This window comes from Syngnathus leptorhynchus, chromosome 4 (assembly GCF_054491065.1).
Source record: "Syngnathus leptorhynchus isolate UIUO chromosome 4, UIUO_Slep, whole genome shotgun sequence".
In the NCBI taxonomy this organism is placed as follows: Eukaryota; Metazoa; Chordata; class Actinopteri; order Syngnathiformes; family Syngnathidae; genus Syngnathus; species Syngnathus leptorhynchus.
The window spans coordinates 4,121,854-4,193,942 of NC_141198.1; the positions used below are offsets into that span (position 1 = coordinate 4,121,854).

Consider the following 72,089-nt stretch of genomic DNA (forward strand, 5'->3'; position numbering starts at 1 on the left):
TCAGCGAGAAACTCAGGCGTCGAGCAGGTGTTGGCATACTTATTCCCCCCCGGCTGGGCGCCTGCACATTGGGGTTCACCCCGGTGAGCGAGAGGGTAGCCTCCCTCCGCCTTCGGGTGGGGGGACGGGTCCTGACTGTTGTTTGTGTCTATGCACCGAACGGCAGCTCAGAGTACCCACCCTTCTTAGAGTCCCTGGAGGAAGTGCTGGAGAGCGCTCCTTCTGGGGACTCCATCGTTCTACTGGGTGACTTCAATGCTCACGTGGGCAATGACAGTGAGACCTGGAAGGGCGTCATTGGGAGGAACGGCCCCCCCGATCTGAACCCGAGCGGTGTTCTATTATTGGACTTCTGTGCTCGACACGGATTCTCTATAATGAACACCATGTTCAAGCATAAGGGTGTCCATGTGTGCACTTGGCACCAGGACACCCTAGGCCGCAGTTCGTTGATCGACCTTGTAGTCGTGTCATCGGATTTGCGGCCGCATGTTTTGGACACTCGGGTGAAGAGAGGGGCGGAGCTGTCAACCGATCACCACCTGGTGGTGGGTTGGCTCCAATGGTGGGGGAAGATGCCGGTCCGACCTGGCAGACCCAAACGCTCTGTGAGGGTCTGCTGGGAACGTCTGTCAGAATCCCCTGTTAGGAAGAGCTTCAACTCCCGCCTCCGGCAGAGCTTTTCCCACGTCCCGGGGGAGGCGGGGGACATTGAGTCCGAGTGGACCTTGTTCCGCGCCTCCATTGTTGAGGCAGCTGACCGGAGCTGTGGCCGTAAGGTTGTTGGTGCCTGTCGTGGCGGCAATCCGCGAACCCGCTGGTGGACACCGACGGTAAGGGATGCCGTCAAGCTGAAGAAGGAGTACTAAAGGGCCGTTTTGGCCTGCGGGACTCCGGAGGCAGCTGACAGGTACCGGATGGCCAAGCGGAACGCGGCTTCGGCGGTTGCTGAGGCAAAAACTCGGGCATGGGAGGAGTTTGGCGAGGCCATGGAGAATGACTTCCGGACGGCTTCGAGGAAATTCTGGTCCACCATCCGGCGTCTCAGGAGGGGGAAGCAGTGCACGGTCAACACTGTTTACAGTGGAGATGGTGTGCTGCTGACCTCGACTCGGGATGTCGTGAGTCGGTGGGGGGAATACTTCGAAGACCTCCTCAATTCCACCGACACGCCTTCCATTGCGGAAGCAGGGCCTGAGGACTCTGAGGCGGACTCTCCAATCTTGGAGGTCGAAGTCACTGAGTCACCCTAACCCAAAACTCCTCGGTGGCAAGGCCCCGGGGGTGGATGAGATCCGCCCGGAGTTCTTAAAGGCTCTGGATGTTGTGGGGCTGTAATGGCTGACACGCCTCTACAGCATTGCGTGGACATCAGGGACGGTGCCTCTGGATTGGCAGACTGGAGTGGTGGTTCCCCTCTTTAAGAAGGGGGACCGGAGGGTGTGTTCCAATTACAGGGGAATCACACTCCTCAGCCTCCCTGGTAAGGTCTATTCAGGGGTGCTGGAGAGGAGGATCCGTCGAGAGGTCGAACCTCGGATTCAGGAGGAGCAGTGTGGCTTTTGTCCTGGCCGTGGAACAGTGGACCAGCTCTACACCCTCGGCAGGATCTTCGAGGGTGCATGGGAGTTCGCCCAACCAGTCCACATGTGTTTTGTGGACTTGGAGAAGGCGTTCGACCGTGTCCCTCAGGAGGTTCTGTGGAGGGTGCTTCGGGAGTACGGGGTGCCGAGCCAACTGATAAGGGCGGTTCGGTCCCTGTATCATCGATGGCAGAGTTTGGTCCGCATTTCCGGCAGTAAGTCGGAATCGTTCCCAGTGAGGGTTGGACTCCGCCAAGGCTGCCCTTTGTCACCGTTTCTGTTCATAATTTTTATGGACAGAATTTCTCGGCGCAGCCGAGGCGTTGAGGGGGTCCGGTTTGGGGACCTTAGCAAAGCGTCACTGCTTTTTCCAGATGACGTGGTGCTGTTGGCTTCTTCAGTCCGTGATCTCCAGCTCTCACTGGAGCGGTTCGACCGAGTATGAAGCGGTCGGGATGAGGGTCAGCACCTCCAAATCCGAGTCCATGGTCCTCGGTCGGAAAAGGGTGGAATGCCCTCTCCGGATCGGGGATGAGATCCTGCCCCAAGTGGAGGGGGAGGATGGAGCGCGAGATTGACAGGCGGATCGGTGCAGCATCGACAGTAATGCGGACTCTGTACCGGTCCGTCGTGGTGAAGAGAGAGCTGAGCCAAATGGCAAAGCTCTCGATTTACCGGTCGATCTACGCTCCTACCCTCACCTATGGTCACGAGCTATGGGTCGTGACCGAAAGAACGAGATCCAGGATACAAGCGGCTGAAATTAGTTTCCTCCGCAGGGTGTCCGGGCTCTCCCTTAGAGATAGGGTGAGAAGCTCGGTCATCCGGGAGAGACTCGGAGTAGAGCCGCTGCTCCTCCACGTTGAGAGGAGCCAGATGAGGTGGCTCGGGCATCTCATCAGGATGCCTCCTGGACGCCTCCCGGGGGAGGTGTTCCGGGCATGTCCCACCGGTAGAAGACCCCGGGGACGACCCAGGACGCGCTGGAGAGACTACGTCTCTCGGCTGGCCTGGGAACGCCTTGGGATCCCCCGGGATGAGCTGGAGGAAGTGGCTGGGGAGAGGGAGGTCTGGGAGTCCCTCCTAAAGCTGCTGCCCCCGCGACCCGACCCCGGATAAGCGGAAGAAGATGAAGGTGAAGAGAAACTCAAACTGACATTCATGGGGAAATTCCCCAAGTAAGTATAGAGCTTGAATCTAATTCCACATTGTCCCACAGAACGGTAGGCTACTTAAAATACTTTATCTCCTTGTGGAATCAAAAAAGGAGAAATCACACCACGTTTTCTTGGAAACGGATCTCATAAATATGAAACCAAACCATTCTGTTACATTTGTAATTTGTCTGAATTGCTCCGTCACCCATTTTGAAATCCAATTGACAGTCGCGTTTCTCTTTGTGACATGCAACTGGAAAATATTCACATACTATATACTGTATCATCTAGAGCAGGGGTGTCAAACTCTTTTTTTTCGCGGGCCGCATTGTAGTCATAGCTTCTTTCAGAGGGCCATTATGACTGTCAACCCAAATAAATGTATGAGCACCTCATATTATAAACAGTAAAAGCTACAAAACAAACTGACAACTAACTCGTTTTTAAATCAGACGAGTAAAGACTGGTCAAATATTTAAAAAAAGATATTAAAAGTGAAGAAAATTTTCAATTCTAGTAATGACACACAAATGTGATGCATAATTTGTCTTCGAGGGCCACATAAAATGATGTGGCTGGCCGTATCTGGCCCCCGGACCTTGAGTTTAACACCTGTGATCTAGAGAGTCTAGGACTGCCAGTCGAGGCCTATGAGTGCCAGTTTTATTCATGAGAAAAGATGAACAGTTTAGTAACTTCTTTTAACTGATATCTGGTGGTCATCATTGAAAATCGTAACTTGGAAAGGAAAGAAAATGATATAATTTTAAGACAATAGCTGAATTTCGTATTTAATACATACGAAGTATGTGTGGAATCTTCTTGGAATTGAAAAGGTTAGCAACGTCTTTAGACTGCCCTCTGGTGATCATCATTGAAAACTGTAACTTGGAAAGGAAAGAACCTGGATAGAATTTTAAAGCGCAAATATTAGTGGAATCCTCCTGAAATTCCAGGAAACTGATGACCTAATTATAGTTAAAAAGGAATTTAATGCATGATCTGAGATATGTAAAGCCACTCTACCACCTAAGATGATTTCCCAGCTCAAACCCTTAAAAATGCCGGTTGAAAACAACCCATTTTGGATTAAGAATTGGACCGACCCACGACAATGGGTCAAATTGATGCAACCTTCTGGGTCCTGCCAGAGTTGTTTTGCACAAAACCTTTTTTTACAAAACAACCCAAAGTTGGGTTAAATCGACCCAATTTTCTGGGTTGGTCCAGTTTTTAACCCAGCAGGATTATAATGAAATTCTCACCTTGTCAGATAACACCCTTTATTACGGAAATTGAATAGTAGTAATTAATAATAATGGCTGTAGTCTTGGACAGATATGATTATTATAACCTAATATATTATACATTATGGTTAACTGTTACACTCAAAACTACTTACAACAGTCTGCATTATATATAAATGCATTAGTTAAATATTAATGCTTTGTTTATTTATTTGTATTTTTTTGTGTGTATGAACACACACGCACACCAACACACTATTTATATGTACGTATATTCTGCCCAAAGTCAGCTGGAATAAGCCCCAGCGCGCCCGCGAGGATGAGCGACTCAGAAGATGGATGAATGGATATATTTTGGTTTACACTTTCAGTAATTGGTAGGATCACAAATTGCATTTTTGAAGTAAATGTTCCATGCGTCCATTTTCCACAAAAAAAAACTAACATTTTCTGCACAAAAGAAATACAAATAATGTTGCTTTTTCATTAGCAGACTATTTTATAAGGGTAACATTATCCATAATGTGTATACTTTCGAGTTATTATAATGTAATAGGAGTAATACACATGATTGGAAATTCAGCTATTGTCAGACTGAATACAGTGACTTTCTATGAAAGCCTACCTGCCGAAATGAAATGCAGGGATTAGGCTGCTGTTTATTAGAACGCACTGTATATGTCAATGCTGACAAATCACAAGAGTGCACCTCTAATCTTACAATTCCCATCCCTGGCAACAACAGTATAAAACACAAAATGACACCCTGCACAAATATTAAACTCTTTCCAGGCCTATTCCAAAAGCATATTTTCTCTCACATCATTTTAGTTTGCACATTCTCTCCCTCCCTCTTCTGATGTTCCACCCATCCAGTCTTGATCTTGACTCCTCAGAAGCCTTGGCAGCCGGATCATCTCTGTCTCTTAGTGTCAATTAAAAGTGAAATATCTGCATTTGTCAACATATCATTTGCGGGGGAAGGGGAGGCTGTGATGCACCGCTGATTTGTCGGTCAATCCCTGACACGGGGGAATGAATGCTGAGGCAGCTGTCTCCCTCATTAGACCTGGAGTTGGCACTATTGATGGCAGATGCCGCTGGGAGGCTACGTTCCCCTCTGACATGATACTAACTGGAGAACAGGCCTCATCTGTCAGTCCTCTCACGTGCCAGCCAGCAATCCAGTCAGGGGGAACAGGGGTACATGGGTGCGGGAGGAGGTACAGTACATGAGCATGAGGGTCACTGGTGGAGGCATGGAAGGGTGAGACTTCCTCAAATCACATTGATTTGTCACGTCAGAAACTGCCATAGGAGCAGACTGTATGCCCTCTTCTTCATCCCCTGTCCAAGTCGAGGGCTGAAATCCACATGGTAGCAACATGTCCCGATGCAGAACCCACTCTCTGCCTTCTCCATTATCTGGCTTGACCACATAGATGGGGATATTTTCGTCTGACATTTTGACAACATAGACAGTTGGCTCCCACTTATCAGCAATTTTGTGCTTCTTTCTGAGACTCAAGTTCCTCACAAGAACCCTATCGCCAATTTCCAAAGGCAAAGCAGTCACCTTGACATCCCAGCGTCTTTTGTTAACCAGTTGCCATTTTTCAGCATTTCTCGGAGCTAGTTCATATGCATATTTGAGTGTTTTCTTCAAATCGTATACGCATGCAAATGCATCTTTGAATCATGACCTTGTGGACTCAATCCAAAACATAAATCAATGGGGAGACGTGGCTCACTGCCAAACATAAGTAGAAACGGAGCTTCTCCTGTCACATCATTCCGTTATAAGCATGTACCAAAGGTCTCACATATTTCCTCCACTCCTCTTTCTTTTTCTCCTCTAGGGTTCCTCTGAGGTCAAGAAGAGCCTTTCCACAGGATTTCCCCTTGGGGTGTAGGGTGTAGTGCGTATCTTGGAGATTCCAGCAAGCTTACAGAGCTCCGCTACCAACTCCGACTCAAAACAGGCTCCTTGATCACTGTGCAATCTGCGAGGAAAACCATAGTGACCCCAGGAAGAGTAGCGCTGGCGTTGCCAGAGCCTATGGGGATCCAAAATAAAACAAACAAACAAACAAACAAACAAACAAACACCTTGAAAGGTTCTCTCTCTGTGAATGATGTCAACTTCCATTTCATGGATTTTGATGACTAGTGCCAAGATCCCATCTTCCCTCTGGACCCTATGCCAGTCCTCCATAATCATCTCTGGCAAAGAAGAATGTCCCAACACTGGATCTTCAAGATTATCTGGAACTGCACCTTCATCACACAACAAGGTTTCAACGGCTGCTAATTCACTGTCCAAATGCTGTGTTTCCTTTGGCGAAGCTGTATGAGCGTTGGCACCATGATGCATACAAAGAACGTTCACTGTCTCTTCCTTCAAAACTTTAAATTCCGCAGGTGACCAATTGACACGATTTTGCATTTCAGAGATTCTTTGATCTATTTCCTGCGACTCTTCATTGTCTGGTGAGGGTTCATGAGGTTTTCGGGAAAGTCCATCACGTGACTTGTAGCATCCAGCTTTGCACTAGTCAGCACATAGGTTAAGGGGTCATTGTCAAGCTTCAAGCGAGCCCCGTATAAATAGTCGTGAAATGTTTCACTAACTGCCCGCTTAAGTGCTAAAAATTCAAGTTTATGCACCTGGTAGATTTTTCTCACTTTTTTGAGAGGCCATGACTTGCATAAGCCGCCACTCTTGTCCGACTATCTTGAACCTGATATACTAGGGCAGCACCTAACCCAGTCAGACTGGCATCCGTGTGAAGCAAATAAGGAAGCTGCCAGTTAGAGAACGCGAGGACAGGCCTTGATGTTAATTTCTTAATAATTTGCTCAAATGCATCTTGGCATGTGGTAGTCCAATTTTCCCCAACAGGATGTGACAGTTTACGCGAACAAGACTTGGATCCCACTCTTTCTTTCCTCCAGCTTCTCTCAGTTATGAGCATCCAGTATAGTCTGGTAATCATGGCAATTAGGTCCACACTCATCACTGGTTACATGAATTTTAGTATGAACTTTGGTAGGAACATTGCCCATATGTCGCTTCTTATTCTCCTTTAACTGTCTTTCTTTCTCATATGTTCTAATTTTGTATAGCAGCTCCGAGAAGGTAAGTGAGCCTGTGGAGACATTGCCCTGGGGATCTTTCAAACGCAACGTGTCGATTAAGGAATCATCCCAGCAACCACAACAGAACTGTTTCCTTAGCTGTGAGTCAGCATCTTGTTTAGCTAGACCTTTACTTTCAACAACTTCCTGCATAAGATGGAACCGTCGCAGGAAATCAGATGCCCCCTCTCTACTGTTCTGGTGTGTCTACAAAAATTGGATATACAACTCTTCCCCACCGGTAACATTTCCGTACGCCTTGTCCAATTCATGAAGAAAGGCACTGGGTGCAGCTTAAACACCAATGGAGAGAGCTACATCAACAAGCTGTCTAATAGCAGGCGGTGCTTCTGTGCCTCTGACAGACTGGAATCATTGAGCACCTGTTTGGCCCTAAGCTTCCATATGCCAAAATCTACCTCTGTAGATGATTTGGGGTAATTTCCAGAGAACGCGCGTAGCTCTTTAGTAGGGGGAATGAATGCTTTGGCATCATCTTTCACAATATGTTCGACAATCACTCTCTGCACATTAGCGGGCATGGTGTTGATGGGAACTTTGTCATTCCCATTGACTAGAGTCAATGGGATTTGCAACAAGGGAAGCCTGTGTCCTCCGTGTGGATGCTGGGGTTGATGTTACTGGCACCTGCTCATCAGCACTTTTGGTACACATATGGTTTACTGTTGCCTTTTGTAGTGCACTAGAACATGCATTATATATAAGAGCCAACTCCTTCACTTGTTCGCTGAAACTAGCGGCCATTTCATCAGAGGAATCACTCTCAGCCTCCCTGGTGAGGTCTATTCAGGGGTGGTCAAACCTCAGATTCAGGAGGAATGTGGTCTTAATAGAGCTCCATCACAATGTTTTTCTACTTTTTTCTAATTTTACTTTAAATGTATACTATATGTATTCAAGGCACTGCACTGCCTCTAAAAGGCCAACATACTGTACCTGTACATTTTAATCATGGAAAAAAAGCAACAGTGGGAAAGTTACTTGAGTACATAAGAAATAGATGATGCACCCCACATTAATCTTAGTGACAAAAGATCAAATCACAGCACAGAAAGAATAGATGCACACTGGAATAATTGGTTTAACCAGTTTAGTTTTAAACAGTAATTCAAAGGCCACTGAACCACAGTCATACTTATTTTAATATGCTCTAGTTGAATAATTAATATGCTCTAATTGAATAATTTGAGTATATTACAATAAGTATGAATTGTGGTTCAGTGGCCTTTGTATTGAGGTAGATTGGGGTCAAAGGTTTTGTACTTGAAAAAACAAAACTCGTACTCAAAAAAATAAAACTTGAATCTGAAAATAATTTGAAAAACTTGAAAAATAAAACAATGCATTCAAAATAAAAATACTTGTTACTTTTTTAGTTTTTTTGTTGAAAATACGTTTGCTTCGTCTTGTTAATTTATTTGAATCAACTATTTATTTTTAGGTTTCACCTCAATTTATTTTTCAAGATTTGAGGTCCTATTTTTCAGTTGCGTGTTTTATATTTTCAGATAATACAATTTTTTCCCAGGTTCAACTCCTGTTTTTCCAGATTCACATTTTTTTTTCTCCAGATTTAAATCTTCTTTACGAGTTGCACACTTTTGCCCTGAATCTGGCGTGGGAGCATGGTACAAGCTGAGTGGGGCGTGGAATCACGAGTGAAAGCTGAACTGGAAGGTGTGGAACCGCCCCCCAGAGACACCCCATTCAGGGAGCGCAGAAACTAAAACAAATGGAACTTGACACCTACATACAACATAGTCATGACATTGGCAGCCTTAAAATTGATGCCTGTGACAAATGAGTGAGTGAGTGAGTGAGTGAGTGAGTGAGTGAGTGAGTGAGTGAGTGAGTGAGTGAGTGAGTGAGTGAGTGAGTGAGTGAGTGAGTGAGTGAGTGAGTGAGTGAGTGAGTGAGTGAGTGAGTGAGTGAGTGAGTGAGTGAGTGAGTGAGTGAGTGAGTGAGTGAGTGAGAAAAGACAGACATCCCTTGAAATGCTCCATAGCCTGCCAAATCCCTTTGTAGTTCCGGTACAGTCGGAGGTGGTCTACACCAAAGAGCTGAAATCAGCCAATAAACAAAACCCATTGAGTGACAAACAATTGCGAGTGTTTTCGAGGGGAGAAAATGTTGCATTCTCTTCAGGGTGCGTTTAATGTCGCTAATGTTCACAAAACGCTCGCCAGATGTTTTTGCCATCTGTTTCAGGGATTTTTCCTGTTGCAAGGAAATTTTTAATTTGTTCATAATTCCCTTGCTAGAAGAAAAGTGTGGGCAAACATCTGGCAACCATTTGGCAAACATTTGCGACCTTGAACAAACTCTAAAGAGGATGCAACATTCGCTAAAACACTCGCAATCGTTCGCTGCTCAGTCAGATAAGGGCTTAAGAGAAGAAGATGCAAAAGGACAAGAAAGAGAATGCCTGTGTTTGGTCTGACAGGAGCATTCTAGTAGATCATGGATAGATTTACTAGAGACAGGAGTGAGAGACAGTGGTCCAATTGCAAAAAGAAATGGCTGTTCAGGGTCACTATTTCTTTATTATTCCTTGAACAACGTATGATGAACATACATTTAAACTTGTCCACAAAGAGCAACAATGCCAAATATACATACAGTAAAACATGATGTGGAACTATCCATTTTTGGGACTGACCATTTCTGGTGGACAGTAGCTTTCTGACATGTTGAGCTAAACACTTTTTTAAATGATAAATCTAAATGAAAGCATGAGTAGAAACATTGGGATTTGTTTTACAAATTTACAGATTACGTTAATATGATGTTGAATTTTGCAATTACCAATACAAATGGTACATCATAACAACTTAATACTTTGGAATAGCACTTTTAATTTTGAACTGTAATACATTACAATACATTATGCAACATTGAAAAGACAACTCCAGTGTGAAATCACGACCATATTGTACATCGATTACTTAATTACAGTTCCCTGTATTTTGTAGAACAGTGTTTGACTGTTTAATACCATAATAAACTTGAAATTGCTCTGGAATGTTTCAGATGTAATTTGTTGAGGCGAACAGAAATAAATACTACACACAAAGAAAAAACTGAAAATTATCAGATCGTTTAAAACAAAAAGGCACAATTTGCATCTCATCATATACAAGACAGATCTGTGCAGTCCCTTTTGGCATTTTACAAGGGAACTAAGTCATCACAGTACCTTCATAGAGAGAAATTCATAAAGTCAACAGGCATAAGTACATAAGTTACTGTATGGGAGAAAAAAACAGTACAATGGATGTCTCCATGCAGCGGAAAGACTTAATTGCATTGAAAATTCTTTATTCTTGTGGGATAAGCTCCTTCAGATACAACATCTCATTTGCGAGGTGGTAGATGAGGATGGCTAATAAGGAAAATATTCAAGACAAACATAATGAAAATGAAAAAAACACTACGTAGTATTTGAATAAAAAAATGAAACTGTACATCTTGAGGAACTTGTCGAACAAACGACACACACTTGGGGGGGGTTATAATGATTAAAAAGGGCATTTTAATTGTGCCGTATATGTATTCTATGGAACTAAGGGGTCTAGTTTGGACTCTGGTGGATGAATGAACTGCTTAATTTCATTGGTTAAGATGTGCATAACTAGATTTCATACCAGTCATATTCGTACACCAATGTGTTCAATGAGCTCAATGTTTCATTAGGCCAAATGATTAACAATCAAAGCACTGATTTAATTAAATTTGTTTTTCTTATTTGAATCAACATATTTTTAGAAGAAAAACAAAACGATATATTGTACATTTTGTCTCAGATTTTTTTCTGACGTATTTGCCTTAGTATAGAATAAATAACTGACACCAGAGTGATTTGCAACAATGTATAAACAAACCAGCCGAGGAGTAACCCATGTTCAGTATGCCTGTAAGCCAAAGTCTTTCCTTCCAATTTTTAGACCTTCAGAAAACATTCTCCAAAGAAAACAGAATGTACTATTTATTCTTTCTCAAAAAGGAAATTGTGGCAGTGAGATATGACAAAGTTAGATTTCTGTAATGTGTTTCAATCAAATACCATCTACTATGAATATGTTACAAAAATTCAGAAATGCTGAATATTACACACAACAGCAAAAAACACAAATCATTCACATCATATGTACAAAAATTAATGATGACCACATATGGCTCCCCCTTGAGTCATCTTACAGCAGTTCTTTACACATCAGTATGTTAGGTCAGTGTGTGTATTCAAAACAGATCTTCACTAATTTCACAATTTCCAGTTTTAAGACACATTAGAAGATTAAAACCTGCTGAATGTGTTCTGAGGGATTATTTAGAGGTTTAAGTCAAGCATGAGTGATTTTTCAGACAATATGCAGTTGTCTATGTCATTCAGATGTTAGGGTCCCACCGGGTTTTCTTTTGTTTGACAGTGAAACATCCTTTCTCTTGCATGTGGCATATTTGAACATTAAAAAATGAGTAGCAGAGGAACCTGTAATCTGTATGCAACAAAAACAAATGTGTGTTCACAGTGAGCATATTGCATAACAAACAAAGTGCCATTGAAGGTTCCAAGTAAACGACAAACACTCCATCAAATTGGGCCTGCAGGATATAGTGTTGGGTTAGCAGTGGCGAATTTGCATGAGACAGGGATGTTTGGACTCATACATTACATACCTTTTATCATGACACCCATGAACTGTTTTAAATTGTAAAAAGAAATGCATATCATGTCTTCTTATGTTGGTGAATATGGCAATGTTGAGGTGGGCATGAATTGCAACCAGCCACAAGATTATGACTACCTGCAAATTAAATTCAAGAGCTGTGTTAAATATTCTGTTTTAACAAAGTTAATGATGCCCAGCTTTGATTAATTCATTTCAAAGTTTGACTGTTATAGTGAGTGGACTGACTACAGATCATACATTGAAATATTATAATTAAAATGGGCATGCTTGGTTGGCGCAGACAAGTATTGCTAGAATATTGCCTTATGCAAAGTCTTCTCATATTCTCATATTCTCACATCATGTCATGTACCACTATGACACACTAGTTGGAACAATTCTTTTTTTATGTGTGACACTCTCTAAACCTACCCATCATTAAATTTGATGCTGTTCATGCTACTCAGTGGTCATACAGATTTAAAAAAAGATCATATAAAGTGGACAAAGACAAACAAATATCCAGTGTCACAAAATTCAGAGTTAAAACAATGGCCCTGTTCACACCTCGTATAATACCGCGCATCCTGAGTCATTGGATCTCAATTGGAAGATTCCAACTTGTTGTAAAAATAGTAATATTGGCTTCTTTTTTGGTCGCATACTTGGTAAATGTAGAAAAGTCAAAGGGCTCGTTTTTCCTATACAGGAGCTGGTGAGCTAAAAACTGTCACATCTTCATTTTTGTGCTAGGTGGGTCTAGTTTGTTGAGTTTGGGAATTTGGCACACCGGGTTGTGCCAAGCTAGATGCATGATCAGGGGTAGAAGGCGATCTCTGAGTGAACTCTCCACAACGGCCAACTTTACATCTGTCCTTTCAAATGTACTTTGTGCGCCAATCTCCTGTATTTTCTCGCATTTAATGCATTTTCACATAGAACATGCACCTCTCACTTTTTTTTTTTTTTTTTTTTTATTAGTAAATTTAAGGGAATGAAGGTTGTCACTTCTACTGGATGGCAAATCAGCTACGTTCCTCCCACAATGACGCAAACGCCCCCTTTGACTGCCCACGTCTATGAAAATACTAAACGAAAGAAACCTCTACCCACGAGCACAGTTGGACTGCACTTTGCACTAGACTCATACTGAGCATGGAAATAGGGCCCAGAAATTCACCAAATCATCTGAAAATGCATTTCTCTGTGCATATTTACAAAGTAGTGTTTCTGTGCCTCATAGAAGAAATAATATGTAAATTCAGTTCTTACTAGAAAAAAGACATTTGTTACACCAATTCAACCTTCAAATAGGATCAAACTTCTGATATGAGTAATTAAATCTATATTAAATAATACGAATCTTTAACCCGTGACTTGGCCGTTTAGTTACTTACTTTAATGTGACGTATGTATAAATTTAGGCCAAACAGGTTGAACTATGGTGCCAGATGTACATATTATTGTTCAAACCAGTGTAACATCAAAATAATATTGAATATGCTTCAGATCATTTACTCCGTATATATACTATATCTGGTGGTTAATTATATACTTAAATGCATTGAGATACGTACAAAAACCATTATAACAATTCATGTAAAAATAAACACAGTGAAAGTCATTAATGTTTTTTTGTTCCAGAGAATTTACATCAGAGACGACCGAGCCAGATTTAATCATTTAAACTCTAGTGACAAAAAACAGTCTACAAGCTGTTTTATAAATTAATATCTATTAGTTTGAAAGTCAAAGCTTTCAGTTTACAACTAAACACGATCGACCATATTAACTGTAATTCATTATACAGTATTGAAAAATACGTAAAACATAACATCTTTTCCCGATATCGTGTAATAAATAAGCAACAATTAAAGATAGCTGTCTGACTGGTTAGGACACATGTTTTGAACCAGATTAAAAACAAATTGATGTAAAAATACAGAATATTTGCAAGCAATTCATTCACTTTTGCTGACAGCAGAGCATTTTCTTTCTAGCTGATGAAACCATGCATCATCCTTATTTTGGTTGTTTTACCAGTGCACTCTCACGCATACTGATTGTATCGTTAGTACCACTATTGAATATCTCTTTATCTTTTTGCAATGCACCAGAAGGGTCTGTGAGGTGAAGTACCACGAGGCAGCCATTTTGTATCCACACATCAGCAAACAGCAAAATACATTATTTGTGAGGTATATGAATTTGTGAAAGTGTTGGAACTTTTGCATGGCTTTACCACTATTATGATTGCACTGTATAAATACAAGAGTGTGATGGTTTTAATGTGTTATTAGGATCATGGATGTGCTTGTATCTGCCGAGTTGAAAGACCAACATGTGCCACTCACAGGACTTCTATGAAGCTGCTTATCTTTACTATTATGTAAGAAAACTTCAAGACTTCCTTAGCCAATGAGGCTTCAAGATGCTTCATGAACCAGTTGTTGAGTTTATTAAGCTCGGTAGATAGCACTCTCTGTTCAACATAGGGCTGAAAGCACACAGACATGTCATTCATTAAACCTCCGTTAAATCACCAGTAGTATCTAGAGAAGGTAAAAATACAAATGGTTCATGAAGCAGATTGGAACCTTCACTTTCCCATCACTACAAGAAGTGTACGTATACACGTACCACCATTTGTCACCACCATTTGATCTGTCAGTTAAGATTGCCTGCATTATTAATGCTTACATTTTTTTATCATCAATAACGTTTTGAAAATAGGACTTCAATAGTGGCTGTATCATCATGGGAGATATTTTGTATAAAAAAAATATCTAAATTAGAAAAAAACACGTGTCTTTTCCGTTACTGATAACAATATATGAAAATGACCCATGTAAAAAGTGGTTTTATCGGCTGATGAATAAATGAAATGTGTTGAGTCCAATTCTTTCAAACACTGAGCTTGTCTTTTTACACTTTTATCATGTCCTCTCTTCTGATCAGTTTTGACCATGGAGTTTCAACATCAGTAGTTTTTCCAAAGTGAAGCATCCGTCATTTAGTTCATTCAGACACTCACTTTTTTTTTTCTTTTTTTGGAGTGGATGGGTCACATCATGGCCTTGGAATTCTCTCTTACACATCCGCTGGCTGATATGAGGCTGCAGGTCTCAGATTAGTCTCTCCTCAGGAGGCACTTTGAGAACGCTGCCCATCTCCAACCTGGCTCCAGCTACCTCCTGTGAGCTGGGGCTGTAGGTACCCTCTGACTGACGCTTCTTCCGGGCCGTCATGATGAGGAAAAAGATAACTACGATGGCTACTAATACACATAACGTGGTGATGGGGATAGTCACTACCAGCCAAGGGATCCGCTCCAGTTGCGCCTTTTTCTGCAAGACAACATGAGAGCACCTATTTTTATACACTCCTCTCAAATTTAAAAGGACCATATATCAAGTAATAACTACAAGTCATTCAAATTTCCCAGATAACAACCTGTAAATGCAGTGCTGTGATTTTATTTTAACCGTCAATGGGATTATTGATTTGGATTAAAATAATAATTTTTGTTATTTTGAGAATTTCAGATATGTAATAGACCTAGAGGAGGACTGCAAATTTTTATTCATCAAGGCAATGTGCCATTTGAGTGGAGAGAACAATATCACTAAGATTTGGGAGCAGTTTTAAACCTCCATTCATCCATCCATTTTATTTTTTGTCAGGCTAGCTTGGTGACAGTCTCACCAGCATGGTTATCTCCTGTGGCTCCTCCCGGTTGGATGTGCCACGAACCACTCACTAAGGAGGTGTCAAGGACGCAACCTAACCAGATGCCGAGCCAGCTTATTTGACACCTCTTGAGGTGCATGAGTAGCGGTTTGACTCTCCCTCCTGGATGACTGACCTTCTCAACCTAACATCCTGCAAATCATCCTCCCTGTGTGGAGTTTGCATGTTCTCCCCGTGCCTGCGTGGGGTTTTTCCGGGGACTCTGGTTTTCTCCCACATCCCAAAAACATGCTTGGTAGGCCATTTGAGCACGAGTGCGGATGGTTGTTAGTCTCTGTGTGCCCTGTGATCGTCTGGCAATCGGTTCAGGGTGTTCCCCACCTACTGACCGATGACTGCTGGGATAGGCTCAACCACGCCCGCGACCTCTGTGGGGAAGAGCGGTATAGAAAATGGATGGATGGACAGTATAAATGTGGCACCGCTTCACCCTCCCAAGACACCAGATGGCAGACCATAAATTTCTTGAAGCTGTCCGCAGGTCGTTTTTCATGGCCTAGCCAAATTCCTCCTCCCAGTTGTTGCCTCTGCAACCAGCAAAATTGTGGTTTATTTGGGGCAGTTCATCAGCTGCCTCCGGAGTCCAACAAGTAAAAAATAAACGGCATCCCTTACTATTGACGTCCACCAATGAGCTTCACATATTGTCGCCCTGGCAGGCACCGACTATCTTATGGTCACAAGCTCTGGTCAGCCACCTCAACAATTGAGACATGGAACAATTTTTACTCTGACTCAAAGACCACCGCCTGGGTGAAGTCCTGCTTTTCTTATTCTGCTGAGGCTCTGGAAACATTCCGAGCAGACGCTCTCTCAGAGATTAGTAGAACCGGGACTAACATTTCCGATTCTTGTGGTACCATTTCGATTTAAAAAATGTAGGTGGTATATTTGTATGCTTAGTCCGTCGAATGGAAGACGCTGCTGAACAGGAACGAAGACATACCAATAGTGTGCAGTGCAAAACAAACTCTTACCACCTGAACTACGGCACAGGCTCCAGGCAGCTCCGTCATGCTTTGGTACAAACAGACTTCTTGACTCTTCTTGACAAGGTAACGACTCAACAAAAACTACATGGTGAATTATATGGTATTAATTTTCACCCAGGACAATGATGTTCCCCAAATGCAAACATCATCTAATCTTAGTATGTATTTCTCGACTGCAATTTCCCAATACACTCCTATTTATGGCTCTGAATTTTTGTCCCCTTCCAAGACTATCTAAATAATCCTTCTGGGGATAACGGGTTTCCCAAATTCTGGACCCCAAACTCTGTTTAAAATTGAGGCTTAGCTGTGTGTGTGTGTGTGTGTGTGTGTGTGTGTGTGTGTGTGTGTGTGTGCGTGCGTGCGTGCGTGCGTGCGTGCGTGCGTGCGTGCGTGCGTGCGTGCGTGCGTGCGTGTGTGTGTGTGTATATCTCAGGTAATTATCAATGAATTGATGTAAATATTTCATCATTACTTACATTGCTTTCACACAGTGTGCCACTATAGCCTGGCACACATACACACTGAAAGTGGTTGAGTCTGTCTAGACAGGTGGCACCATTAAGACAAGGACTGGACGTACATTCGTCTATTTCTGTCCCACACCTGAAAGACATCAGCAGAGCTTTAATACAACACAAAGTGACACACACCTTCACCAGCAGCTCTCACGAACATTCTCCTGACCTGACATGGTGAGAAGGCTAAGCCTCTCTAAACAGCATTTTTGGAGAGATTTAATCGTGCAAAGAAAAAAAGGCAGATTTTAACCTCATATATGCAAACTCTAAAGAATATGACTACACATTATATCCGTGCAACTCCACTGATAAAACCAAAACACACAATGTTGAGATAAATTATTAAAAAAAAAAATACAAATAATTATAATGATATTATATCTATAGTATTTTTGCCAACCAATATCCAGTGTAGCATGAAGAGGAACTCTAATTGGATGAGTGACTACGTACAAGAATACTAGTACAAATCAACAAAGCAAGTATATGGTATGGAATGTGTGAGATGCTCACCTGGCTCCAGTGTACCCTGGCTTACAGGTGCAGTTGCCACCAGTGTCCCCCCCTATGCATACTCCTCCATTAAGGCACTCTGTTTTGGCATCACATGCCGCTGGAGGAAATCGCCACCTTTTGGCCACAGAAAGAGAAAGGGGGGTGTGATAGCTGAATTCTTTGTATTTTTTTTCTAAGGCAATTCACTGGGCATCAATTATACGCATTATGAATATCCGAATTGCGGGCCTGTCCTCATACCTCGGGATTGACTGTACAGTAAAAACTTGTTCAAATTAGATTAGATGGATCATTCCACCTCCAGATCGGATCGGAGTTCAGTAACCTTTTCTTTTAACTCAGTGATCGTGTCTAAAATCCAAATCGAGTAAAGCTTGAGTATGAGTTATCATAGCAGCATAACTTCAATTTTGAAAACTGACAAGCAATTTCGGGAAAAATACACGTTACAACTTCCAAAACAAAACTGTTTGGATTTTGAAGCCCTTTGAGACTGCTTGTGATTTAGTGCTATACAAATAAACTTGACTTGACTTGACTTGTGCCCCACAGTGTACCAGTGAAGGCAAAGGGATATAAAGGTATATAGCTATAATGAAGAAAATCAAACTATTTCCAGCGTGGTCCTAACCAGTGAAGTAACAGTATCGAATGACCAAGTACAGGCAATAATGGTAAAAATGAAGACAGAGGGGCCTCGGTTTTAGACCACAATCCGTTCCAGAAGGCTGTTCGAGAAGTGAATTGTTCGAATTTCGAATCATGTTTTCCCATAACAAATAATGGAAAAAATTTAATCCGTTCCAAGCAAAAGAAACGCCTTTTTTACGCATTTTCTCATTTGCGCATTTTTGACCGATCGCCCAACTGCAGCGCACCGCCGAACGCGCAACCGTAGCGCGTCGCAGACCACGCAACTGCACTGCGCTGGTCGCATTATTGTAACAGAGTGGTCGCTGAAACTTAGAAAATAATTTTATAGTCCTGATGTACTTTCCAAAATTGAAGTTGACCTCAGTGCGCAGGGAACTTAATTTTGTCCGGTCGCGCAACTGCAGCGCACTGCCGAACGCGCAACCGTAGCGCGCCGCCGACCGCACAACTGCACCGCGCTGGTCGCATTATTGTGACAGAGCGGTCGCTAAAATTTAGAAAATATTTTTAAAGTCCTGATGTACTTTCCAAAATTTAAGTGGACTTCAGTGCGCAGGTAGCTTAATTTGGTCTGATCGCGCAACCGCCCGCAGCGTGCCGGGCGCTCACTGTCGCATTTCTTTAGGAGCGTCTTTGTGTTTTAGGATGGCTTTACTGCTCCCACTTGCTTCATTTGGAGGCATGATTAGAGTTGATGCAATCCTCAGAGTAGCAAGAATGTAATAACGAACGGAGTCAGTTGGCATGCGGGTCTTCTCGGCTCATCTCACGAGGTTCGACAACCGAATGTTGTCAGACATCCGAAGCAAAAAAATCTCCAATTTTTTGTTCGAATACCGATTTGTTCGAGAACCTGGACATTCGAAAACCGAGGCTCCACTGTACATGCCTAGTAATAAGTCGGTTATTACTGGTATAGCTACTCAAACAATAAAAAAAAATTCAAAGTCTGTTCTGCTATCAAAGTTTAACATGCTATAAAACTGTATATAAGGCAAAGATGAGTAACTTACTGACAGCGTTTGCCCAAGTATTCAGGAGGGCATACACAGGTGTGGGTTACTGTTGTTTCCACACAAGTCCCCTCATTCAAGCAGCTAAACTCCAAACAGTTATCCACTTCTTCCTGACAGTTTCTTCCCATATATCCAGGCTCACAGTCACACTGGTAGTCTGCCAGAAGGTCTTTACATGTGCCATAGAAACAGGGCCCAGAAGAACACTCATTTATCTCGGCCTCACATAGTTCTCCCTCCCACCCTTGGATGCAGCTGCAGTTAAACTCATTAAAATGGTCCTGGCACACACCCGCATTGAAACACGGTTGAGAGTCACAAACTGGGGCACCATGGCATCCCAAGTTTGGCTCACGACCACTCAGTCTGGTGAAATGACTTGTCTGAGGGGCATCTGGCACACTGAAAATTGGAAGGTAGACTCCACCGACTCTGATTTCCCCCAAACATCCAGAATATTTCTCTGCCAGCCAAATTTGGGTATCATTGAGGAAGCTGAGGAAGCCGCCAACTCCAAGGGTACATCCCGCCGTCTGTCCATCTACAGTGAGACACCATCGGGACACTGATTGTGCAGGGTCGATCATGGTCAAGCGGATGCGATGCCACGCTCCATCTGCAATGGTCCTGTCGCTGGTAAAAGCCAGCAGATCTCCACTTGTCCCAGTGCCCATTTTGACAAGAAGTGTGGAATTAAGGAGACCCAGACAAAAAACCTCAGCTCCGTTTTCTGCCCTCAACAAAATACCGTTGTCGTCGCGTGTTCTAAAATCCATCATGATGTTGGTTACTGGGCTCAACAGGGAGCTGTTGGCAAAATACTCAAGAGCATTGTCCTGGAAAATGGCTTGAGTCAAACCTGTGGGAAGCAAAGATAATGAGGTTCACGTGCTGTGAAATGACAAAAACATTAACCAATTTTTACAGACTTCCTTCAGTTTGGCCTTTATGGCATAGCCAGGGCTCCACACTAACATTTTTACTCGGAGCACAGTAGCAATAACTTCAAATTTTTGGAGCGCTGGAAGGAAATTCAGGTGTGCACACAGTAAATTGACTCGCAAAGTAAATTTTTACAATTCGCCTCATTTTCACCCTGTTACTGCTAAATATTTGCAGGAGTTACAATGTTTTTAGTTCACATTTTATTGTGTTTCAACACAACATCCATCCATCCATTTTCTGTACGGCTTTGTCCCCACGGGGGTCGCGGGCGTGCTGGAGCCTATCCCAGCCGTCATCGGGCAGCAGGCGGGGGACACCCTGAACTGGTTGCCAGCCAATCGCAGGGGACACAGAGACGAACATCCATCCGGACTCGCATTCACACCTAGGGGCAATTTGGAGTGCTCAATCAGCCTACCAAGCATGTTTTGGGGATGTGGGAGGAAACCGGAGTGCCCGGAGAAAACCCACGCAGACACGGGGAGAACATGCAAACTCCACACAGGGAGGGCTGGAGGTGGAATCGAACCCGCACCCTCCTAATTGTGATGCGGACGTGCTACCTAGTGCGCCACCGGGCCGCCTCAACACAACATAAACCCAAAATAAAAATAAGTTATACATATTAATAATGAAAAAAGTCAAATTAATGTTTGTACCAGCAGTGCAAGTATGTTCCACATTCACAGTGGGTGCTTCTAGGTATGGACAGGAATGTTTGTAGTTGAATTGAATTTTCTTGCCCGACTCGGTTCCCATTCACACAATGTTAACGTGAGCATCAATGTTTGTCTATCGATGTGCATGCTCTTGACTGGCTGGTGACTACTCCAGGAATTTTCCCCATTGGCACATGAGGTGTGTTGGGGAGAAAATAGTCTTATTAAGACTTTTTGGGTAGTGGCCCTGAAAGAAGCAGTGCTGGCCCATTACAGAGGAAAATATAAAACTTTGAATCTTGGTTAATATTTCATATTTAGTTCTCACGGTTGCATTTATGGTTTTAAATTTTTACAAACCTCACTAAAATGAAAGCATGTCATTTACACACACATTGTTAATATTACTACTTCTCAGAATAATGTCCGTACTGACATTTCAACGATGTACCGTAATTTTCGGACTATAAATCACGTTTTTTTCATAGTTTGGGTGGGGGGACGACTTATACTCAGGAGCGATTTATATGTGATTTTTTTCACAAATTTTCAAAATTCAAAAATCCGCAATGTAGTGAAACCGCGATAAACGAACCGCGATGTAGCAAGGGATGACTGCAAGTGACGTCACCGACACCGCGCGGCGGTTGTTTACATAAAGGACAAAAGATTCGATCACGGGATGACGAAGATGACGAAGGGCCCCACGTTTGAAGGATTTAATGATTTGGAGTGACACAAGGTTTGAAATACGTATTTATGTTTTGTGTAGCAACTTGTATATGTTTTTATTGTTACAGTTCAGTAGTTGTTGGCTTGTTTTGTTAAATAAAGAGCCGTTTACCAAACTCACGTCTTTCCTGGTACTTTGTTAACTCTACAATATAGTTATATACTAGATCTGAGCGGCGCGCGGCGTTGTTGACATAAAGGACGAGGAATTTGATCGATGGATTTAATGATTAGGAGTGACACAGATGGTATGATAATATTGTTCTTATAAAAACCCACGTCTTTCCTGGTACTTTGTTAACGCTACAATATAGTTATATACTAGATCTCTGCGGCGCAGCTTTGTTGACGAGGAATTTGATCGATGGTTTTAATGATTTGGAGGGACACAGATGGTTTGATAATATTGTTGTTATATGATAGTTATTTGAAATGTACTTTATATATCATTATATGGGTCTGGGGAATAATTAGAAATGCAACTTACAACGGGTCCGACGTCAGCATATGCGGCGCATACGCGGCATTGTTTACATAAAAGACAATCGATGGATTTAATGAATTGGAGTGACACAGATGGTTTGATAAACGTGTTATTTATGTAATACTTGAATAACTGAATGTTACGTCAGGCCCGTTCTCAGCTCCTCCTTCGTGTATAGGTCACGTTAGCATACCGTATTGTTTAGCCTGTTGTTGCTGGTTCATGTCTGTTCTTTGTCTTGGATTTTGACAAATACATTTCCCCAAAAGTGCAACTTATACTCCGGTGCGACTGGTTTTTTTTCACTTTATTGTGCATTTTACGGCTGGCGCGACTTATACTCCGGAGCGACTTATAGTCCAAAAATTACGGTACTTAATTTGTTAACTTAACGACAAACGGTGTCGCTGCTCATGTGAAGATAGTTTGCTGTGCCGGCATCGAAACAAATTGAAAACAAACATCACTCATGATTAGCGTTGCGGCTTACATTGGTGACTGCAACCATCAATGTCTTCGCCATTTTTCGAGTATGAAGGGAACCACGAAGCTAGTGCTCTAAAGTGTGTTGATGCTGGTGGAATCTTAAAACATCTACAATGAATAAATCTTTAGTCTTTAGCACGCAGCGTTGTTGGGTTGTAATGTGGAAACGAAGTTATTGAATTTTTCATCCACTTGAACTGCCTCATTTTAGGGGCAGTCTGGAGCCCTGAGACTTGTTGTATTTTTGCTTATTCTGGTGTCATTTGCTCGTAATTATATTTCATATTAACAGCAATTGCATTGAGACTCCTGACAATTCACATGAAATGTTAAAAAAACTCAACTTGGATTTCTTTCCTGGATGTATATTGTCTCTGATTGGTAGGTTGTCCGAACCATTGAATGTTAAGTGACACGTTTTAAATGGTCTCGGGTGACTTTTTGCATGAATGAGGCAAATGACAAAAGATTACTCACATTCATAACCATCCCATAGGTCGACACATTGCCCTCCTTCAAAGCAAGGGTTCTCGACACACCACAAACGTCTCTCGCACAGCCGTCCAGAGAAGTTAATGGAACAGTCACATTTGAAATCATTCCAGGTAATCTGACACTTTCCATCATTGAGACAGGGCTCATTCTGTGTACAAACACAAACACACGTGCGTGGATTAGATGCCGCTCACTTGCAAAATCTCTAACCCAAGATGACTGCAGAGGTTCAGAACAAGCTGCAGAGCAGATTAGGACATAACAAACAGATCAAAGGGATTCACAACCAGATCAATGTCAGGTTGAGGCAGTACAGCACAGTTCAACTGTCAGAGTGCACGGAAACATTGCAACACGCTTCAAACTAAAAGCATCAGTAAAACTGTAGTAAAACTGAGTTAATCTAATAATTTGTGCACAGTACCTTGCATGAATTGTCACTTTGACATCCTGGCAGAACATTCTTCTCTGCAGTGGCCTGATAACTCTCCACCTCTTCTTTATAATCCACAAAGGACAAATGCTTGTTATCCAGTCGAATGTCTTGTAGACAGCCCTTAAATTTTCCACCCCAGGAATTCCCATTTTCACCTCCAGGGAGTCCTCCAACATACACAACATCCCCTGCCTCGATGCTCACATTACCTATGGCGCGATGGTTTCCCGCTATGGGGAAGAACACGTGGCCAGAGTTTACTTTTATCGTCACCAAATTATTTTTTCCATCTGTGACAAACTTGGCCTCCGACAAGAGTGTGGTGTGAGTGCTGTAGATGGCGACGGTAGCTTCCTTCAGGTAAAGCGTCAGGTAGGACCTTTCCCCTCGACGAAATTGCAGAAGAAGGCCATTTTTTTTAAGCGAGCGCATTATAAAGGAGATGGTGAAATTTTCTCCATGGGTTTCTTTGATGTTGAAGGCTGCATAGCTTGTAGTGTTCTCATGACCAAAGGTCCAGGATGGGTACTCTACAAAGACAATGTTTAAAATTATTATACAGTAATGTATATGTACATGCAGTGTCTGAATGACTTTTAAATGGCTGCTGTATAGGAGTAAAACTGTAGCTTGTCTGTTTTAGGAACTAAACAGGAACTAACCTGCCTGAAGCTGCATGACCACAGCTATTGATAGTTACAGTGACACCTACAGATAGTTTATCGGCATTCAGACATCTTAAAGCATAAGACCACAGCTCTAAGAAATCTCACCTCTTTCGCATGTTTCGCCAAAGTATGGCCGGTGACACTGACATTTGGCCACAACCCACATGTCCACGCAAAACCCAAATTGTTTGCAAGGGTCATCATGGCACAAATCTTCTTTGACACATCCCAATTCCAAACCCATGTTGTCCTCTCTCATGAGGTCCTGAGGCATCAGCAATTTATAATCAACTTGAAGGTCTTCCATGCAGCCAATGAAACTCCTCCCACCTGACGTGAGTGTCAAATATTCCTTTGGTGCTCCTCCTACAAACAGCTGTTGAAAGGAATTTGACTGGAAGAAGATAAGATGGTTGTACACTACATTTTCCACTTGACATCCTTCCTCACAGCCAGGTCCCTCTACAAACATAATCAGTCTCTCATCCATCGTCACAGTGACTCTGTACCATTCTCCGTCGTTGACTGGACCTGAATAAATAACCTGTAGCAATCTCCCAAATTTTAACCTGGCCTGAAGGGAACCCCGCACTAACTCCAGGGAGATGAAGTGTTCCAGGGTACCACGATGGTACAACAACATGTCCGGCAAAGTGCTCCTGAATCTTAGTTGCACACTGAGTCCATAGTTGTAGTCATCAGTACCTTGCCTTCCTCTGTTTTTAGACACAGGCAGCTGCATGTGGACGTAGCCCTCTGAGTTGAAGGAAAAGGTGGTAGAGGTGTTGCAGAGTTCTCCCGTCCAGCCTGGCCCACAGAGGCACGTGTAGCTATGATCTCCATACGCTGTCAGCAATGGCATGCAAATGCCCTCATGCTGACAATGGTGCTGCTGACAACCAACCAGAACAACATCGCAGTTGCGCCCGCCCAATGGCTCTCGGCCAGTTTCTGGTTCGGGACAGTGACATATATAAGAGTTGGCAGCATCTTCACATGTGGCACCATTCTGACAGGGATTGCTGTCACACTCGTCAATGTCCACTTCACAATGCACACCTGCATTAAAGAACCAACATTTTAGTCATTAATATTGAAACAATGTACTCACATCCATTCATAATGCTCACAATTAATGTATTCATATAAACCCGAATCAAACATTGCCTGTGCTGGAAACTGGCTCAGGCTACTTCTTTATTTAGATGCAGAGACAAGCTTGCCTGTATGTAGCCTTCTAAGCAGATTTGATTGAGGCAATGTGTTATTTTGTTATTGGCAGATGAGGAAGCTGAGAGAGCAAATTGTAACTGGGTAAATTCAATTTAGAATAATATTCCGACACTTGTACACTTGATGAAAGATCATTGACTTTACTGTCATACAATCATTGTAGTATGTGCTGGCTGGTTAATTTTTTAACATCACAGCTTGAGAAACTTGAGACAGAGCAAGAGAAAGGTTTTGACAAATTTGAAAACATTGGAAACCCAGTGAGCACTATTTGTGATACTATATGACAAAGTTATGTCTTCTAATACAAACACGTTGTTTTCTAGCTCCTGTACATCAAGTAAAAGTGCTGTACCATACTGTACCTGTCAGCTGCCATGGCCCACAGCAAAAACAGAGCAGCAGCAACAGTAACCTCCTTCCTCTCATGTTCCAATGAGTTTACAGCCAAGAAACTCACACTTGCAAGATGACACAAGTGACACAACCACGTCCTTCTTTTTACTCCATAAGATTAAAAAAAAAGCAAACGTGTCTTTACTCCTCCTATACTCCATGCAGGCAGACAGGAGTGATTACAAGGCAGCCCTGCCCACCTCTTCTTTTTTACCCCTCCTCCATCCCTCTGTCCCTCCCTCCCTCACACCCTGCGCTCCTGACCGTCTGCAGCCCATCCCGAGCTAAGTCATAAGCCGTCAGCTTCCAGCTGGCTCCTGTCAGTATTTGACAAGGAGAATGCATTCCTGATCCCGGCACTGGCCCGTGGGTGCCGAGTAGTTGCAGGTGCTCCTGAAAAAGACCAGTAGGGGACACTACAGGCCTATGGCGATATGCAACTATGGCCATCTAGTTAAGCCAACAGAAAAAAAAAAAAAAAATCAAAGTACACGCACATACATGCACACAAACACATGCACACACACACACACACATTTATTCAGTTGTATTAGAATAGAGGTTGATGTCTGTGCCCAATGTCAATCGGGATCGACTAGTCAATTTAAAAAATGGTGTTAGTACATTGCATCCTGGTAAAATAATAATAATAATAATTTGTATCCATGAAATTTCCCATAAGTGAGTGACAGTTAGGGTTAGGTTATAGGCAAGCATTGTGGTGCAACGAGTGTATATGTCGTTTTCACAACGGACACAAGTTAAACTCTCAAGGCAAGTATGCATCAATTTGTGCTGGGCCAAACACTCAACAGTTTGCTTCTTTGTCGATTTAAGTTCAAGATTTGCAACCCAAGCCACTTATTTGCGTGTTTCGTCAGCCACGAATGTTTCGTCACGACAGCCAGTTAGTGTCAGGAATTGACTGCATAGATATAATGTGTTCCACACAACGTAATTTGATACTGTGCAACACTAATACAGTATATTCATGTTTCTTGTTTACAATTATTGGTTGTACTGTGAGCCAAACTAGCATTAGCATCAGCCAAAGATAGTTTGACTTTGTTTGTTTCTGTAAGAGGAGATACTATACTGCAGAAAGTGAAAGGGCCTTAGAGACCCATATTTAAGGACGGGAAAGAGGACTAGGTGGAATAACTCAAACACACCTGATTCAAATGATCAGGATCATTGCAAGTTTCGACAGAGATGGTTGATGAGCTGATCATTTGAATCAGGGTTGCTGCATCAGGAAGACATTGAAAACAGGCAGGATATCGATCTCAAGGGACCAGGATTATCTACCCCAGGTTTAGACACAAACACCTAACATAAGATATTTGCAAACTTTACAATATTGCTGTCTCCCGCCACTACCTTGAAAGGAGCAGTCCACTTTAACTTGCTACTTTGTTTATTTTGGCACAGACAGCTGCTTAATGGTGCAAGTTATAGTAGAAGCACAAGACGATACACAATTTAACATTAAACAATAAAATACGGGGTAGCCGTGGCTCAGGAGGTAGAGCGGGTATTCCAGTTAGCAAAAACACCTGCTGTCCGACTCCCGCTCGAGTTGAATCATTTGTCATTGCGGCCACATATGGAGTTTACTGCTACCAGAGTGTGAATGTGCATAATTAATGTGTCCATTGTGGGCACTTTAGTGTGTTACAGAAAAGTACCATATTTATCAGATACATTATTGTTAAACAGCAGATTTAAACAGTAAACTGGTGTGCAGTGTACACATAATACAATTATCCTACTGTCATGTCTGGAATCCAAACTACAGTAGTATACTATTCTAATAATAATAAATGCGGTGAAAATCACCACAGCACCCACTGTTATTCTATGCAAATATATTGTAATTCAAAAGTCAGGCCGCAGTTGTAAATAAGAACTCGTTCTTAATTGTTTGCCTGGGTAAGTAAAGGTTAAAGGAAAAAAAAAAGTATCCAGTCCTGTACTTTTAAAAATAAATATACAGTTGGTGATGAGGGATCTGAGGCGGATCACCACCCTCGCAGACACTACCATGACAATTGGGAGCACTTTCCCAAAGCTCTTCACTTTGAATATGGACATGCACTTTTTCTTTTCCATTGCAGGCTGGTCATACTGAAAAGGGGATTCTCCCATCTGTGGTCTCTTCTCAAGGTTTCTTATTTTTCCCCAGAAAGGGTTCTTTGAGTTTTTCCTTGCCCTCCTCGGAGTTAAGATCAGGGGATGTTGAGAATAATTGACAATTTTGCACATGTGGAGCCCTTTGAGGCTTGTCTGTGATTAAGGGTTATATAAATAAATTTAACTTAAACTGGAATTGATTCGTAACTAAAATTGAAAAAAAAACATCTTAGTTAATAAAATAATATAAAGTACAAATATGTTTTTTTAATCAAAAACAAAAACTAACTGAAACTACATTTTACGTTTACAAAACTAACTAAAATGAATTAGAATTGTAGTGAAAATGTCCTTCTTTTTCTTCTTTGACAGTTGATTTGATATGTGAGCCTTTGGTAACACTGCGCAGCCACTAGCCAGAAAAGAAGGTCGAACAGTTGCCCAAGTTGTAGTCCTCTTAACGTGCGTCGCACAGAAGCCCAACACCTGCCGCTGACCATCGACGGTGCTGTGGTGGAGAGAGTGGGCAGCACCAGATTCCTGGGGGTGCACATCAGAGAGGACCTCTCCTGGACCACCAACCCTACGTCGCTGGTGAAGAAAGCTCAGCGCCGCCTGTACTTTCTGCGGAAACTCAGGCGAGCAAGTGCTCCTCCTGCCATCATGACCACATTCTACCGTGGCACCATTGAGAGCGTCCTCTCCAGTTGTATCGCTGTGTGGGGTGGTGGCTGCACTGAATACAACATGAAGGCTCTGCAGCGCATAGTGAACACTGCTAGTAAGATCGTTCGGGCTCCGCTCCCCTCCCCGAAGGACATTTACACCTCCCATCTCACCCGCAAGGCGACCGCAATTGTGTGTGATGTGAGTCACCCTGCTCACTCTTTGTCTGATCTTCTGCCGACTGGGAAGAGATACAGAAGCATGCGCTCCCGCACCACCAGACTCGCCAACAGCTTCATACTCCAAGCTGTCAGGATCCTGAATTCCCTCCCCCCTCCACCCTCGGCTGCATAACGTCCTGTTCTTTTGCACTTTATTCTGGCTGTCTGCTGTATGCACGCTTGCTCCATTTTGCTCCTCTTATTTATCTATTTATTTATTTATTGTTTATTGATTTGGGTTATTTGCTTATTTCTTATTCATCGCTCTTGTCTATTCGTTTTTACTCTTTGTGCTATTTGCTTGTATGTGTTGTGTAATGTGTCTAGTCACCGTGGGGCGGTGGGAAACGTAATTTCGATCTCTTTGTGTGTCTTAACGTGAAGAAATTGACAATAAAGCTGACTTTGACTTTGACTTTGATCAAGCAGCCACCAGATGACATCGCTCCTAGGAGATGAGTTTACTTGTGGTTTAGGCTCGAATGGCTTCCCTGCTTTTGTTATTTAACTCAGCCCGAAACACAACACAAATATAAAAAGTGGTTGAATTTTATTGGTTCAGATGTGAACAAAACAAAGTATATAAAGGAAGTTGTGAACCATACACCTGTGTTTAATACTTCTCAACCGGAAGTCCACTTAAGAAGTTGGCAACTTGGCAAATGAGGTAGCCTATCTTTATTTGATTTATTCAATTGGGGCGCATGCATACATGCATCTAACTTGGGATTTTTAGGTATTTTTTATTTTTGTATTATTTATAATGCATTGCGATTACTGTAATTCTGTTACTCTTGCAAGTCTGTCGACTGTTAAACTGTGCCGTGTTATGTCAACATGTTCTAACGTAATGTTTTTGTTGAAATGTTAGTACACACAACACAACAACGTACGGTAAACATATTTTACTAACTAACATACTAATACTAAAACAAAGTAAAACTAAACTAAAACTGTTTTGGAAAGAAGAAAACTAATAGAAATGAACAAAACCACCCTGAAAACTAATTCAAACCAACTAAATGTAAAAAAACTAACTCGTAACAAAATAAAAACTAACTGTACTTAAGGTTTCCAGACTATAATAAGATTGGTCCGTGCCTCACCAGTCCTGAGCTTCACCACACGTCACTGTGGATAATGCACTTTGCACTTTTTATAGCCTAAGTCAAGTAGGTGAGAGGATAGTTTTGGGATGGCTGGGCATACAGGCAGGAGCAGACAATGTGGTGACTACTTCTTGCATTTGGAAAGTCAGTCTACCACACCCACTTATGGGATTTAATGGGATTATGTTCAATTCCACATGGAGTGTTCCATGTTTTATAGCAAATGCATGAATGATTCATTCATAGAAAATCATCATTTGAAAAATGTTATTGAAAAACAAGTATAAATACAAGATTTGCACGTACATGTATACTTGACATTGTCCTTGTTTTTCAGCAGATTTGAAACAATCTCCTAAGAAGCTTTATCATAATCTCCTCTCCCCTCCAACAATTGCTTTGTGGTCCTTGTTTAATACCCAAGATGAACATATGGGACCATTTATTGGCTTTGTTGTTTTGCTGCTTGTCCTACTGTAAACCATATGCACCCCCTTCTGTTCGCTGTGACCCCAGTGTCACGCTTGTACAAATGTCTTGTTATATGTTGATATATTGTGTCATATTTTGTTGGCGCTTGATTTTCTCTTTTTTTCCTTTTCTTTGAGATGTGAGGTTTGTAGGGAGGTTACGTCATCAAAAAAGATCCATGATCAGAAAAAAATGGCCTGACTTGTTTGAATTAACAACAGAGGGAACGGCAGGGTACACCCATTGCAGATCATCCATCAGTCAATCACTGGATTGACACATGCTGGCAGACAACGCTACAAGAATTTAGAAAATAAGATCATATTGTGGAAAAAAATAGCTTTATGTGTTGAAAAAAAATAGCTCATATAAAGGCTATAAATTACCTTTTGAATTCATACATAAAGAAAATGCCAAAGTTAAGTGATTCAAATTTGGACATAATTTAAAAAAAAATTAAAAGTCTGGAAAATTAGAAAATATCTGCATTAGTACAGTACCAGGAGCTTTGTAATAGAATATGTGGTTTCACTCATGATACTATACATTTGGCTGAAACTTGTTACGCATCCTCTCATTCTTATACAGCTATCATGTCCAAAAGTGTAGTATGGTATGGTTAATTTTAGTTGATGCTATATATGATATATAAGTTGTAAGGAGATGATCCAATTTGCCCGGTGCCCCTGCAATGACCACCTTTGCTCAAGGTAAATACAATGACAATTACGTGTCACAACAAAATGCTGGTGCATGACCATACCTGAGAGCAAATGGGTCTATAGATTACATGATTTGAACATCATTACCATTGTTCATGTGGGAAGGGTAGGAACACACCAACAAACTCATGTGCACTGAATGTTGGTAGCCATCAAGGCTGCATTTGAAAGTAAAAGGCTGTGGTTGTTCCACCTAGCAAACTGAACAAGCAAGCCAAATTGGCTGGAATGCAACGGTGCATCTCGTGGAAGTGGGCTGCAGAGGCATTGAAGCCATTCAAAGGCCACGTAAGGAGGTGGGAATCAGATGGCAGGCCCAAAGGAAGGTCACTAAAAGCATGCCAGTGGTGCCAAATACAGCAGTCAGTTGGGTAGGGCTGAAAAAGCTGGAAAAATTATGGGCTGCCAAATACACAAAAGGTCTGATCAGCCTGTGGTGAGCCAGCCTCAGGTGAGGTTGCCGTTTGAGAAAAGCCCAAAACCCTCAATAAAACCTGGCTGCAAAAGTGATGATGTCATAGAATAGGATGCACCAGGTGGTACAGACAGGGTGGAAGGCAGGCCTGAAGTGCCATTAAACAGCGTTCAACTTTTAACAATTTTTCCCGTGGCATCATTGAACACCTCAGCAATGTGAAAGTAGCCCTACAATGCAAACACTAGTACAATTCTCCAATCTGAAAAACTAATGATTGATAAGGACTCTTGTTGGTCTAATGATTTCAATGCATGTACTACTATAACAGCGAGAAAGGGATTTACAATAGGTCCTACCTGTAAAGCCATCAGAGCACAGACATTGATATGAGTTGACCAAATCTTGGCAGATTCCTCCATGTTGACATGGAGCAGACACACACTCGTCCACATTCAGAGAACAATTTTCTCCTGTAACAGCAACAGATTTGTTCATATTACTTTGCGGACAAAACAATGTTAGAGGAAAGGGGGGTTTACCTGTGAATCCAGGTTGACAGTGACAGATGAATCCAGCTGCTTCTTCAAAGGAAAAATTGGCTGCGCTGAGTTCAGGGAGTACCCCATAGTTTTCAATTTCTGAGCGCTGGAAGCATTCACCATCATTTTCACACGGGAACTGCTCACACTCATCTTCATCAACCTGGCAGTTCTCTCCCTCGTAACCTGAAAACAGATGAATTAGTTTACAAAACCATGCCATGCCGATTTCCTGTGTGGTCAGCATTATTTGTATGTACTCATCTATAATATTGAAAATAATGTCCAAATGAGACTCGTAGATTGCAAGACGCAATTAAGCAAAAGCAAAACGTTGGTTGAAAGTAAAACCTTGTTTATATATCGTTTGAAAGGTCAATAATGAGTAGGAAGCGACACTTACTACATTTGCATTCATTGCTAGGTGATTTATGTTAATAATCTTATAGCTGGATGCATTGCCATTTCTACATAATAACACAACCCTTCTCTTTTGACCCATTCTGACCCGTAAGTATTTAATTCTATTGTTGAATTAGATTTATGTGTGAGAAACAGCCAATCTGCGGAGGTATTAAGCCACATTAACTAGAATCCTTTAATTCGCATGCCATATTTTGTTTTTGTGCCATAAAACTGTGGTGGTCACAACTTGATATAAGTTGAATCTATCTATGATGGAAAATGTGGAGAAGAAAATGTTAGTATCTTGGAGATTTTGCTTTATTGAAAAGTCCAAGTTAATGGAAAGTTGTATACCTGGCCAACAGAGGCATTTGTACTGGTTAGTCCCCTCCAAGCAGGTGCCTCCATGCTGGCATGGATCAGAAGCGCATTCAGGAACATCCTCCTCACAGTTGTGACCTTCAAAGCCTGTCCCCTCACAGTCACAAATGTAACTAAGGAAGAACAAGACACGTGTAGAAATTGCTGGTTGCATCAACCTAACCTATGTATACATGTGATCAGTTATGTCTACTACTCAGGCCTACTTAGTTTTGCTCAGGTAGAGCAGATGACCATTAAATAAACTCCACAAAGTATTCAACAAATAGTTCAGATCAACTATATCGAGGAAAACCTTTTCCATGTTTTATTGTATTACAGTAATGACTGAGCGTGTCATTTTTGACATTAAATAAAACTTATCAAAGTATACCTTTATGGACCTTCTTTTATACACTAATCATATTTAATCAAATCATATTTAATCAAAAATTATCTTTGAAAAAATGTTCCTACAGACATGGAAGCACAGAATTGCACAAAATGGCTCAATAAAACAGAGGAGCAAAGAAGGGGTCTCGCCCACCCCCTGATGTATTACAGTATTTAACTGATTGATTCACGTGTGTTCCCATGGGACACACTTTGCATGACACTTATCTTTCTCACTCTCTCACTCAGTCGATCTGTGTTAGGTATTCCCAGCACTTCTACTCAGTCTAGTCGAGAGTCATTAAAATGGCGGAGAGAAAGTAGGTTAATTCTCATCCCCGGTGAACTCTACAACGTGGCCTAGCAGTGTTCGGGCTGGCACAAAAATTTGATTAGCATGACAAGGGGTGTATGTAAAACAAATATGACTGATCATCAAATTGTGTTGGTAAAATTAATATTACCATTTCAATGTTGTCCAGTTATACAGACACTACATACGGTAAGAGGTTCCATCCATCCAACCATTTTCTGTACCGCTTTGTCCCCACTGGGGTCGCAGGCATGCTGGAGCCTATCCCAGCGGTCATCGGGCAGTAGGCGGGGGACACCCTGAACCAGCCAATCGCACGGCACACAGAGACGAACAATCATCCGCACTCGCATTCACACCTAAGGGCAATTTGGACTGCTCAATCGGCCTACCAAGCATATTTTGGGGATTTGGGTGGAAACCGGAGTGCCCGGAGAAAACCCACACAGGCTCGGGGAGAACAAGCAAACTCCTCATAGGGAAGGTTGGAGGTGGAATCGAACCGACACCCTCCTGACTGTGAGGCCGGCGTGCTAACCAGGCGGACAAGCCAACCAGTGCGCAACCGAGCCGCCCGTAAGTAGTTCCATACGTATATGAAAAATGCTTCGAATTATTCGATTAATCCATTTTAGGACAAATTTTAGGTCAGTTTCGTAGTCAATGTGAATATGGTGCTGAGTGGCCCTTGACCCAATATCAACTACAAAAATAAAAAAGTCAGTCATGTGAACCACTACAACACCAATAACACCAATCAATTATTGTAAGAAAAGTATATGAACCCTTTTGAATTATCTGGATTTTGACATAATTTTAGTCATGAAATAACTATACATTACATATCTATATTCTACAAACCGAGACATTGCTGAGATTGCAATGAAATAAACTACTATAACAGTAGAATGGCTTCTTCAGACAATGTGAAGCAATTTCATTTGAATAAAGTAGAGCCAACATGTTTTTGTGCTGAATAAAATTGTATTTATTTTGTGTGTGTGTTTGGAGCCTACCTGTTGACACCATCAATGCACCTGCCATCATTCAGACATGGCATGCTGACACATTCATCAATGTTGACCTCACAGTCTTGACCCTGGAAACCGTCCATACACTCACATGTGTACATGGCAATATAGTCGTGGCAGCTAGCGCCGTTCTGGCAGGGTTGTACTTCACACTCGTCAATATCTACTTCACAGTTAATCCCTAAAGAGATGGAAGTGGGACAAGATATGAGATTGACAACATAATTCATATATCTTAATACACAGACATTCAAAACCAAACAGAAGAACATTAGATAGAGATCAGCACCATAGTACATAGATACTCAGAGTGTGCGTGTTTGTGTGTGTGTGTGTGTGTGTGTGTGTGTGTGTGTGTGTGTGTGTGTGTGTGTGTGTGTGTGTGTGTATGTGTATGTGTATGTGTGTGTATGTGTGTGTGTGTGTGTGTGTGTGTGTGTGTGTGTGTGCGTGCGTGCGTGCGTGCGTGCGTGCGTGCGTGCGTGCGTGCGTCCCCTATTGACCTACCTTTGAAGCCTTCAGTACAATCACAACTGTAATTGTCCACTTCATCTGAACATGTACCGTTATTTTGACATGGCTGAGAGGCACACTCATTTATGTCCAAGTCGCAGTGGAAGCCCTGAAATCCAGGCACGCAGAAACACTGGTAGGCATTGACGCCATCTTTACAGATGGCACCATTTTGACAGGGAGCAGATTCACATTCATTGATGTTTTCTTCGCAGTTGTTCCCTTGGTATCCAACATCACACTGACAATGATGTCCAATGTCAGGAATGTCTATACAGGTTCCACTATTGTGGCATGTTTCCTCTGAGCAAGTGGTGACATTAAACTCACAGTATTTTCCTCCAAATCCACGGGGACAGTGGCATGAATAGGCATCAATTCTGTTGACACAGTGCGACCTGACACCTTTGCAAGGGTTGCTTTCACACTCGTCTACGTCCTCGGTGCAGTTGACGCCAGTGAAGCCATTCGGGCAGTGGCATGTGAAATTGCCAGTTCCGGGACTGCTGGTGCAGTTAGTGCAAGGTGCCAAGATACAAGCGTCATACAACTCATCACAGTTTTTTCCCATGTACCACACTGGCTCTTTAGGACAAAGGCACACATAGTCACCCAGATGCTCAAAACACGTGGCGCCATTGTTACAAGGTGATGAGAGGCACTTGTCTGCTGCCGCTGTACACAGAAGACCTGTGAATGAAATGACACAAAAATACTGAAGATTTAATAACTCGACTTTGGATGCAATGCAACATGAAAGAGATTGATGCACTACGGAGAATAGGTTCTATGCAGAAGCAGAACTACACACTTTTTAGTTGGCATGGCAAATTCCATTCTTCTAAAAGAGAAATTTGATGACTTACAATAATAAATCAAGCAAAAACAGACAGGAATCAGTCATAGCATATAATACTAGGGTGTGGATGAGAAGTTGTATTCGTGTAATCTTGCTCATTAACAGTTTTATGAGCTTCACCATCCAATAAAACCATTGTCTGGAGTTTCTCCACTGCAGACAAAGATGCACAAAACAGACATTTTGGTACTGTACACTAGTTGAACGTTGATGCATGTGCGTCCCATTTCAGAACTTCAATGTCTTTTGTCCACATAGCATCAACTTTGAAACATCCGACAGATATCCCACTTTACCCAAAGTGCTAATATCCCGAAATCAATCCATCCATTTTTGATACCGCTTGTCCCCACGGAGTAGCAGGCGTGCTGGAGCCCATCCCACCAGTCATCGGGCAGTAGCCGGGGGACACCCTGAACCGGTTGCCAGCCGATCGCAGGGCACACAGAGACAAAAAACCATTCGCACTCACACTCACACGCAGGGGATATTTAGAGTGCTCAATTGGCCTACCAAACATGTTTTTTTGGGGGATGTGGGAGGAAACTGGAGTGCCCAGAGAAAACCAACGTGGGCACTGGGAGAACATGCAAACTCCACACAGGAAGGGTCAGAGGTGGAATCAAACCGGCACCCTCCTTACTGTGAGGCGGACGTGCTAACCAGCTAACCACCGAGCCGCCTATCCCAAAAATGACTGGTAATTTAATTTCAGGAGCACATTCCGATTTCATTCTGTTTAATCAGATAACTACAAGTCCACGTTAACAGTTGTACGAACTAGCGACAAATGAAATGAATCTATCTGTTTGCAGGGCTGTTGAAAGAAAAAAAAAGTTGCCCATTAAAGCACAAAACAACAAGCCTTCCACGGTCGTACCATTGGAATGAAGCACCTACTACATTCATCTCCACGACTCTCAATGAGCAGTTTGAGAGCTAGGGGTTTTACTGGAAGTCAATGTCTTAACTTTTGGTCAACTTATGGACATCCTCCTCTCATAAGCTGCATTACTATGTGGCTTATATAGGGGGCTACCTGTACCTCTGACCTTTTGAGGTGCTTAGGAACCAATCTGGTAATGAAAGGAAAAAAGCCTATCTTTCGTCAGGATTTAAAGTCTCGGCAGATGGTGTCAAAAGTAAACATATTAGAAGCTTGGTTAAAGTTAGCAGCTGTTTGTGTTGTCTATGAAAGTTACACACATATAACATTTTGATTCCGGCTGTTGGGGTGAAGACCTCACTGATCTCACTGTTGTGGGCATTGGTGAATTCAAACACTGATTAAAAAAACATCATGTCTATCTTTTTAGTGTTTGGTCCAAGAGAATAAATGCAGGCTAATATCCTGCACCAACAGGTGCATGTTTCTGCAGGAACCTGTGCATATTTGATGGAAATGTATGCACTTTGCTGGACTGTTTTAAATTCCCTTGTGAACACTGTTACTATTTTCTGATCAAAACCATGCCCATTTATGTCATGTACAGTTTCACAATTTCGCAAAACATTCTTTGAATTAACACACTGGTAAAATCAATTTTGGCACAGGTCAAATTGACTTGGAACAAATTCAGTGTACAACTCCGTGTTAAAAATATTTTAAAGTACTATTTGTGCATTTTCGATCCAATCTCAGGGTGAAAAAAGGTTTGTGTGAGTTGTTGTTTTTGCTGTCAATTTTAAAAACTGTACAAATTGGAAAAGGTTCTTGAAAGGGTGAAATGGTTCTTGGCAGAGGTTGCTGACTCCTTGTTTATACGATTTTAAATTTGTATTTGCTTTTTTTCTGAAAAATGAGATTATGTGATTTGTTATTTCACAAGTTGCAAAGCCTGTTTTTTTTTTAAATGATTACAACTTTGCAGGTTGGAATCTCAGCTCAGGCCCTCGTGTGGGCTGTGCATGAGGCGTCCACGTGCAGGCGTAGGATTTCTACAGATACTCTGGTTTTCTCCCAAATTCCAAAAACAGGCATATTAGTTGAATCAAAGGCTCTAAGTTGTCCATTGTTGTGACTGAATTGTCTTTTGTTCATACTGTATAGTACGTTCCTGCTACAACTGACTGACTAGCAGTCCAGTCCTTCACCCCTTGTCAGCTGGGATAGAGTCCACCTCAGTTGTGACCCTGTAAGGACAAGCAGTATACAAAACGGATGAAGGGATGAAAGGATAAAGATTGGCTCGAGACTACACCACTTTGACACATTTCCTCACAAGGTGATCAACTTCAGTGAAGAGGTTATTATGAATACGTACGTGGTCATTAACATAACTACAAGCCTTTCATCAAAAGACAGGAAAAAATGAGTTATTACTTTATCTTCTGATCAACACACACTTTGATGAGTTTCCACTGCATCGACTCAAAATCCCCTCTCTATTACTTTCTTTATCTGCCACACCACTTCCTATCAGATCCTCCTCCCCGGCACTTCTCATGCAGGATACACAACGAGACATAGGGCGACTAAAATAAAGTTTTAATTTGGTAGCTGTGAAGGAATGTGTGGGGCCGTGGTATTTCACAAGTGAACTGAATGCCACCTTGTGTGTTAATTATCTTTTGGTGAGGGTGTCAAATTGTTTATGTTTTTTCCCCCTTATCTCAGCTTGAAGCTTTAAAGATGTGTCATTTCCTTCGCCTTGCATCATTTCTTCCTCCTGATATTCCACTTTTCTGCCGGGATATATACAATCTTTAAGTGATGCTAATGACCACCCTGTGCACCTGTACAAAGGCAATATGTCACAGTAACATATATTTTATACTCCTCCACTTGTAATGTCATTGATCTCGAGATAGAGGAGTGCTGACAGTGGCTGCAAGGATCTCCTCATTCAACACCCCTCGATCTAGACCCCACTAACCCCTCACACATTCCAAGGAGATGATAACAGCACCATGCTAAACATAGCCCAACCCCCCAGAATCACAAAACACGCAGTAGATCATGGTTTTAGTGAGACAAGCTTGATCCGTGGTACTGACTGGTACCACTATATCAGCACAGTGATAACACTCAGCAGAGCTGGTCCCTGCTAGCAGGTACAACTTGTTTGGCGACTGACACAGTCCAGACTACATTGTGTCCTTCCTAGAGATTTAAATTGATCGGGGATTACCTCGCACTGCTGTGCAGAACGGAACATTTTCTCCTATTTGAGTGTATGTTCACAAATTGGGTAACTGGCTTCTCTTTTGAAATCGAAATTTAGCTTTTGATTAGATTTCTTTTAAGAATTTTGGATTTGTAGTATTATCCATTCATCCAGATGCATCAGTGGTGGTGGTATAGCCGTGGCTTGTGCATCTATGGGTACCAATAAAGCTGGTTCCCATGTTTTTGTCATGTGACTGCTAACAAAAAGATGATGAATGAATTATTTTATCTCTTTATGATTTGCTCATATTCAGCCAAATACTTTAGAACTCATTGGATGGCACCTCACAGTACGGATGGACAATGTCCAGAAGCATACTGTAGAAGCAACCAGAGTCTTTTTGGTAGAAATGTGGAATGTTATGCAATGGCCAAGTGAATTACCAGACTTAGACCAATTGAGCATGCATTTCACAATCTGTAGACAAAATTGGAGGGAAAATACCCAAGAACAAGCAAAATCTGAAGATAGTTGAAAAGTTGGACCTGAAGACAGTACAGGCAGGGATGAAAGGCAACATCTGATGATGTCTATGAGTTCCAGACTTCAGGTTATAATTGAATGTAAAAGATTTGGAAAAATCACTAGCAAATTTAATTTGTAAATTTGTCCCATTACTTTTGATCTCTTGAAACGTGGGAAGCATATAGTACAAACCAGTGGCACGAGGTTCATGACTGGGGAGGCACTGACGTCACCCCTTCCCTTGCCTCCTCTGACCGCACGTCCCTGGTACAAACTGTGTTCACTTGATTTGGATGTGAAGCTGTAAAGCTTAATGTCTGTAGTTTTAAAGCACCGCTTGTCTATTTAATTTCAACTGCGTTGTGGTGACGGGAATATCCCCATTTTACTGGGCTTGACTGTAGCGCTACACATCCATACATATTCTCAGTTTTAACTCAGCACTTGTCGGACTAAAGATAGTGCATAACGTACTGTACATTGTAGGTATAATTGCAATACATTGTTAAATATATTTATATTGGTGAATCATAACAACCGAAGAATTCCTGGCAGGTACCCAGTCACAGCAATGGAATCAGAGCCATGATGCATAGACAGGGAAAACAGTTGTGCAATGAGTCACAGAGAGGGGGAAGCCCCCCCAGCCAACAAGTTGAGTTCTGAGCCTTTTTATTTACCATCAGACACTGGCAGAACATCTAGGTTCAGCTTTGTGCTGCTCTAAAGTCTCCCCAGCAGGTGGCTGCTTTGCTTTATCCAAAAATGTGCAAATACTCTGTATCTGTCATGCTTGCACATTGAGTCAGACACTGGCATGCATGCTTTTGTTCCTTGTGTAAATTGCACGGCCAATGTAATTCCATATCGATTTATACAACACACATATGGCAACGTGCAGTTAATTCACCAACAATTTCAGATTTACATTACTTGGAAAAATATCAACATTTTTTTAACATTACTTGTTTCTGCCATTTTTTTTTAGCAGAGTGTAGATGTTTATGGACATTCACCTTGGATCCACCGGTCTGTCATTCATTTATCTTTTTTCTTCAGAACACAATCAACTTGGATGAGTCAGAATTTTATGCTGAAAGGATCTAATGCACCTGTGCTTGACTGAGTCATCTGCAGATGGTAGCCGTAAGGAGGTTTTGTTTAGCAGGCTCTTTCCTCAAGGCTTTTGTTCAATGTGATGCATGTTTTTGTATGCGTATCCAGGCAAACTTTTTCTGCTGTCTTTTATGCAGTACTCTTGTGCACTTAAAATAACCAGACATTTCTAGGGTTTATTCATCCTTAATTCCTTCATAGCTGAAGGTGCCAGGTCATTAGCCATGCGACTTAATTCCCATCACCACCCCCATGTAACACTGAGACGAAAAAAATGTGCAGCAATACAGCCGGACGCTTGGCTCGTTACCATGGTGATCTTTAACAATGCCACCCAGCTCCCTGCCTTCGGTTGGCCACCGTTTAAATGAGCTTCAGACACTGCACACAAATGAGGGTCATGGGGAAAATGGGTCAGCGTGGTATTCAAAAGGTGGAGGGGTCGCCCAGCAAAGTCCCACCGCCAACCCCCGCACACATGCACCATGGGACTGATTTAGGTAGTCGAGGGCAAAATATTACTAATGAGAAGTTTTATTACTAAACTAGTTAAGCCCGCATGCAGACTTTATTTTGCCTTTTGCAGTGCCAAAAAAAGGCCTAGAACTGTTATAGTAATGTGATGCTGCAGTGTTCGGAGGCAGTGCATCAAAGACATCATTGATGCTTAAAGATTTTGGGATTTATGATTTTGAAACCAATCTTACATGAAAAATCACTAAGTGACCTAAAAGGACCAATTAAGGAGTTTATTTTCATAATACAGCCTATTTCGTATCATGAAAATGAGCAATTCTACTTTTGCTAAAGTACATACATGCCCAGCCTTACCTAGTTTGAACATCATCATGGTGATCAGCAGGGTCCTCTGATGTCTGGACCAAACTTTTCCTAACTCCATGGCAAAGCAGGGTGCCCAAGTTTCCAGTCAGTGTCACAACACGCTGTCACTCCTCAGGTTCTCCATTCAGCACACTGCAGTGCTCCATCCATGCTGTTCAAAGTTAGCTGAGAATGAGGACCAGTTCTTCCATGTCTGAACACTTTAGATACTATTGTCTCTTGTATGTTGTATGTGTTTGAGTAAGTGGCATGTGTGCACGAGTAGTCTCTCTGGGGAGCAAACTGGGACAGAGTAAATCAGAATAATCACCCCAGCAGAGAGTGGCTGGGGGAAAACATGGAATGGAGCTCAGGACTGAACTCCATCCGCGCGCTCTGAAGAATCAATAAACAGAACTCCCCCTCTACTCTTACTCTGACATGTAGCCCGACATCATCAGATCTTGTTTAATTTTTTACTGCTTTGCAATGCAGAACAATAAATGTATGGAACAAATCAAATATACATGTAATACAAGAATATGTGTCTATAAAGAGGTTTATTTTCTTGCAGATACAAATTATATATCAAGGTGTGTCAACCACAAACACTCACCAAATACAAGCTAATAAAATGAGTAATTGTTGTAAATTGAGGCATGAAAATATAAAGTCACTGTTGGTGAATATAAAGGATGTATGAAATATTGTATTTCCAAAACCATCACTTTTCAGTTTGATACACACTTGTGAAATAAGGCGTTTTGTTCAAATTACCTATTAACATTATTAATAATTATAGATAGGCGATAGGTGACAAAGTCAAACTTTTTCACAATAATTAGGAAACATTCCTTGAAAATCACAATGTCTCATCACTGATAAGACATTTCTAGAACCGGTCCTGGGGCTACTCATGCGGTCCTTTGCTGTTGATGAGCTCTGGCATAGAGTAAAGACAGTTTCAACGCTTTATATTGGTCAATAATTTGAAAAAACAACATACCCATGGCCAATCGTATTGATTTGAGAAACAATACATAATCAACCAGATTTTGACCCACAAGGGTCCAGGCCAACACCATCAATGTATACTATGCTACTCAAATAAAAAGTAAGCCTCTCTATATCTGCTTATTCTGTTCCGAATCGAAGGAATACTTTCAAAGAGTTCCAATATCCATTTAAATAATATAAAATGTTTTCTCAGGATCAAGCTGTTTTCCTCACAGATGTCAGTATGCACTGCTGGCAGCTTTTGGAGGTGATGTGTGCTCACTAATGTCCACTGACATGTTTTTTCTGGTGCGGCAGCTCCCACAGGACCTGGGCCAAGAGCCCAGTTCAATATTATCACTGTTGGAGTGTGAATCTTGGATCAATGGATCGTTGCTCCATAGTCCACATCAACACTGCCCCCTCCTCGCTTTAGAAGAGGGTGGAGGGATTTATTTGGTGGAGCCGACTACAGCACCCACCTACTCCGACCCCCAACCCCAGATCTTAAGCCCAGCATTAGACTTAACTCCACCCTGCCGCGTTCACGACAACAAAAAATGTTAATTAAACATTGAGAGAGCAGCAGGCGTTTGGGAGAGACAGGCATCCCCACTTCAACGTCTTCAGCAAGTGACATGTTAGATAGTGAGGTCACAGCAGTTCCACAGACCTGAGAGAAAGGCTGTTGCATTTTATGAAGCTAATACACAATAGAGAAATAGGCTGGTGGACATGTTGTCTCAGCCAGATTGGTTTTCCACACAGCAGGCCTGAGGAGCTTGATTGGGACAATGCAGAAAGAAATGTGTTAAACCTGCACAATGCATTCATTTTAAATGTAAACAATAGTGCCACTGGTTTTCAGGCTTCATCAGAATGAGCAATTGTTTTATTTCAAATCTAAGAAAATACATGTCGGAAGATTAAGATCAGCTGTGATATTATTATTTTATATAATAATGTAATAATATATACGATATAATAATATATAATAATATATAATAATAATAATATTTTTATTATTATTATTATTATTATTATTATTATTATTATTATTAACCTTTGACAAGCCCTGGTCTAAAGTATTATATTCTTTTTATTTTGTAGCTGTGCATAACATTGCTATGCTCACTATTTGAGGACTGGAAGCATTTTGTATGTTCCCAAATGCTTGATTTTTTTTCTTGCTTATGTAGTTTTTCATTTAATTCATTAATAATACTACCAAATGAAGTGCATTTCATGTCTGTCAAGGAATTCGTCTATATTAAATCTATCTATACAGTACAATGTGTGAGCTTTCATTTTCGTTTATTGTGTATTGTAATTTTTACCTTTTTGTGAATTTTGCCCCTTGGATTCTTTGGTCTAAATTCAAAGTCCCAACCATCACATTTTCTTATACACTTAGTGGACAATTAACGGACTTACTGTGAGTACAGCATGACAACGTTGTTCATGTGAATTAATGTCCTATTCTTTTAGGTGTACTTGTAGTCTTTAAACGTGCATCTGAAAAGGGTAAGTTTGATTTGCTAAGAGAGCTGACGCAGCCCTAAACCATGACTCAAACTGACTGGCAACAAAGGATGGCTGGTCCATTTTTTCTTGAGCTTGACAAAAAGTTGACTTTTTGTGTACTTAGTAACTATAATGTTCCTTCAAACTGATTCAAACTGGGTTATTTGTTGTGATTGAAGGGTGGTTGCCAATGTTCTTGGGAAGTCATTCAAAAGACTATAGATTAAGGATTTTTATGGGTGCAACCATTCAAACTCAAAATACTCCTGCTATTGGAGTATGGATGTTCTGCTCCTAAGGAAGTGAAATATTTTCAATTCCTTTTGATCTGTATTGGTTACAATTTTCAATGAACCTTCAAACCTTGAGAGCCAGTACAGTACAGTATGTCAGATTCGAACTTAAAATTAATCAACCTCTTAAATTCCATTTTATGTCAGAAACACACAACCATTGGGTTGTGCATGTCCTCGTCTATGTCACTATTTACACTTTACCGGGGCAGGGAAAATGTCTGCATCATAATTGTTTGGTAAGTAAATAACAATCCAATGGACAATGCAATTTTATTATCTAAAAATTCAGTCATGTCTTAACAATTGACATTTGTAGCATCTTCTTACAGCTTTTAACATGGGCCACAATTTTTCATCAATGCTAGCATGGGGCCACATACTGTAGGGCTGCTATCTAACTATATGTATTTTAAAAAATGCCATTTTACAATGGGACAAAATGCATGTCTGTTGAATATTGTGAAGCACAATTCACCAAACGTTGGATTGTTCACCCACTAATAGGGAATGTGAGCTGGGATTAGACCGTCGTGATACAGGTTATTTTTACCCTACTCATAATGTGTCGCTGAAATTAGCTACTTGTATCAGAATAGCTTTGAATAATTTTTTTTTCAGTGTCCAGACATGTAGTGCACTTTGTTGGAGGTCTTTTACAAGTTGGTGAAGCGTAGTAACTGGCTGCTAATGGACAACCAACGCTTTTCCATCTATTGAATGGTAATTGCGTTTTATGGCAGTCTGTTATTGCCCATTGAATTGTGTCTGTTCGCAACTGTTAGTGAAGTTTGATTATTCTGATCTATTTAAACGTTTACCATTAGGCTAATGTATTTCATGTGTTTTTGAACAAATAACTACGATTTTAAGAATGGAATGACTATCAAATTATGTCTAGTCTTTAGGAGACATCATAGCCAGCATTCCCTACCTTGCACTTTAAATTTATGACTTTCCTTTTTTAAAGTTTTGGAAAAGAGAGTTGCTGTGTGTGCTCAATCCTAACAATTCCTTTCATTTACTAATCTCTCCCCCACGTTCACACAAACACACGCACACATTCTCCTCCCTCCCTTCCTCCCTCCCTTCCACATCTTCACATTCATTCCTGTCTGGCCCTTTAACAACAATGACTTTTCAAAAGAACTCCAAATGCCTTGTGACCCCTAAAGTTCTCCACGCCTCTGTAAAAAAAAAAGACATATAAAATGCTTCCAGTACTCAGATAACAATACAATGTTATGCACAATTACTAAGTTATTCCACAGGCCTATATGACTATAACTATCACATAGATAACAATTTTATCAAACCATCCGTGTCACTCCAAACCATTAAATCCATCAAAATCTTTGTCCTCTGTGTCACTTAAAAAAGGGATCTTTTTAACTTTCATCTTCACCCTCTTCATTTCCTCCCAATTCAGGCTTTTTTTCTTTGCTTCACTTTCCTCCTCACCCTCACTCGACCACCTTGTAGATTTTTCAAAGAAAGGCGTTCCATCTCTTCCAGGGTACTGCTGCAACATTTTGAGATGTTGGTGATCCCCTTGGATGGCTTGACCTTTTTGAGGGCTTCCTTCTGCTTAATGATCGTCGAAATTTGTTTTTACGCCCATATTGTTTTGCAAGTTCCCTCACACACACTCATGTTTTCTTATGGTTTCTTGTTTTAATTGTAAGGAAATCATCACTTTCTTGCTTTTTGTCACCACTACTACCATTTGCGTTAGCCTTCTTGGGTATGATAACATGATGTTGACGAAATCCCAACGTGTCACCATCTTGCGGGCTAACCATGATGACGTCGTATGTTGGAAATTACTTCGGATGTTGAGTGAAATATTTGATAAAATATCTCATCGTATGTTGAAGAATTTGTATGTTTAAGCAATCAATTTTATCTTTTTTATTTCAACTTCAGACGCAACAAATTACTTTATAATCACAAGATAATGATCCTTTGATGAGTCTTTTTGATTCACGATTCATAGTCTTCAGCGGGCCGCTTATGATTGATTTTATGACACAATGCTTCGGGCCAGTTTAAATTTAGACGCGGGCCGCAATTTGGTCCATATATAAGGCGCACCGGACTATGAGGCGCACTGTCGGCTTTTGAGAAAATTTGAGGTTTTTAGGTGCGCCTTATAGTCCGGAAAATACGGTAAAGAACTTATTTACTTAAATTGTTAAGACTAAACTTGTCAGACAGACAAGAACTGAGGTAAGACAACACAGTCACAGGTATGTACACCATGATGGCTCAGACAGAAGAAAGAAGGTCAGGAATTATCACAGGACAAGACTATCACTGAAGTAATGTCACCCACCAAACTATAAACTTAATCACATCATTACAAACGGAAGCTGAAAATCAACAGCCCAAATCGAGATTGAGACATCCTGCGCAAATCTGTGTTGACAGCTGAAGCCATGACAAGAGAATGTGATGACTTACAGTACTGGAGTTCAACTTCCTCCATGGGTGAGTTAGTGTAGATAGTGGGAGTCCCAGTAAGAGGATTCTGGCCTGTTCAAGCATCTTAAAGAGAAGCAACACAAGATACCTGATCCCAGACATTCTTCATTCAAAATGACGTTGCCATGCTGTGGTTCTCCTGAATAAATCTCTTTTGTGACTTGACTGATTGCCCTGGCTGTCTCTAATACCTGATTAGCACAATAAAGTGATTTAGATGTCAACTTGGCCCTGTCACTATAAATCTGTGTGTGCGTGTGTGTGTGTGTGTGTGTGTGTGCGTGCGTGCGTCCGACCTACATAAGGGTCTTTGCTTTCTTCTGCCTCTGAATACGATGGTGAACTGATATCAGACACAAAGTGAGCAACACACTTTGTTGTTCATGTTTCCATCACTGGAAGGACATGTACAGCTCAAGCTCATCCCGAGACCGTCTGTACTTGGGACAAGCAGCTGCCTTCTTATCCAGTCATAGTTTCTCTCTGTATGTGTAAAGAGATTGGCAGACCTCAATCTGTCGTCCTACGCCCTGGCCTCCTGTTCAATGTAATCTTGATGAAGGGTTAGTAAGACAGAGAGACGGAAAGCCCCAGCAGAGGGCCCCCAAGACCTTCAAAAACATCCTCTGTTAACCCTTCATCGCCGCCATCAAAACACTTCAAACCTGGCCTGAAGGATACCCAGTGAAATGCTCAAGTAATGAAAGGGATTTGAACTGAGTTATAAGAGATCAAAGTGAACTTCCCCAAGTAATATTTGGAAAGTAAATCTCATAGTAAAACAATGCATTCCACTGAGCCTTTCAGATTGTGTCTGTCTGTCAGATTAACTCTGCCATTACTCCAGAGAATTCACAGCAGGGGACAGAAGACAGACCAGACAGGGAAATGTTTTGCTGTTCTGGTGGAGCAATCTGAACATATTATTACACAGTTGCATGCCTTTTTATTTCTTACAAATACAGCACTATTGTATTAGGAAACTTGTGTGCATTTGCAAAATAATGTGTGAACAAAAGAGTCTTAATAAAAGAGACGGACGGACGGACGGACGGACGGAGGGAGGGAGGGAGGGAGGGAGGGAGGGAGGGAGGGAGGGAGGGAGAGAGAGAGAGAGAGAGAGAGAGAGAGAGAGAGAGAGAGAGAGAGAGAGAGAGAGAGAGAGAGAGAGAGAGAGAGAGATAGATAGATAGATAGATAGATAGATAGATAGATAGATAGATAGATAGGGACGGACGGACGGACGGACGGACGGACGGACGGACAGACAGACAGACAGACAGACAGACAGACAGACAGACAGACAGACAGGACGGACAGACAGGACGGACGGACGGACGATCGGTCGATCGGTCGATAGATACTTTATTGATCCCCAGGGGGAAATTCAGGAGCCAGCAGTCAGATACAGAAACAATTATTCAATAAGTCAAAGTCCGCTTTTTTGTCAATTTCTTCACATGTTAAGGCACACAAAGAGATAGAAATTACGTTTCCCACCGTCCCACGGTGACTAGACACAGTACACAACACTCACAATCAAATAGCACAAAGAGTAAAAACGAACAGACAAGAGCAACGAATAAGTAATAAGCAAATAACCCAAATAAATAAACAATAAATAAATAAATAGACAAATAAGAGCAGCAAAACGGAGCAAGCGTGCTAATAGCAGACAGCCAGATCATAGCGCAAAAGAACAGGACGTCATGCAGCAGAGGGTGGAGGGGGGAGGGAATTCAGGAACCGGACAGCTTGGAGTACGAAGCTGTTTCTGAGTCTGGTGGTGCGGGATCGCAGGCATCTGTACCTCTTCCTGGAGGGCAGAAGTACAAACAAAGAGTGAGCAGGGTGACTCACATCACACACAATCGCGGCCGCTTTGCGGGTGAGACGGGAGGCGTAAACTTCCTTCAGGGAGGGGAGTGGAGCCCCGATGATTTTACTTGCAGTGTTCACTATGCGCTGCAGGGCCTTCATGTTGTACTCAGAGCAGCCACCACCCCACACAGCGATACAACTGGAGAGCATTAACTGTAGCTGTTCTTACAATACATTTATCATTAACTACAAACAGCGGTGACCTCACCGCATCAAAGCATGTCAGTTTCATTACATTTTTTGCCAGTCCAGCAGCTATGGCTATATCATGGCCAATACAGATAGAAAAAGACAACCAAACAGTGTCAGCAACACAGGGGTTCAAGAATTGAATAGTGTCACAAGTATATTTCATCTATATAGGTACAGTAAATGTGTTGACTTTAATTCACTTTTGATACACACGCACATGTTACAAACAAACGTTTCAGATGACATCTCCTTTGAGCAAACGGGTTCATCTGTCGTCAGACCAACTGTCTCAAGAGTACTTGGCTGGAGGCCTCTCTTGGCACTGATTTAAATAATCCAATACTTGCGCACCGTGGATGAAACCTTTACTCTAATGCTGTAACTCGCCATAATCACCAACAGGTGGCAACATTGCTTGAACAATATTTGTAAACTGTAATCTACGTTTGTGATATTCCCAGACGCACACAAACAGGATGGATTTCAAATAAAATGTGCCTTTTGTCGCACCAGTGATCTGGTCCAAAACTTCACAGTAAGGTTTAACTAAACTATAAGTAATTGGGGGTAAGCATCCTTGATCTGATAATAATGATTATGATTATGATTATGATTATTATTATTAGTAGTAGTAGTAGTAGTAGTAGTGGTAGTATTGTAAACCAGAGACTGCCTTTCTGGCTATCATACAGTAACTGGTCATCAAATCACATGAACAGTATTGGACGATTCACTTTGGCTTTCTGAACTAAACTACATTTTGAATCCACTGTAATGCTTTTATCTCTTTTTCATGGAGCACTTTAATCAATTATACGTTGATGGGACTTTTAAGGGCTTTTAGCTTGAGTGGTTGATCAAATTTGGCTGAAGCTCAAGGGAACAAAAGACAACCTACTGACTAGACTACATTTAAACCAAGTAGCAACTGAATGACAATTGCTGCAGACTGTGATTATGACTTCACATAATAAAGTAGTAAAGCCTTCCTGTTTACTTGGGTTAGGGACCAATTAACCTTGATGCGAATGACAATAATGAGTATTAGTCATCTACCTGACAAATGTTTAAAACTGCCAACATTAAGCCTCAAACAATGAGCAAAGCGGATCTGGTATAATATAAACTATAGAATGTCAACCATCCAGCAGTGAACTAAGAGACGTCATAAATATGCATGACCCTACATTCATATTTGTAATAGTATGTTCATGAAATTGTAGGCAAAATAAAGCTGTCATACACACAAGTATGAGAAATTGTTTGGTTAGAGATTTTTTTGTGTGAGCATGAATCAAGATTGTTTTGCAAATCTAATAAATGGGAGTACAAGCGGCACAGTGCGGCACTGGTTAGCACGTCCGCCTCACAGATTAGAGGGTCCCGGTTCAATCCCACCTCCAGGCTCTCCCTGTGTGGAATTTGCATGTTCTCCCTGTGACTGCGTGGGTTTTCTCCGGGTGTTCCGGTTTCCTCCCACACGAATTGTAGGCTGATTGAGCACTCGTAGGTGTGCGTGCGAGTGCGGATAGTTATTTGTCTCTGTGTGCCCTGCAATTGGCTGGCAACCAGTTCAGGGTGTGTCCTCCACGTACTTCTCGATGAGAGCTGGGATAGGCTCCAGGACGCCCGCGACCTTCGTGGGAACAAGCAGTAGACAAAATGGATGGGATGGATAAATGTCATGTGAAAACCTTTTAAGTTATAAAACTGAAAGGGGGGAATATGCAAGCCTGTGGGATGCCTTGCTGAACATACAGTGTGTTACGTAGACTATTTTAAAGCTCTAAAAGACAACAAACAATAGCTAAATTACATGGTAGATATATGGTGTAAATAGTAGGCCATTTTACTGCTTACCATCAAAAGAATGCTTTTGAAAATGTTCTTTTCATTCTTTAGATGTTAATGTAGCACAATATTTTGAAGTCTGGAGACCTCTGCTTCACATGCACAGCAGGTAACATTCAACGAGTCAGAAAGTGCCTTAAAGCCACTGAAATTCAGGATTCAAGATTCAAAAAGAATGTATTCGCCATGTTTGAGCGTGCCAAACAAGGAATTTGACTTTGTTACATCACAGTCTCTGTTCAACATTTGGGTGACTAACAACACTCAGGACATGTGAAAATGACAAATGACAATATTCTCAGCCATCCCCTGATCTTAAACTCCCATGAGGGCAAGGCAAAACTCAAATCTCCGACTAGGGGAAGTGAGAAACCTTGAGAAGAGACCACAGATGGGAGGGTCCCACTTCCAGGATGACCAGGCTGCAATGGATGCAGAGAAGACACATAGTACAAACAGTGTAGACAATCCAAAAAGGTGTGGAGAGCAGGATGTTATTGCACAGCAATGACTCTGAGACTCTAAGAGTGGTGTGAGTTCATCAGAGCAACAGCCTGGGGGAAGAAGCTGTGTCTGTGTCTGCTGGTTTTGGCATACAGAGCTCTATAACGCCATCCGGAGGGGAGTAGTTCAAACAGACTGTAACCTGGGTGAGAAGGGTCTGTAGAGATGTTGCTTGCGCGTTTCCTGGTCTTGGACAGGTACAAGTCTTGGATAGATGGGAGGTTGATTCCAATGATCTTTTCTGCAGTCCTGATTGTCCGTTGCAGTCTGTGCTTGTCTTGTTTGGAGGCCGATCCAAACCAATATGAATCTTATGAGAAATATCATATTATTATTATCATTCAGAAAGGAAAGGTACGATTTCCAGAGATTTGAACACAGATTTGCAGTGAAACATCTAGTCAAGCAAGAGTATTTTAATAACAGAGCGAAGTAGTGTATTCATACTAGCTAGAGTCTGCAGAATGGCGGAAACTTGCAAGAAATAAATTCACACTGCCTGAATATGTAGAGAGAGTCTTTGTAGAAGGAAAATCATTTGTCCAACATGTTATATTACAAAAGAACTCAAGTGTCTCCTTCACTGTAGAGTTTATTTGAACCATGCTATAAACGCTTCGCATAATTCGTGATTATGTTGTTTGCAAGTCTGCTTCACAGTTCTGAAGTTCAGGTTTGAAACCTCTGTTTCAGTCTTCCTGGGTTCTCCCTATCCTTGCATGGGTTTTCCCTGGCTACTCTGGTGTCCTCTCACATTCCAGGAGCATGCATGTTTGATTAAATGAAGATGAGGTTGTACAATGTAAAGGTTTGTTGCTTTTGTTTGCTGCCAGGAACAAATGTAATGACATGTAGTGTTGCCTTTTGAGACTACTATAAAAAAACTGATGACAATTCTAAAAATGTTTGATTGAGAAATGTGCTAAATATTGCTCCGCGACTTAACCCACTTAATGTACATACTCTTTAAGTGGAGGTCAAGTCAAAAGCAGTCTTTACAATATCTTCTATACTCCGCTGCTTGTTCAAATACATCATTCTGATGACTAATATTGTGTTTGTTGAATAAGAATAAGCGGCAACATCCACCATTTTCGTCCATTGCAAGGTCAGCTACTTGCTCTCCATGTAAAATTACATCACAGTACCGAAGAGCCACTCTACAACTGAGCGTTGCTGCATCCACGCATATGTGTTTTAACTTCCAGAATAAAACTAATTTTCATTCTCTGGTTTATACCTAGGATGAGAGGTAGGGTTTTATTGCCTGGTATGTATATCCTTGTGTTAATTGGTTTTATATTCTTACTCATTTTGACTTGTTTTATTCCAGGTCTTTTATTTGTCTTGTACTGCACATTGCACTTAGCACACCGTTTTGACAGAAGCTTTGTATTATTTCATCAATAGAAGAGCTTATTTATGACAGTGATTATTGTTTACAGAGAGGATTGTCTGCATAGAGCACAATGAGTTTGTCATCTTAATTGTTTAGCAAGTTAACCGCTGCTGAACTTGTATGATGTCACACTGTGAACAAAGCATGTACTATTATTGCTTGCTACTCCGTCTATTTCCATCAGTGTTTGCTGTTTCAAACTCATCTATCCATTGTCTGTATATTGCTTTTCAGTGTCACTGAGAGTTGCAGCCTCTATCCGAGCCAAATTCCTACAAAAAGGCTGGACTGACTGAGCACTGAACCCATGCTCATTTCATGCGCCAAAGCCAGGCAAGTGTATCACGACACCAAATCAATCCAGGGTATATCAATTTAATTGCAATGATTTACAAATGTGGCTGTATACATTTGAGAGTTGTTGAATGGGTGTTTGTAGGAGTTGTTTTTGAGTCTGGATTTGAGTCCTAAAGTAGTGTACCCAAGCCCATTCCATTGACAAATTATGAAACAACAGACTTACCGTAATTTTCAGACTATAAATCGCTCCGGAGTATAAATCGCACCAGCCATAAAATGCACAATAAAGTGAAAAAAAAACATATATAAGTCGCACCGGAGTATAAGTCGCACTTTTGGGGCAAATTTATTTGTCAAAATCCAACACCAAAAACAGACATGAACCAGCAACAACAGGCTAAACGATACGGTATGCTAATGTGACATATACACAAACGAGGAGCTGAGAACAGGCCTGACATAACATTCAGAGTTATTCAAGTAAGTATTACATAAATAACACGTTTATAAAACCATCTGGGTCACTCCAATTCATTGAATCCATCGATCTTGCTTTATGTAAACAATGCCGCGTATGCGCCACATATGCTGACGTCAAACCCGTTGTAAGTTGCATTTCTAAGTATTCCACAGACCCATATAACGATATATAAAATATATTTCAAATAACTATCATATTACAACAATATTATCAAACCATCTGTGTCACTCCAACTCATTAAATCCATCAATCAAATTCCTCGTTCTTTATGTCAACAACGCCGCGCGTGTGCTGCAGAGATCTAGTATATAACTATATTGTAGCGTTAAAGTACCAGGAAAGACATGGGTTTGGTAAACGGCTCTTTATTTAACAAAACAAGAGTTCAACGAGCCGAGGTGGAAGAGAGCTCCATAGAATAGGAGCGGGCGTGCATAAAAGCCATGTCTGAGCCCCATCCACCGTCCCCGGACAGCCACCCGGCCGAGCGCCGGCCCCCGACTTCCATCCACGGAGGTGAAAGAGAGCTCCCGTCGAGAAGGGCCGGGCCTGCGTAAAAGCCATAATAGTTTTTCAAACCTTCTGTGTCACTCCAAATCATTAAATCCTTCAAACTCTTTGTCCTCCGTGTCACTTACAAACAAAGCCGCTAATGATGGCGGTAGTACGTGGGGCCCTTCGTCATCTTCGTCATCCCGTGATCGAATCCTTTGTTCTTTATGTAAACAACCGCTGCGCGGCACGGGTGACGTCACTTTCAGTTCAAATGACTGAAGTAATCCCTTGTTACATCGCGGTTCGTTTATTGCGGTTTCACTACATCGCGGATTTTTGAATTTTGTGAAAAAAAATCACATATAAGTCCCTCCTGAGTATTAGTCGCCCCCCCACCCAAACTATGACCAAAATTCCGACTTATAGTCCGAAAATTACGGTATCTCATTACCTTGCACTAACTGTAGCCCAGTTTTCACCCTGTATTGCCTGTCTGAATCTGCCTCCTGTTTGCTACCCAGTGATGGAACAACTGAAGATTGACTCACTGCTACAGCATTATCTCTACTTTGCATTGAAAAAGTACTCTGCGTGTGACTATTCTCATTCATCCAGGTTAGGAAGATTCACCGATATGCATCGGAAAATATATACGACCTGTAAGATGCAGTTGCATCGTATCGTATCGTACCGGATCGCATTGTTTTAAAATTAAATTCTACTGTTTCGCACCGTATCGCAGGAGATGGGAGAATCATATCGCATCTTATCATTGGCAATTCCATGAATCGTGAATGCATCGAATCGTTGGCAGTGTATCGAGATGTGTTTTGTATCGCTTTGATGGTGAAGATTCCCATCCCTAGTATACACACTGTACTAGGGTTAGGAAGATTCACCAATATGCATCGGAAAATCGATACGACCTGTAAGATACAGTTGGCCGTGTATCGAGATGTGTTTCGTATCGCTTTGATGGTGAAGATTCCCATCCCTAGTATACACACTGTACTAGGGTTAGGAAGATTCACCGATATGCATCGGAAAATCGATACGACCTGTAAGATGCTGTTGCATCGTATCGTATCGCAACGGATCGTATTGTTTTAAAATTAAATCGTACTGTATCGCAGGAGATGGGAGAATCATGTCACATCTTATCATTGGCAATTCCATGAATCGTAAATGCATCGAATCGTTGGCAGTGTATTGAGATGTGTATCGTATCACTTTGATGGTGAAGATTCCCATCCCTAATCCAGGTCCTATTATTATCAGAACATCAAATCAATAGCATATTGACTATTTCACTTGTCGTTCAAGACTTTTCACCTCTCATCCGAGCACAATTCATTCGTTCACGAAAAATTTCTTGGTTAGGACTGCAGCTGGACCTGTATTAGAGTGATCATTGACACAAGTGATGAGTGAATTTAATTTAAATCAAAGTTAACAAATAGAAAGCAATTATTAAAAGCAATCACATTTCTAATCATTGTTTCTGTTTTAAATAAATAATTCAATGTATGCAAATTTAGTCAAATGTTTCAGCAGAAAGGTCTCTTGTGTTAAATACAACAGACAACAAACAAACAGCAGAGGTGAACAATTGTTTAATTTTGTTGAAATGCTAAATTTAGCTTGTAATTTTAAGTAATAAAGAGGATATGTTATCATAAAAAGTTATGGAACGTTGAGAACACAAACCAGTACATGTCCTGTATTATACTTTTGTTAAATTACAGAGATAGAGTTATGGCACAAGCCCAGACACACTGCTAAATACTTTTAAGACATGTAGAGACAGCTCAGTTCACCCTGGGCTTCTGACTGTGTTTATTGCTCTTCAAAGTAAAAAAAAAAAAAAAAAAAAGAAAGAAAATATTTTACATCGTATGATTACACTACACATGGTTACAACCCACATTTCAAACACATGCATGTGTGACCACTAAATCAGTGGTCCCAAAATCATGACCCGGGAGCCATTTCCAGTCTGTAGGATGATATTTTGCTGCCTCCTAACTGATATTGAAGTTTAAATGTTAGTACGGCACCGATGTTTTTGCCATGTGTACCTGGGCTTTTGTCATGTTTGCCTCGGCATTTAGTGTTTGTGCGCGTGTGTTTTTCGATCACTAATGGGCTACGATAGCTCAGGCAATGGATGTACTTGGAAAATTCTCGTTCCCGTTGGATCCCGTTCAGGAAAATACAGACAAAGAAAAGATATCTTATCACCAAGTCCCAGCTTTTGTCTTTTTCAAACCTACCAGAAGGTGAAGTTCGGCAATGACAACTACCAACTTCAAGAAAAACAGGAGACGGAATGTTGAATTTTGTTGAGCATGTCTTAAATGCACAAAGAATGTTGCGGTGCTCAGAAATCATTACACAAATAGACTTGCTGAGGAATATGCAAAGGATTGAGAGTGGTGAGAGAGGACCGGATCTCCCTCCAATCCTGTTCACATTCTGAAGAACTGTTACTGTTCTGACCTGATGGAATTTTTGACGTTGCTCAGACACACCCTGACTGTATCTCCAGTGGCCCACGCATAAGTTGAGTGTGAGACCCCTGCTCTAAATTGTCCTTGGGTGTGAATATGAGTGTGAATGGTTTTATTTATATGGGTCCTACGATTGGCTGGCGTTCAGTCAAGCGTACCTTGCCTCTCTCCCAAAGGCAGCTGGGATAGGCTCCAGTCCACCCACAGCATCTAATGGGACTTTTTATGCAAGAGAGCCCAAAGTACAGCATGGGAGGAATCACAGTATTGAAAAATATTAATATAGTCACGCCTCCCTCCATATCTTGGAGGGTATGACAGTAGGGACTGGAAACTATTTGTCCATTCAAAATCGCTGTAAATACTTTACTAATCATGTCAAAATAACATGGATCAACATAATGTGTTCTGAGAGACCTTTTGCACAAAGTACAGGAAGGAAGGGAGGAATCACAGAATTGAAAAATATTAATATAGACACGCCTCCCTCCCTCCATGTATTGGAGGGTATCACGGAAGGGACTGGAAACTGTCTATTCAATATCACTGTAAATAAATAACATGGATCAACATAATGTGTTCTGAGAGACTTTTTGATATCTCAATTGTTCATATTGTAGGTCATTACATATAAAATTCCAATCTGTAAGGTTTAGTGTGACTTAATTTTCCACCTACGGTTGTACACCATCCACCACCTATCTGAAAATGTGGTTCTCAGTCTCGGTTGAAGGGTCGCCCTCATTGTTGGAAATCTGGTGCTCCTAATTCCGTTCATCCATCGATCCTTTCATCCATTGTATGCATTGCACTATTCTCACATGCTCAATATTTCTAAAGACAACTTTGAAATTTTGCTCAGCTGACCTCTGTGGCTAAACTGAAGCACTCCAACACGTTTACATTTGATCTCACATTTAATGAGGTGGACAGGAATGAGCATCTAAATTTTGATGATTGGTCAACATTTAAGACGAAAAGTGACAACAGAATGTAACAAACCAAGCCAGGAAACGATATTAGAATCCGTGCCTCTCCCGTGAATGACGTGAAAAGGTGGAGGTAAAAAGACATCCACCCCACCAAAAGAAAGCGTTCCAATTTATGGCAGACTGCAGCCAGTGTGAATTGACTCGACTCCAATGCTTTCTATTCCTTGCGGCGTTCTGCAGAAGACCGCTCCACAGCCTTTCCGCACCCAGTGTGAATTAGGCGTCATTGTCAAACACCTTCATGGAAGATCTGACAAATTGTAAATTGCTTGCAATTGAATGGATCTAAATATTTAAATACTACATTTACCAGATTTAGAATATACCATCTCGGACAAAGCAGGCCAATTCTCAATTCTGTACAGGTATAATTGACGGTGAGCCAATCACATGCTTCACACCTTCCAAAATGTTTTAGGGAAAATTATTGTGTAATCCTGCCAACTATCTAAAAACAATGACATAACAAAACCTTGTTGCATTTATAATGGATGCAGTTATGCAGAATAGAAGATGTATGTATCAAAAGACTGAATGTGAAGAGAATTCATAATTTTAATTGTTTTTAATAATTTCAACCTTGTGTAGTTTTCCTCAGGGAGAGTTCCTACTGGTATATTCTCAGTATAAGCACTTAGTTCAGTGTCATTTAAGTGAATTATTGAGATCCAGGTGTCTTGGAATGTTCTGTACATAATCATTTTTAATTGTTTCATAATTGTACTTTTTTTTCAATAATTAATTTCTACCTTGGGTAGTTTTCCACAAGGAGAGTGAGTTCCTAATGCTATATTCTCAGTATAAGCATTTAGTACAGTGTGATTAAAGTGAATTATTGAGAGCCAGGTGTCTTGGAATGTTCTGTACATTCGAGTTTTAGCATGCTCAATGCACCTACAACCCAACTACTCCAGGATGATATGAAGAACTGGGGTTTTCTTTTGCAGCAGTTTATGTTGCAACCTGGTTGTTGTGACATCTTCATTTTGTAGCGGTTTATGATGCAACCTGCTTGTTATGTTATCTTCATTCATCTGTGTGTGTCCGCATGATATTGTTTGTCAAAATGTGTTGTTTAGTAGTCAGTGAGCTTGGATGTACTTGTGAAAGACTAACAGAGGCGGAGCCCAGACAAAGCCACTAAACTTGTTTTGATCTGCGGTTGTCCCAACCACATGCAAATAAATATAGTACAAAGTATGCACATCAGGGTATCCCACATATTATTTGATGAACTTTATAGGTATATTGTGAACCGAGTTACAAAACAGAAACGTCTGAAACAGAACAAGCTGCAAAGCAGTTGATCCCACTGAGGTAATAACAAAAAAGGCTGGGTGTCTGTCTCCGCCTCCACATCTCTAGTATATAAACATCAAGACAGACATATGTAAGACAGCAAAGGAACTTAATCTGAGCTAGTCATTTTTCCAGAGGCAATTTGCATTGGCGGCTGTTTGACATGTACGTTTTCATGTTGTCATCACCAGACTAGGACTAATGCACTGACAGTATCCTTTCTTCCTTGTTCTATACTTTATGTAAAAATAGCTATGTGGTTTGTTTTTTAACTGCATTCTTGTTTTACCTTTCCAGCCTTGTAACATCAGACACAATGGCAGGTGAGTGCACTCTTCTTTTAGGCATAATTCATCCAGCTATGCCAGCCTCAGCAATAGAGCTAATTTATAATTTGATTAGCAGATGAAAGCTTTCAACAGGAGTTCCTGGAAGCTCACAATGCCTACAGAGCACGGCACAACACACCACCTATGACTCTTAACAGTGAGCTGAATGCGGCGGCTCAGAGATGGGCGGATCGCTTGTTGGCTTTGGGTGTTGCACAGCACAGTGGCAGCGATGATGGAGAGAATATTTTCTACAAGTGGAGTTCGGCACCCTTTAAACTAACAGGTGTATTTCCAACTTAAAACACTTTGACAAGCGTTCACGAGATTTAGCACATGTTGTTCTTGAGGACTTCATGTTACCCAATAATGCAAATTGTTACACATTAATGCATAAATGCCAAACTCAAGGCCCGGGGCCAGATCCGGCCCGTCATGTCATTTTATATGGCCCGCGAAAGCAAATCATGTCAACTCGCATGATCCTTGCCAAATGTATTACTATTCGGTTATTTCGATTTAGTTATTACTTTTTTATAGTAATTTGAACAACAATTGAAGAAAATATTATTTCTGATTATAGTAATCTAACAATTGGTTGTGTTCAGGGGGTCCTCAATTTGTGACGTTGATCCGTTCGGATCAGTAATAAAACAGTAAAAATAGCAATAAAATGAAACCGTAAAGTAATAAAATAATAGGCAGAACAGTAATAAAACCATAATACCATAACGAAAATAATAACAAAAACGATAACACAAGCGAGAGAGACGAAGCAACAGTCCAAAACAGTTGGACTGTAATCGTAATAATAATAATAATTCATGAAATTTGTATAGCGCTTTTCAAAAACCCAAAGACGCTTACAGGGAACAAGGCAAAGACATACAGGGGGGGACGGGGACGGGGAAGAGACAATGAGATAAAGTTAAGAAGAGGACACCAGTTATGGGTAGGGGAGGTCATAGGCTTGAGTAAAAAGGTAGGTTTTTAGACGGGACTTAAATATGGGAAGTGTGGGTGAGTCATAGACATACTGAGGGAGACAGTTCCAGAGTCGGGGTGCTGTGCAGGAGAAGGCTCTCTCACCAAAGGATTTGAGTTTAGATTTTGAGACTGTCAGACGTGGAGTATTGGAGGATCGGTAACGCCGTCTTCCTCTGTCCTCTTTCGCAGCGTATTCTTCCGCTGCTCCTTCCAACTAGTTCCCTAGTAGATGCATACGACGCAAAACTGCTTAGGTCGACAAAAAGACTTTAAATAAATGAGATGAAATCCCCCAAAATAATATAATCATATAAAATATTATATGAGACGCGTGTCGTAAACACGAAACAACTTAACTCGAGGACGTCGTAAACCGAGGACCCCTGTATATGTATTACGTAATATGACAAACATTTAACATTTATTTGATGTCACTGTCATAACGGCCCTCTAAGGGAAGCTGCAACTACGAAGTGGCCCACGATAAGAATGAGTTTGACACCCTTGCAGTGATTAACGGATCAATTGTATGATTTTACGGAATTGTCACGTGAGAATGTTTGTCTTGTCTAGGCAAAGAAGCAGTAGATTCATGGTATGATGAAATTAAGAAATACAGCTGGAGCAACCCAGGATTTAGTGGCAACACAGGTAAAATATCAGAAATTGATATTACTTATTACTGCCATAAAAATCAATAAAAAAAACAACAGTAAACATTATGTCGTTTGTTGTGCATGTACACGTGCCTAAACACTCAATGACTATAGCTTAATCAGAGTGTGTGTCAGTCTGTATACAATAGACACACAAAAAACAATACTGACTGAGCAATTTTTGACATCCCACCTTTTCGAATTGTATTCTATCAGATTGTATAGTTGTCGCTAACAAAGTATTGGGTAATGCCGAAGGTGCAGCAAAACAACTTTAAGATGTTTTGCATGTTTTCCCCTATAGGTCATTTTACTCAGATTGTGTGGAAAGCAAGCACACAACTGGGAATCGGGATGGCCACAGATGGCAACAAGGTTTTTGTTGTTGGGCAGTATCGACCAGCTGGCAACATCAGCATGAGCCAGTACTTCAGAGAAAATGTCCTCCCACCAGGTAATTCATTAGACAAAATGTAATTTGCGCTCCATCACAAATTTCCATCACTTACATCTGTAGGTTTACAAGCAGAACAAAAACTACAGTACATACAATGAAAGGCAAAGCATTTTAGACATCAACAATTGTTACACAGGATTATTTAGGTGACCTTGTATTCAGATACAAGGTCACCTAAATAATCCTGTGTAAGGATCTCTTGCGGTTTAATACGCAGGACACATATTTACAGCTATCGAGCTAACAAATATGGCTTCAAGAGTAGGCGCTAATTGGTGCATTATAGACAGTGTTTACTAAAAGTCAATGTCTTCCCCACGACTATGAATCGTTTAATTTTTAAGTCGTATAGAACCACCATTAGGTTTAATACTGAAGTGCCAAATGTGTCTTTGATGGAATAATGATTTTTTTTTACAGCAGGTGAGGAGGAATGGGATTTACATTTTACAGAAGGTGGAAGACCATGTGGGGCAAGAGAGAGACCAAAGAATACCTGTACACCATTTTAGATAACCTGCAGCATCTTGAATTTCTGTAGCATTACATGAAGTTGGATCAGTCAGTGTTCCACCCAATGCTTGTTCAACTCCGTATATAGAGGATATATATAATTTGAATTAAAAATATGATTAGCACGCCCGCTCAGAGGGTGTGGGTTTGATTACAGATCTGGCCCTCCCTGTGTGGAGTTTGCATGTTCTCCCCGGTTTCCTCCCACATCCCAAAAACATGCATGGCAGGCTGATTGAGCACTCCGAGTTGTCCGTAGGAGTGAGTGCAAGTGCAGAGGGTTATTCGTCTCTGGGTGCCCTGTGATTGGCTGGCAACCAGTTCAGGGTGTCCCCCGCCTACTGCCCGATGACTGCTGGGATAGTCTCCAGCACACCCACGACAAGCAGGATGATGGATGGATGGATGGATGGATGGATGGATGGATGGATGGATGGATGGATGGATGGACGGATGGACGGACGGACGGACGGACGGATGGAGTCAGTCTTCAAATTGGAGTCAAAGAAATTAGCTACAACAAGCAGTATAGTGAAAAATATACCTCGTATTTTCATGTTTCAGCACTTGCAGACTCACACATTTGAGAATTATTTTCCACTATTTTTTAAAAAACGTTTTTGATGGTGGGAACCAGCCCCAGTTTGTGCAGAAGAATGTTTATTACCTGTATATCCTCATTTATTCAATAATTTTAGTGTTAATTGCATGAAGAATGCATTTTGGTATTGATGGATTAATTTGATATTTTTGGCCTAACTAAGTTTTCCAACAGAGCTGTAAATTGACAATTGGTTTGCTACTATAAAAAATATGTTCAATGAATAAATTCCTGTATGAATGACAATCAGTCTATGTTTTGCGTGATGTTAGGCCAATTCCATGGCCAATGTTAGGGTTTATAAACTATCTTGATCGTATGATTATGTTGGGATGTAGACTAGAATGATGAACTTTGTTTGAACCTTTTACCTTTCCTTGACTCTGAAAAGTTTAACCATTCAGTTGTTGAAACTTTCCAAATGGTGTGGAAACATCCTTGTTTAGTTAGTCATCTGGAATGCTCCACTAGGTTTTTTTTCCACGACCTCGTAAAACAATAAACTGGGACCCTCTGCACTGGTTGACTATTTGCTGAGGTGACCACCAACTGGGACCCTCTGCACTGATTAACCATTTGCTGAAGTGACCACCACACATGTCAAATGTCACCCCCACCCTACTTGTTCTCAATAAATATGCTCTTGTAAGAGACTAACGGCCGAGTCTGTTCGAACATTGCTGTATCTACAGTAACGGACAAGCTCTCCACTTGCAAGTGCTTAAAGGGTCTCGTGTGGTTCTTGCAAAATAAGTTAGTCAGAACATCTCTAACAGCCAAGCGGAACGCGGCTTCGGCGGTTGCTGAGGCAAAAACCCGGGCATGGGAGGAGTTTGGCGAGGCCATGGAGAATGACTTCCGGAGGGATTCGAGGAAATTCTGGTCCAAAATCCGGCGTCTCAGGAGGGGGGAAGCAGTGCACAGTCAACATTGTTTACAGTGGAGATGGTGTGCTGCTGACCTCGACTCGGGATGTTGTGAGTCGGTGGGGAGAATACTTCGAAGACCTCAATTCCACCGACACGCCTTCCATTGTGGAAGCAGGGCCTGGAGACTCTGAGGCGGACTCTCCAATCTCTGGGATCGAGGTCACTGAGGTAGTTAAAAAACTCCTCGGTGGCAGGGCGCCAGCTTAAAGGCTCTGGATGTTGTGGAGCTGTCATGGCTGACACTCTACAACATTGCGTGGACATCAGGTCGGTGCCTCTGGATTGGCAGACTGGGGTGGTGGCTCCCCTCTTTAAGAAGGGGGACTGGAGGGTGTGTTTCAATTACAGGAGAATCACACTCCTCAGCCTCCCTGGTAGTGTCTATTCAGGGGTGCTGGAGAGGAGGGTCCGTCGGAAGGTCCAACCTCGGATTCAGGAGGAACAGTGTGACTTTCGTCCTGGCCGTGGAACAGTGGACCAGCTCTACACCCTCGGCAGGATCCTTGAAGGTTCATGGGAGTTCGCCCAACCAGTCCACATGTGTTTTGTGGACTTGGAGAAGGCGTTCGACCGTGTCCCTCGGGAGGTTTTGTGGAGGGTGCTTTGGGAGTATGGGCTGCCGAGCCAACTGATAAGGGCGGCTTGGTCCCTGTATCACCGATGCCAGTTTAGTCCGCATTTCCGGCAGTAAGTCGGATTCGTTCCCAGTGAGGGTTGGACTCCTCCAAGGCTGCCCTGTGTCACCAGTTCTGTTAATAACTTTTATCGACAGAATTTCTAGGCGCAGCCGAGGCGTTGAGGGGGTCCGGTTTAGGGACCTCAGCATCGAGTCGCTGCTTTTTGCAGATGACGTGGTGCTGTTGGCTTCTTCAGGCCGTGATCTCCAGCTCTCACTGGAGCGGGTCGCAGCAGAGTGTGAAGCGGTCGGTATGAGGGTCAGCACCTCCAAATCCGAGTCCATGGTCCTCGGTCAGAAAAGAGTGGAATGCCCTCTCTGGATCGGGGATGAGATTTATCGGTCGATCTATGCTCCTACCCTCACCTATGGTCACGACCTATGGGTCGTGACCGAAAGAACGAGATCCAGGATACAAGCGGCCGAAATGAGTTTCCTCCGCAGGGTGTCTGGGCTCTTCCTTAGAGATAGGGTGAGGAGCTTGATCATCCGGGAGAGACTCGGAGTGGAGCCGCTGCTCCTCCACGTTGAGAGGAGCCAGAGAGGTGGCTCGGGCATCTCATCAGGATGCCTCCTGGACACCGCCCTTGGGAGGTCTTTCGGGCATGTCCCACCGGTAGGAGACCCCGGGAATGACCCAGGATGCGCTGGAGAGACTATGTCTCTTGGCTGGCCTGGGAAAGCCTTGGGATCCACTGGGATGAGCTGGATGAAGTGGCTGGGGATAGGGAAGTCTGGGAGTCCCTTCTAAAGCTGCTGCCCCCGCGACCCAACCCCGGATATGCGGATGGATGGATGGATGGATGGATGGATGGATGGATGGATGGATGGATGGATGGATGGACTTGTCTTGTGTTTTATTCCTTGTTTTTATATTCGCCTATTAAAACATAAAAATCAGACATTTGGTTAACAGCTTTATATGACAATATGTATGTATTTTACGTAGTTTTATGAGTTAGTGCCCCCCCAAATAACATATGTCGGCATAACAGTTTTTTTTTCAACCTTTTATTAAAACACAAACACATTCGGTATAATAACACCATGAACTACAAGCCAACAAATACAAAATTAAAACATCAGTGTTGGCATAGCGTGTCAGCTGGCAATGGCATAGCAGCAATGCTGTCTGTCTGTCTGTCTCACTCACACACTCTCGCACACTCTCGCACACTCTCGCACACTCTCGCACACACTCACACACACACTCACACACACACTCACACACACACACACACACACACACACACACACACACACACACACACACACACACACACACACACTCACACACTCACACACTCGTGAAGACCAATCAGCAGCGCCAGCGAGCGTTAGATGGAGGAGGGACTTTACGAGTCAGTGACGTAACTTCCCGTTCACGAACGAGTCGTGAATTGGATTTCCCGTTCACCAACGAACGAAACGGCATTCCTGTTCATGAGAACATCCCTCACTGATCCGTTCTCACGATGAACTGGAAATACAAATCAATCACTCAGAGTCTTTAGGAAGTGATTCGTTCACTCTCGTTCATTGAAAAGATTCGTTCTTCTGAACGAATCATTCACTCACGAGCCAACACCAACTTCGGAGTACGCAACCTGTGAATTTGGACACAGGGTGTATGTTCCCGAGAGGGGATGTTCCATGGCTCAGCAAACTGAGTCCTAATTGTAAAACTCGAGGGTGATTTACCATGCAATGGGAAACTCTGACCACACGGTTCCAGAAGAGCTAACATGAATTATGTAAATTAACTCAGAGTTGGTTAACCTTGTGTTTAGCGCGTGCACATCTATCATTAAAGAAGACATCATCAATGGAGCACTGATAACTTGATTCAGCATGGTAACCATGAAGAAAATTCGATCCGCGTACTTCGTTCATTGAAATGTAGATTTTAATGACGTCGTAGAAGGACACCAAGTCTGTTCTCATGAAAAAGTAACACTGCTGCAGCCGCAAAAAAACCAGAAAGACGACCAAGGGGGAAATTTCGGACTAAGTGAACGCCAAACTCAAATTGCACCCATCTGTGCATTTAATAAACGCAAATCTTTGCATACTTGGTGTAAAAATGGTTCTCATCAATCATATTTTCTTTCGTATAGGTGCTATCCCACAGGAGTGAAACGAACCCTTCCTCATTAGGAATGCACAATTGAGGGGCGCAAGGGTGGACGTTTGAGTATTTAAAGTTAAAGTCCCAATGATCGTCACAAATTTGTCCTCTGCATTTAACCCATCCCAGTGTGATTTTGATCCATCCCCTGGGGGTGAGCAGCAGCGGTGCCGCGCTCGGGAATCATTTGGTGATCTAACCCCCCGATTCCAACCCTTAATGCTGAGTGCCAAGCAGGGAGGCAATGGGTCCCATTTTTATAGTCTTTGGTATGACCCGGCCGGGATTTGAATCCACAACCTTCCAGTCTCAGGGCGGACACTCTACCCACTGACATTGATTCAGCATTTGGGACTGAAGAATTTCAGTGTCACCCTCATGTTTTAGCAGTTGCCAGCGAATGAATTCGACCAACAGAACCTCATCAGACAAATAAAAAAAATAAAAAAAATGACAATGAAAAGATACACCTCCACCTCCAGAAGACCTATTTAGAAATTCAGTTGCCCAACCGCCAGCTGAGGTGGGTGCAGTGTCAAAGCAGGAGTGTTTTAATTGTTTGCACAATGGTACCAAGACTGACTTGCCTTTGTATCTATAGGGAATAAAGACATAATGAAAACAAAATCATTTGTGGTTGATTTTCAAATGGGTAAGGCAGAAGGGAAGAAGCAGACTAAACTCAGGGTTTCTTATGGTAGGGGGCAGGTTTGCTTCAGTGTCAGTAGTCATGGTGAGTGTCTCAGAGTTTCACCTGCCTCTCTTGTTGGAACTAGAAATTCCCTGTTTTAAATTTTAAAATATTTTTCACCAAAGCTGCTTTCTGAAATTCTCCCTGATGTTATGCAATTATAAGGTTATTTTTGTTAATGCCCAATATAGATACAAACCTAAATTCCTCTGCGACAGAATGCCTCAGCCTCTTCCATGCTGTTCATGGACACAAAAAGTATGATTATCATTCTATGATAGTTCTTTGGCATATGACAGCCATATGCTCAATATTGAACTATCGTTGTGGGATGCAAAAGAATTTGGTTCCATTGGTAAGGTTTCAAAATTGGGCAAAACCATTACTGGGAAAAAACTTGTACTGTATTTTAGATTTGAATGGGTATTTTTCATTCATCAAGTTTATTACATATTTTGTATTGAATCTCAAAAGACTGCAAATGTTATTCATGAAGTTTCCAGTGAGATACAATACATGACACGGCTATGTAGCCTACACAACAGTCACTCAGACTCAGGCAATCCCTCGCAAATACTGTACATTTGCTGTCGTTGCATCAGACACTACTAAAAGATAACGTTAGGTGGCAGCAGAGACCATAGAACACATCTTTGTTTTCACTAGTAAGGCAATTCAAGGTATTTTGTCATGGCCAGCAACCCTTGCGGCTATTTTTTTTTTTTTTTTTTTTTTTTTTTAACAGAACACCTTTTAGATTTAACTGGCCAAGAATGCCACAGGGCTTGGCCGCCTGTTTCACCCAACCCAGTTGCAAACCTCCCAGACGACGCTCCAGACTGCGCTTGCCTGTAAGAATCAGACAATAATTTCTCTGATGAGAATAGCTATCAAACATGCTGAATATTTCCATGGTTTACCAAGGGGCACGTACGTTTCTGCAGATGGAAACCCATCCCCTTGTATGCAGCGCGATGTTGCGATAACACCAGTGAAAATGAAAGGCAGAAAAGCAACTCCACTGCCTCGTCCGGCACAAGAGAACCCTGTGCCTCGTAGCCTTAAAGTTCAAAACACGCATAACCACCAAAAAAAACAAACTCATAATGTGATAGTTAACCTGAAATGGAATCCAATATATCTGAGTGGAAAACCTTTGTTGCTTTGGCTGATGAGATGACTGGTGTAATGAGCCATATCCCATACCATCTGCAGAAAGTAGAAAGGGTTCTTTGCAACCGTTTGGCCAAAGGGTAAACTCTGGGCACATATATGGAATCTAAAAAACGAAAAAGGGCAACAAAAATCTTTGCTTAATGTGCTGAACGTCAATTCAATTACTTCTCTGCTTACAGTAGAAAGTGATTACCGTAATTTTCGGACTATAAGTCGCTCCGGAGTATAAATCGCACCAGCCATAAAATGCACAATAAAGTGAAAAAAAAATAACGTATATAAGTCGCACCGGAGTATAAGTCGCACTTTTGGGGCAAATTTATTCGTCAAAAACCAACACCAAGAACAGACATGAACGAGCAACAACAGGCTAAACGATAGGTATGCTAACGTGACAAACACAAATGAAGAGCTGAGAATGGGCCCGACGTAACATTCAGAGTTATTCTAATAACTATTACATAAATAACACGTTTATAAAACCATCTGTGTCGCTCCAATTCATTAAATCAATCGATCGTCCTTTGTGTAAACAATGCCGCGTACGCGTGCCATCGGACTCGTCGTGATTTGCATTTCTAATTATTCCACAGACCCATATAAACGATATATAAAGTATATTTTAAATAATAATAATAATAATAATAATAATTCATATATAAGTCGCACCGGAGTATAAGTCGCACTTTTGGGCCAAATTTATTCGTCAAAATCCAACACCAAGAACAGACGTGGACGAGCAACAACAGGCTAAACGATAGGTATGCTAACGTGACAAACACAAATGAAGAGCTGAGAATGGGCCCGACGTAACATTCAGAGTTATTCTAATAACTATTACATAAATAACACGTTTATAAAACCATCTGTGGCACTCCAATTCATTAAATCAATCGATCGTCCTTTATGTAAACAATGCCGCGTACGCGTGCCATCGGACTCGTCGTGATTTGCATTTCTAATTATTCCACAGACCCATATAAACGATATATAAAGTATATTTCAAATAACTATCATATTACAACATTATCAAACCATCTGTGTCACTCCAAATCATTAAATCCATTGATCAAATTCCTCGTCCTTTGTCAACAACGCCGCGCGTGGGCCCTGACGTCAGCCTCGTCATTATTCCACAGATCTAGTATATAAATTACATTGTAGCGTTAACAATGTACAAACAAAGACGTGGGTTGGGTAAACGGCTCTTTATTTAACAAGAGTTTAAAGTTCTAGTGAACTTCCAGCCACGGAGGTGGAAGAGCGCTCCATAAAAAAGCACCGGGCGTGTATAAAAGCCATGTCCGAGCCCCATCCACCGTCCCCGGACAGCCACCCGGCCGAGGGCCGGCCCCCGACTTCCATCCACGGAGGTGAAAAAGAGAGCTCCGTCAAGTCCAAATCATTAAATCCTTCAAACTCTTCAACCTTCGTGTCACTTACAAACAAAGCCGCAAATGATGCCGGTAGTACGTGGGGCCCTTCGTCATCTTTGTCATCCCGTGATCGAATCTTTGTCCTTTATGTAAACAACTGCCGGGCTGCTGACGTCACTTGAAATTCAAATTACAGCAATCCCTTGCTACATCGCGGTTCGTTTAAAGCGGTTTCCCTTTCTTTTTTTTTTTATTTTGAAAATTTTTGAAAAAATTCACATAAGTCGCTCCTCAGTATACGTTGCCCACCCCCCACCCAAACTATGAAAAAAAACGCGACTTATAGTCCAAAAATTACGGTAAGTAGCCCTTTTACTTGTATTTGGTCAAGGCTAAGAGAGGAAGTGGTCACTCGTTGGCTTTCGAGCATAAAAATAGATGTACAATTACCACAGTGCTATATAAATACACTGCTCAAAAAAATTAAAGGAACACTTTGAAAACACATCAGATTTCAATGGTGAAAAAAAAAAAGTTGGATATCTATACTTATATGGACAGTTTAATGTCTCAGGAACAAAAGGATGCCACATCTTTTGATGGAAATAAAGGTTTTCAGCCTACAGAGGGCTCAGTATATAGACACCCTAAAATCAAAGGGAAAAAATGATGTGGCAGGCTCGTCCATTTTGCCTAAATTCAATTTCTGCAATTCAAAACTCTTTTCAATATCTAGTGTAGCCCCTACATGCTTGTATGCATGCTTGACAACGCATGAGGCCGGGGATGTCGTGGATCAGGAGGAACCCAGGACCTACTGCACCAGCGTAGGGTCTGACCATGGGTGCAAGGATTTCATCCCGATACCTAATGGCAGTCAGACTGCCGTTCTCTGGCCTGTAGAGGTCTGTTCGTCCCTCCATGGAAAGGCCTCCCCAGACCATCACTGACCCACCACCGAACCGGTCATGCCGAATGATGTTGCAGGCAGCATAGCGCTCTCCTTGGCTTCTCCAGACCCTTTCACGTCTATCACAGGTGCTCAGGGTAAACCTGCTCTCATCTGTGAAAAGCACAGGGCGCCAGTGGCGGACTTGCCAATTCTGGTGTTCTATGGCAAATGTCAATCGAGCTCCACGGTGCTGAGTAGTGAGCATAGGGCACACTACAGGACGTCGTGCACTGAGGCCACCCTCGTGAAGTCTGTTTCTGACTGTTTGGGGAAAACCATTCACATCAGTAGCCTGCTGAAGGTCATTCTGTAGGGCTCCGGCAGTGCTCAACCTGTTCCTCCTTGCACAAAGCAGCGGATATCGGTCCTGCTGATGGGATGAGGACCGTCTACGGCCCTGTGCAGCTCTCCTAGAGTAACTGCCTGTCCCCTGGAATCTCCCCCATGCTCTGGAGATTGTACTGGGAGACACATCAAATCTTCTTGCAACAGCACGCATGAATGTGTCATCCTGGAGGAGTTGGACAATCTGCGCAACTTCAGGAGGGTTAAGAAATCGCCTCATGCTTCCAGTCGTGATAATGACTCTTGCTAAAGCCAACACTTGTGGAAAAACAGTTAAAAAAGATCAAGAGGGAGGCGCTTGAAATAGCCTCCACCTCCAAAACCAGTCCTGTTTTGGGGACCATCTTGTTGTTGCCCCTCTAGTGTACCTGTTAATTCCATCAACACCAATGTAGCTACAAGTGATTAACAACCCCCTCTGCCACGTGCCTGACCAACCCTTATCAGAAAAGTTTATTTGAATTCATGCCATACCCTGAAAAAAACTGTTCCTTTAATTTTTTTGAGCAGTGTATAAATATAAATAAATTCAACAACGTTGAAAAATGGCATCCACATGCAAAAGAACGTGAATAAAACTTGACAAGTCATCTGGGCTAAGTCCTGACCTGAGTGCCTGGAGGAAAACCAATTCATAGAGGTTTTTGTAGACAGCTGTCACCAAATTTGTCTGCACACACACAAAAAAGTAATTTGATAATAATGACAATGTAAAAATATAAATAAAATGGAATGTTAGTATGGTGTGGGCAACAAAATGCCTGTGGGTCACGTGGGGCCTACGTGAGCACTGGCTAGAAAACCTTTTCACAGAAAGTACCACAAAACAATTTATTCAGTGGCATTGTAGACCAAAGTTACTTGAAAAAAACAGGTCGATATACCAAAAGCAAAGTATTACATAATTCATGAGTGATCCCATTTAGTGGCTTCTGTAACATGGAAACTTCAATGACTTGGTGACTGACCTTAAGGTCCAAGAACAGGGGGTGGCACTTCAATCTGAGGATCTGCATCAATTTCATCCTCATTTGCTTCCCGGCTGAGGGGACATTGCGCAAAGTGAGGCTGTGGCGCAGAGACAGGCCCGAGTATCTGTGACGCAACGAAAGGAGAGAGTCAAATCGTGCAAATCAACTCAGTGATCATCTTTTTTTTTTGTGTGTGCACACATTTATACACACACCGAGGAGAAAGTGAGGCTGTGGTGCAGAGACATGCCCAAGTATCTGTTATGCAAGGAGAGGAAAAAGTGAAATCACCCAAATCTGCTCATTGAGCATCTTTTTTGAGTGTACACATACATTTATACACACACTGAGGAGATAGATAGATAGATAGATAGATAGATAGATAGATAGATAGATAGATAGATAGATAGATAGATAGATAGATAGATAGATAGATAGATAGATAGATAGATAGATAGATAGTAAGACTGTGGCGCAGAGACATGCCCGAGTAACTGTGACGCGAGGAGAGCAAAGAGTCAAATCATTCAAATGTGCTCAGTGAGCAGCGCGCGGGCTTGCGCACACACATGCAGA

At 41.8% G+C, this 72,089-nt stretch overlaps 3 protein-coding genes across 9 annotated transcripts in view; 1 reads left to right on the top strand and 2 right to left on the bottom strand.

The window, feature by feature from the left end:
• Nucleotides 1–9,682: 9,682 nt before the first annotated feature.
• On the bottom strand, nt 9,683–41,604 carry LOC147057666 (protein crumbs homolog 2-like). Its single transcript, XM_085910756.1, has 13 exons — nt 41,535–41,604; nt 35,088–35,783; nt 34,566–34,761; nt 32,838–32,977; nt 32,079–32,264; nt 31,896–32,009; nt 24,276–25,229; nt 23,491–24,032; nt 23,049–23,214; nt 19,263–20,124; nt 17,593–17,709; nt 17,038–17,164; nt 9,683–15,163 (listed from the first exon to the last, which is right to left on the bottom strand). Exons 1-13 carry the CDS (start codon nt 41,602–41,604, stop codon nt 14,942–14,944), a joined length of 4,392 nt encoding a protein of 1,463 aa, XP_085766882.1. The 3' UTR covers nt 9,683–14,941.
• Nucleotides 41,605–58,800: 17,196 nt separating this feature from the next.
• LOC147057667 (Golgi-associated plant pathogenesis-related protein 1) lies at nt 58,801–62,877 on the top strand. Of its 2 annotated transcripts, none has more exons than XM_085910191.1 (6): nt 58,801–58,891; nt 59,024–59,049; nt 59,129–59,341; nt 60,616–60,693; nt 61,003–61,152; nt 61,576–62,877. In XM_085910191.1, exons 2-6 carry the CDS (start codon nt 59,043–59,045, stop codon nt 61,665–61,667), a joined length of 540 nt encoding a protein of 179 aa, XP_085766317.1. In that variant the 5' UTR covers nt 58,801–58,891; nt 59,024–59,042; the 3' UTR covers nt 61,668–62,877. The 2 variants fall into 2 exon arrangements, with proteins under 2 accessions (XP_085766317.1, XP_085766318.1); XM_085910192.1 differs by having other exon boundaries at nt 59,132–59,341.
• Nucleotides 62,878–64,564: 1,687 nt separating this feature from the next.
• The window catches only part of tert (telomerase reverse transcriptase), a 13,388-nt gene continuing 5,863 nt past the window's right edge, over nt 64,565–72,089 (bottom strand). For 3 of the 6 annotated variants that reach the window (XM_085910034.1, XM_085910036.1, XM_085910035.1), the window contains 5 exons: nt 71,511–71,637; nt 71,151–71,212; nt 67,848–67,972; nt 67,628–67,753; nt 64,565–67,542 (listed from right to left, as the gene is read on the bottom strand). In XM_085910034.1, coding sequence (XP_085766160.1) covers nt 67,382–67,542; nt 67,628–67,753; nt 67,848–67,972; nt 71,151–71,212; nt 71,511–71,637 — 601 coding nt within the window. In that variant the 3' untranslated portion in view covers nt 64,565–67,381. Of the gene's footprint in view, nt 67,543–67,627; nt 67,754–67,847; nt 67,973–71,150; nt 71,213–71,510; nt 71,638–72,089 lie in introns of those variants that run through there. The other 3 variants (XM_085910033.1, XM_085910032.1, XR_015065872.1) reach the window with 2 other exon arrangements.

Bases quoted from the DNA above. Each gene is read 5' to 3' on its own strand.
- LOC147057666 (XM_085910756.1), bottom strand. From the start codon at position 41,604: ATGGAGTTAGGAAAAGTTTGGTCCAGACATCAGAGGACCCTGCTGATC. The intron at 32,265-32,837 runs GTATACAACTTT...ATCTGTTTTCAG, and splicing joins CAAATGCCTCTGTTGGCCAG to GTTACGAGGGAGAGAACTGC. The intron at 20,125-23,048 runs GTGAGTAATCTT...TGCTTCCCACAG, and splicing joins CCTATGGGATGGTTATGAAT to GTTTGACTCAAGCCATTTTC.
- LOC147057667 (XM_085910191.1), top strand. The intron at 60,694-61,002 runs GTAAAATATCAG...TTTCCCCTATAG, and splicing joins AGGATTTAGTGGCAACACAG to GTCATTTTACTCAGATTGTG. The intron at 61,153-61,575 runs GTAATTCATTAG...TTTTTTTTACAG, and splicing joins AGAAAATGTCCTCCCACCAG to CAGGTGAGGAGGAATGGGAT.